This window comes from Panthera onca, chromosome B4, assembly GCF_046562875.1.
Source record: "Panthera onca isolate mPanOnc1 chromosome B4, mPanOnc1 haplotype 2, whole genome shotgun sequence".
NCBI classification, from domain to species: Eukaryota; Metazoa; Chordata; class Mammalia; order Carnivora; family Felidae; genus Panthera; species Panthera onca.
In genome coordinates, this window is record NC_138345.1 from 27,294,127 (window position 1) to 27,366,215 (window position 72,089).

The 72,089-nt window shown below is 47.0% G+C and overlaps 1 long non-coding RNA gene across 3 annotated transcripts; it reads right to left on the reverse strand.

Annotated features, from left to right (window-relative positions):
• Window positions 1-3,465: 3,465 nt before the first annotated feature.
• Window positions 3,466-40,648, reverse strand: LOC132694978 (uncharacterized). 3 transcript variants are annotated; one of them, XR_013556918.1, is made up of 4 exons: window positions 40,444-40,648; window positions 20,964-21,176; window positions 5,597-5,646; window positions 3,466-4,016 (listed from the first exon to the last, which is right to left on the reverse strand). It is a non-coding gene; the product is annotated as an uncharacterized LOC132694978 (long non-coding RNA). The 3 variants fall into 3 exon arrangements; XR_013556917.1 differs by having other exon boundaries at window positions 3,466-5,646; XR_009617598.2 differs by lacking the exons at window positions 3,466-4,016; window positions 5,597-5,646 and adding an exon at window positions 11,676-13,504.
• Between the last annotated feature and the right edge of the window lie 31,441 nt (window positions 40,649-72,089).

Sequence of the window (72,089 nt, forward strand, 5' to 3'; positions counted from 1 at the left end):
ATCCCGCACAACTCTGGGATCATGACCTGAGCCGAAATCGAGTCAGATGCTTGACCTACTGAGCCTCCCAGGCGCCCCTAAGTTTCTTCCTTATAACTGAGGGAGGTAGGGATTCCATCGGGCACTAACACTGTATGAGCTTAGGATGCATAAACCTCGAAACTGAAGAAAGTCACCCACACTCAAGTAATTCTCTGTCCAGGCAGATTAAAGGGAATCCACAAGCTGCATAGACTGTAGATGAGACAAGCCTGCCTAAACTGTCAGAATGACAGAAGAGATGGCTCTGGGCCCCAAAGTAAGAGACAGGGAAATATAATTTTCAAAGGTTTAGAATGAACTTGTATCAAAGTGTTAACTCGTTAGTGAGAACCAGGAGGCCAGTCAAAGCTGGTTCGAAGAATATTTGAGAAAACGAGTTTTTATAGCACTGAAGAAAGAATTTTGGACTAAGATTTCTAGGGTAGGTTCAAAAGTGGTTCATGTCCAGAGGTCAAAAAAAAAATCACCATGTGGAGTTTCAGGCAAAATTTTAAGAGTTAACACATTGCTTTAGAGAGTCTGGGCCCCAGTCAAGGGGCCAAACAACAGGGAAACCCATCAATAATTAAATATTCCCTGGGTGGGCCTGTTGGGTGCGCTCCAGTGGAAAGACTTCATTTTCCTCGCTCCCAAATTTTGGGTAGAACTGGGGGTCACAAATGATCTCCAAGAATAACACACACACACACACACACACACACACACACACACACAAAAGAGGCTGCTCCCCCTGCATTTTTGTCTTAATTAATTTACCTAAGTATAGAAAGAAGGGTCAATAAAATATATAAGCTTCAGTGAGGATGGTCAGAAAACACAGAATCGTAGAATGACACTCACAAGATGTTTGCGATTTCATAAGCGATCTGGGTTGCATTTTCAATGGTCTCTATCACCTCTCTTATTCCGTAGTGTTTTCTCTCTTTCGTTTTAGGATTTTCTTTTTTCATTGACTCTTCTTCTGCAAGCTAGGAAACCATACCTAAGAAATTCATCTCCACTGGTTTCACCTGGAGGAGCTACACATTTGAGTGAATTCTTCTCTCTTTTTCTCTAGGTCCCCCAAATCTGCAAAGGTCCCTGGCTGCCAGGAAGTGACCTTCTTTACTGGTAGGAGGACTCTGCAAGTTATAGAACAGATATCAGATGAGTTTCCTAGAAAGGTTTTATGAGTGTTAGTCCCACATAGAAAGCACGGCTATTATCCCTTGGTGGTGAGTTTAGCATACCTGATAATTTTTTTTTTTTTTAAGAGAGCGTGTGCACGTGCAGGGGAGAGTGGCAGCAAAAGAGAGAGAGAGAGAGAGAGAGAGAGAGAGAGAGTGAGAATCTTGAGGCGCCATGCTCAGTGCAGAGCCTGACACAGGGCTTGATCCCATGACCTTGTGATCATGACCTGGGCTGAAATCAAGGGTCAGATGCTCAATCGTCTGAGCCACCCAGGCACCCCTGATTAAATAAAATTTATTTGTAAACATGACCTTCCAGGTATAACCTTTGCTATATAATTATTTTTTCTAATTAGATCCAGGTTAAAAAAAAAGATTCTTAATGAGACTCTACAAATAACTGTATTATCATGAAAAGGAAAGAAACTCAATAAAAGAATTTTCCCTGAATTCTGAGAGGTCAAGGAAAACAACCGACATGTTTCATTTTAATTGTAAAAGCACCACCTACCCTACTAAGTGTTAAAGAAAGCTATAAGGGAAGAGAAAGAAACAACAATAAAACAGCCTGATTACAAAGGAGGCAAAGGATTTGAATAGACTTTCCTCCAAAGAAGAGAAACAAGTGGCCAGTACGCACCTGAGAAGATGCTCAAGTTTACCAGTCATTTGGGCAACGCAGAGCAAAACCGCAATCAGATACCGCTTCGCCCCCCCCACCCCCCATGATGGATTTAAAAAAACAGAAACTAAGGTGTGCTGGTAAGCGAACTGGAACGCTCGCATTACTGGTGGAAATGTAACAGGGCGCCGCTGCTGTAGACACAGCCGGGCATTCCTCAAAAAAATTAAACACAGAATTACCATATCATCCAGCAATTCTACTTCTGGGTTTATACACAAAAGAAGGGAAAGCAGGGACTCAAACACATACGTGCACGCCCAGGTTCACAGCAGCATTATTCACAGTAATAGCCAAAAGGTGGAAACCCGAGTGTCCCGTCGACAGTTGAATGGGCACACGGAATGTGATACAGACATCCAACGAATTATTATCTGGCCCTACAAAGGGAGTACACTGTGACGCAGGCTACAACATGGCTAACCCTTGGGGACATCATGCTAAGTAAAATAAGCCAGTCACAAAGGACAAATACTGCGCGATCCCACTTACATGAGGCCCCTAGAGTAGTGAAGCTCCCAGAGACAGAAAGTAGAATGGCAGATGCCAGGGGCTGGGGGGAATGAGGAAGTAGAAGGTAGTGTATAAAATAAGGAGAGAGTTTTCATTTGGGGTGATGAGAATGTTCCGAAGAGGCAGAGGCACAGTGGTAATGGTTGCAAACAAATGTGAGTGGACTTAACGCCACTGAATTGTACACTTAAACGTGGGTAAAATGCTAGCATATTTTACCACAATAAAATGCCATTGTATTTTCCCTAAAGGGAAAGCACAAATTGACACAAAATGCAGGCATGTGTGGGCATCCAGGACCCGTGGCGTATTTAATGTGAATGCGCATACGGCCGCTGAATTATCTGATAATAAAACCCAAAGGAACAGCTTCTCTGTAGTGCATAAAAATAATAGGCACAAATATCTACACACATACATACAGAAATGATTACACAGCTTGTAGGGCTTAGGGCAAAATGAAAATGAGGGCCTCTTATTAAAAATATGTATATGCGTATACACACATACATATATATCTGATTCAGTAAAAGGTATTTTTAAAGATGACATGCCAGGCATGACCTTGGTTGCCAAATTATTTGGTCTAATTATATCCCGGTAAAAAGAAGGTCACATTTCCAAAATGAAGTTGGCTCCATGTTTCAATGGGCTAGCTTATTTAAAAACTCTTCAGGTATCCAAACACCGTCCGTTCATGACTTTGATTTAATATTAAGCTAAGGTTTTACTTTTAACTAAGGACGTTGAGAATTATATTTAAGCTGATACACTATAGAAAGGATACGGTAATAGTTGATGTAAAACTTGTCAGAACTCTCATTCAGATTAGTGAACACTAAATTTTACGCTTCTCTTAATTTTAACCGTGACACAGAAGTGATGTTGGTTCATGGGATCTATAATCCACTGGAGCCTCAGGAGAGGCAGTTCCTGAGACTACGCAGCACGCGAGGCCCTTCTTGGGCAAGTGAGCCCTTTTGGGTCTTTATGTGGAACAATCTCTAAAGCTGCCAAATGTTCAAAATGTTAAAAACACGAATGCATAATAACAGCGTAAACGCGTCAAAGATTCCTTTTACTCATTCATGAAGGAACAGGCAGGGAGACAAGCTGACTGAAGGAGCATCTGAAGTATGGTGTTAAAGCCACTGAAGAAGAATGTGGGATAAGACAGCTACTGGGTTAGATTTTCAAAATTAGTGTATGTCCCTCCATAACCATACCCTTTGGGGTCATCTTTTCTACCAGGCAGAAATCATTCGTGTCTCCATCTGGTGGCATGAATCTCCAAGTAACCAGTGGATCCACGTCCTGATCAATAGCAAACGGTGAGCCAAGCGAGGGTACGCATCATTGAAGAGTCCTTGGAAGAGCCTTCGTATCAAACTCCAGCACGGCAGTGAAAGGACACGCGTTCCTCCCTTGCCTTATTTTCACATCGTGGGTAACTGTTCTTAGCAAGGCAGGCGGCTGGTGCAGTTCGAAGAAGGAAGGGTGAGCAGGTGAGCCCAGCACGAGAAGGCAGATGGCTGAGGAGGCACGGGCGTAACAGGAGTGTCCTCGTAAGATGGCCCTTGGATCTGCAAGGCCCAAGGCGGCACGGTTTCCTGGAAGAGAGCTGCGCTGTCTGCACCGACAAGGGGAAAGCTGTGGCACGACCTGGGAGCTGACTGGCCCAGAGCTCCTCAGGCAGGACCCTCAGAACCGCTCCGAGAGCTTTCTTACTCCGATTCCTCTCTGACCTGAACAGTCAGTGCGGGTCTGTGTCAAATGGACTTCTAACGTGTGGTCTAGAAAAGGCATTCCCACCACTTTGCTCTGGTGCGCAGGGTGAAGGAATGCCAAACCACTGCCCCCTTGGAAGGGACCCCCGTGAGCCTTCCTTTGCTTGAGGAGGGCTGTCCCCGAGGCTCTCCCACTGCACACGGAGCTTGCTTCCCAATTCTGTCCACACTTCTACCCTCACCGCAATACCTCATGCCAAACAATACTCTGCAGCTCAAATTCACCAGCCCCGTGCCAAAGACAACCCCCTGTGGCCCCCACCGCATCACAGCCCACACCCCTCAGGCTCTCTGCCTGCCTGTCTAATGCTTTCTGTCTCATCTGCCAGCCCACAGGTCCTTGTCCTTGTCAGTCCCTCCCTGACACTGCTCAGTCTGTCCTCTTCTGAGCATGCTCAGCTGCTTTTCTCCACCACCAGGCATCTCTTGGCTCTAGGTACCTCCCCCCTCTGACTAGCTCCCCGCTCTGTGTAATCCCACACCTCCAGCAGCTACATCCCACCGTCCCAAAGTACTCGGCTTTCGGCTTCTCTGTGTTCTACATCTTTCTTGGCTAAGGCTTGAGGCTTCCCCCTCCACTCTGCTTCAGGAACACATCCCGTTCTCCCCAGGGTTTCAAACGCACACCAGGTGGCCTGTGGATTAGACCTATGGTTCCCTGGGGTTATTCAGGACTTTGGGCCATTTCCAGATTGTCTTTGCAGCTGTAGCTTTCCCAGGCTGGCTGCAAGTTCCGCACATGACCCAAGGCTGGGGTGGGATTAAATGTGGAACCCCTCCCTCTGCCCAGGTGTCTACCTGCACCTCAGGGCCCTGGGGCTGGATCCTTGGAATCACTTCATCACCTTAGGTTCCCAGAATCCCAGAACAACCCTCTGTGATTCTCAGAACAGCTCTAAGACGGATCCAGGCTTCTTTCTTTTCAATCGGCCTTTCCAATTTTTGGAAAAGGCAGAGATATAATTAGGGGAAGTATCTGTGCCTGTCATCCAAAGCTTTTAGAAAAACCCACACAGGCAAGAGCTGTGTTCACCACTTCTCCTGGCCTGTCAGGGACCAAAGAGGTAAACAGAGGGAAAAGGAGATGCCTTTCTGGCTTCCCTCCCTCGCCCCCAGCCAGCCCCAACTCTTCAGGCTACCAGGGGAACCCTCACGGGGCACAAGCTCCCACGATCCCTTTAGCATCAGCTCTCGGCTACACACAGGCCGCGACAAGTATTTGGGGAGCCTTTCCTCTGACGCTTCCAAAGGAATCCAGAGGCCCTGTCCATCCTGCTGGTCTTCCCCCAGGAAGGGTAGTTGTAGGGCTCGGAGCTGCTGGCCAAAAACTTACAGCTCAGGTTTGAGTCCCAGCTGTAGCATCTAACGGTCATGTGAATTTGAACGACTGACTCGTAACTTACCTCATCCACAGAGGGAATATTATCAAGGCCCGTCATACAGCAGAGGTGTTCTGAGAACCAAAGGAGGTTTCAATCACTTGGCAGACAATAAGCATTAGAGACATCTTAGTATTACCATTCATGGTAACAACACAATCAAGAATCATAGTAACATTTTAGGTATATCCTTGATACGCTAACTGTAATAACCTCTATTCTCTGAATGCCTATCGTGATAACAGATCTTAACAGGTTCTCAGTCCCCCATAGACTCCCTTTTCTTAACCTCACACAGTGAGCCTCTATTTCCCCATTTCTCTTGCCCAGGCAAGACATGCATTATTTCCTGAGGATTTTTGTTTGTCGCACCTTCTTTCCCACTTCCTCCCTAAATTCTCTCCGAAGACCCACACCTTGGACGGGGGGGCAGAGTTCCATACCATCGAGGCACGCCTCAACCCACTCTGTCCCTCTGTCCGGTGCGGCAGTTCCTTCCTCACCTCCAGTGTCACCATGGCACCTCCCAAGGTGCACGGGCATCACACGGAGCAAAGGTTTTGTGACCAGGCACATTCTCGGAAATTAAAGTTCTTTTGCTTTGCTTGGAGAGACTTTTCAGACTTGAATGCCCTGACATACATCACAAATTTCCAAGCGAAGGATGTAGAATGCTACTTCCCAAACCCATCTGGCCCTGGAACCCTTTTTTTTCCGGCACAGTATCTCACGGGGTCTGTGTCCCAGTGTGGACGCTCGTCTTCCCACATCAATGGGGATCGCTCTTCTGATCCTCTGCCAGACAAAATCTCACCCTGCAGAGAGGTTTCCTTCCACACTGAGCACCCAGCGCTGCCCGGCTCGCAGTCCTGTCATCCCCCGCCAACCTTAGCAAAAAAAGCCAAGGATATACTGTGGTGGGGGGTGGAGGAATGCAAGCAGGACTAAGTGCACAGGTCCCTCTGGCACCAGCCTCTCTAGAGAGAAAAATCCCAATCTGCCAGCGGGTCTAGACCTATGGGCTCCTTGGCCCTGGAGACCACCCAGAGAAATTCCTATCCTTGACAGATGAGGAGAGATTTATCATCCCATCCCAAGCAAGCAAGAAAACACTGATCTCCTGGGTAGAAAGGGGAAATTCCACCTTTCCTCTGAAACCGGTTTGGGAATTTCAATCCTACTTGGGGATCTGGGTTTCTCCTTCAATTTAAGTTTTCATTTCAGCTTGCATGCAACCATGTGTTGGCTGTGTGCCAGGTGCTCTGCTAGTCCCTGAGGGAGCCAAGGCTGCAAGAAAATTGTCACCAGGGGAGCACGATTTGCCCTTGAAGGGCCTGGTACACATGTCTTCTTTGTCTTGCCTTCTGTCTAACAGAGATTCTCGGAGCAGCCTTAGTTGTTGGGGGAACCAGAGCCTTGTCAGGCCACCGGGGGCCATCGTCCCTTTCTGCTGTGATGCTATGCCCGAGGGATAAGTCTGCAACAAATAGCCTAATTGGTCTCTGCTGACAACCCATGGCCGGGGGCAGAGATAACTTACCGTGAAGTTGCAAGAGCCTCTGCCCTGCACAAGCCCCTTCCAAGACCATGCCCCTGACATTGCATTTATAATTTAGTTTCTTTCCCTTATTCCTCAACAGAATAAGTACTGACTTCACAAATCCCATCTCCACCTTTGGTGGGTGAGAGGCCCACACCTTTCTAATTTGGTCCCATTTCATGGAAAGTTACTGGACCAGAAGATGGTTCTGGAGTTGATGGAACATGACAGAGGTTCCTGTGATCAGCTCTCAGTTGGGTACATTTGCGGAGAAGACTGTTTCCTGGCCAGGCACTGGAGTTGCTGGGACTGAGTCACTGGGACGGCCCCAGCACAGCCATGTGCACCATGGGACAACCGAAAGCCAGCCTGTGACCTTGAGCAAGCCAGGGTGCTCAGAATCCAGCTGGCCAGTGGGCCGAGCCATAGAATGAATGACTCTTTTCCTACCCAACCTCACTTTCAGGAAAGCTCTAGTGAATATTAGGAGTCGTCCAGCCCTTCTCACCCTGTTACTGTATGTGTATATTTCCCCCCAGACCTTATTTTTTTTTTCTTGACATCGTGCAACTCATCATGGAGCTTCCACAGAGAGCAAGTAGCCAGCAGAGACATAAATAATGACCAGTGTTCCCCATGACAGGACTTCCTAGTCAAGTAACGGTTGTGTGTGACCAGCTTGGGACTCGTGCCCTTTGCCTCAAGCATTCTGACCAGGGTCAGCTTCCTGGGGCTCAGCCCCCCTTTGTGTCCTGAAACTTCAAAGCAAAATGCTTCATTGTCTCAGGCATGTCAGAACTCACTGGATTCTCTTTAAAGTTCTCTATAATCCATTTCCCCCACTTGTCGCTTCTAAGATAAAACAAGGTTCTCTAACCTTTTGCTGTAAAGCACGTTGGACAAGAAAATCCAACCAACGGTTTCAGGGCAGTCATTTATTTGCGCTCTTCCCCATCCCTTTGGAGATTAAAACAGAAAACAAAATCCATTCTACTGACCAACAGAGCAGCCTCTCTGGAAGCATGAGATGGTTCTGTGGGTGGAGAGCCAGTGCTGGGGAGACAGGCGGCTCGCTGCTAAGCAGAGCCGCCGCCCTATAAAATAGGAGAGAGCCCCAATAAAAAGGCGGGCTTTGAAAAAGAACCCCCAGGGCCAGGCCTACTTGGTGGGAAACAGATGTGCTTGTGATGGAAGGGGGTCTGTGGGCCCCGTCTCTCACTCCCCTAACAGTACAGCTGCGCCTCATGCCTCGCTGGCAGGCCCCGCGTGGAGCCAGGGCCTGAGAGAATTGTCCCTTGCAGCCGTCAGTTACTGGCTGGGTGACTGGACATTCCCTGAGCTATGACCCTAATAAAAGTGTTCCCAATTAACAGGGAGAAGGGAAGGGACTTCAGATCCAGTACTTGGAAGGGACAGTTAGGAAAACATGTCTTAAAAGTGCATCCTCCTCTGCTTTGAGGGAAAAAGAATTGATAGCTTTCTGTCTTCACTGTTGAAGTCCTCTCTCTACAGAAAAGAAAGAAGGCTTCACGGACAAATTCTTCCCACATCAGTCTGCCTCCTGTCTGCTCCTTAACTGAACAAGGGTCACATTCTGCACTCAGCCACCCTCCGGCTGCTAAGACATGTGGGCTTCTTCTCAAGTTGGTCGTCGGGTCCGGGACCGGGGCACTGTCCTTGTCCTCTACATCGTGGGCCGGAGGTCACTGCTCATGCCAGCAGCTGTATCCACGTTCAGAAGACCTACTTCCGGTTCATGCTGTCTTTATGATACATTATATTTTTACACGAATGTTGACAGTCTCCCGGTTTTCTCCTCGGTTTACACTGCTGAGACGGAACCCGGGTCCTCATCCCGTCCCAAGTCCGCGACACAATGTTTACTCTGATTCTGTTCAAGCCTGTCTCCATATGGAGGTTCGGTTGATAGAGGTACCGTCTTCTTCGTCCCCCTTTTGACTTTGACCTTGTTTTTCTCTGTGCCACCTACCATACAGTGAGCACCTGCTCTGAGCCAGGCACCACGCTAACCGAGCATTACACACTCACTCGGTCTAATGCTCGGTCGCAACCAACCTCCATCAGAGAGGGAGGCGGTCTGAGCCCAGACAGGGCCTACAGCTAAGCCTGGTCTGTCCAGCTCCGGAGGCAGAGCTCCAGCCACTGACTGCAACAGCTTTACTCTCCTGCTGCCCCACTTACGAGCACAGCAGAAGGAACAGAGTTATCGGGAGAGGATCATGAAAGGTCCACACTCTAAGGGATCCCTGTGCCCCCAGACTAGTGCCATCTTCATTATACAACCAGAAGGAGTGAGTGCCAAACTGGCTTGCTCAGGGCCAGCCAACTTATTAACTGAAGATGGAGAGATAAGGTGGAGATCTAACAATGTTGCCAGCTCGTGATGCCTCTGGGAGAAACTTTATGGGGAAGATGCTGGAAACCATGACTGAAATTTGGGACTGAGGTTTGTATACGGATTGGTTTTTCCATGCTTCTCCTCTTCCCACATGGTGGAAACACTGACAGCTGTACAAGCACCCCATAAAAATACGGGATTTCTGCATGGAAGGTAAATAACATTGGAAGCTACTCTCTAACAGCCTTGTGGCTTTTCACATAATGTCTCCTGTAACTGTCCTTTACCTGCCCCACCTGTGACAACTGAGGTGACAGTAGCCTCATCTTTTTTTTAATCTTTTTTATGTTAATTTTAATTTTTTTAAATTTACATCCAAATTAGTTAGCATATGGTGCAACGATTTCAGGAGTAGATTCCTTAATGCTCCTTACCCGTTTAGCCCATCCCCCCTCCCACAACCCTTCCAGCAACCCTGTTTGTTCTCCATATTTATGAGTCTCTTATGGTTTGTCCCCCTCCCTGTTTTTATATTATTTTTGTTTCCCTTCCCTTATGTTCATCTGTTTTGTCTCTTACAGTCCTCATATGAGTGAAGTCATAGGATTTTTGTCTTTCTCTGACTAATTTCACTTGGCATAATACCCTCCAGTTCCATCCACGTAGCTGCAAATGGCAAGATTTCATTCTTTTTGATTGCCGAGTAATATATATATATATATGCCACATCTTCTTTATCCATTGATCCATCAATGGACATTTGGGCTCTTTCCATACTTTGGCTATTGTTGATAGTGCTGCTATAAACATGGGGGTACATGTGTCCCTTCGAAACAGCATACCTGTATCCCTTGGATAAATTCCTAGTAGTGCAATTGCTGGGTCGTAGGTTGGTTCTATTTTTAGTTTTTTGAGGAACCTCTATACTGTTTTCCAGAGTGGCTGCACCAGCTTGCATTGCCACCAACAATGCAAAAGAGATCCTCTTTTGGCATCCTCGCCAACATCTTGTTGCCCGTTGGCCATTACGCCAGGTGTCAGGTTGTATCTCATTGTGGTTTTGATTTGTGTTTCCCTGATGATGAGTGATGTGGAGCATTTTTTCATGTGTCGGTTGGCCATCTGGATGTCTTCCTTGGAGAAGTGTCTATTCATGTCTTTTGCCCATTTCTTCACTGGATTATTTGTTTTTTGGGTGTTGAGTTTGAGAAGTTCTTTCTAGATTTTGGATACTAACCCTTTATCTGATATGTCATTTGCAAATATCTTCTCCCATTCTATCGGTTGCCTTTTAGTTTTGCTGATTGTTTCCTTTATTGTGCAGAAGCTTTTCATTTTTATGAGGTCCCAGTAGTTCATTTTTGCTTTTGTTTCCTGTTTGCTTCCAGAGACGTGTTGAGTAAGAAGTTGCTGCGACCAAGATCAAAGAGGTTTTTGCCTGCTTCCTCAGTAGCCTCATCTTTTTATTTAAAATTTTTTTTATTTTTAGAGAGAGTGAGTGTGAGTGAGGGGGAGAGAGACAGAGAGAGAGAGAGAGAGAATCTTAAGCAGGCTCCATGCTCAGCATGGAGCCCAACGTGGGGCTTGATCCCACAACCTGAGCATCATGACCTGAGCTGAAATCAAGAGTCGGATGCTCAACCGACTGAGGCTCCCCGGTGCCCCAACAATAATCTCATCTTAACTTGAGATACAGACACTTCACAACACCTGGCCTCACTGCTGACGTCTGGGTTACCCCACAGCACAGGAAAAGCATGGCTGGAAATCAAAGGTATGTGGTGTGACCAAAATAAGCCAGAACTTTTCTGTGTCTCCTCTCTGTCATCCCCTGATGGGGGCACCTAGGTCCCCTCTTCCATAATGTTGGCACCCTACAGCAGAAACTGCTTGCAGTGAATGAAGTTCTCTCCATGTTTAGAGGGGAAACGTATCACGTTCAAAAGTAAGTTGAGTCCCCTTCCCAATCTTGGACCCAAGATTGAATCCAACCTCTTCACCCCCTTCAGCTGATCTCAGGCTAATTCCTCAAGCTCAAGTCCTAACTATATTTGCTCCTGGACCCTTTGCTGATAACCCAGTCCACAGCGATGTGCCCCCCACCTCCAAATCTCTCTGAACTGCTCTGGTATTGAGCCTGAGCTAGCTGGAAAGTTTTTTGTTTATATTTTTGTTTTGTCTTTTTTCTTTTCTTTTTCCTTCCCTTCCCTTCCCTTTTTTTTCTTTTCTCTTCTTTCTTTTCTTGCCTTCCCTTCCCTTTTCTTTCTTTTCTTTTCTTTTCTTGCCTTCCCTTTTCTTTTCTTTTCCTTTCTTTTCAGTAGCTCCCATCACCACACCTGAATTTGGAGGCCCTTGAGGACCAAAGCCTGGTTCATCTAATACCCAGTATGCCTTATATCTAGCGCAGCTGAGAAAGGTCCTTGGGGATGATCCATCCATGACAACATTGCCATCTGTGCCGTGGTTCCTGTTTCCTGAAAGAGGGAGCCAGTGGCACAGGTTTATAAAGAGTCTGTCTCTCACTAGAACATTGGCACTTGTGGGGCAAAGAAAGCTTTTTATAGATTAAGTGGTGCTGCTTGGGACTTGCGAATGGGGGGCTGGGCCCAGTGAGGGGAAAGAAATGCTTTTTCTCTGCTTCACCTCTGTGTCATGAAGTTGTTCTGGACACTCTCGCCCATGGGGAGGGGGAGGGCATTGACTGCCGGGACAGAAGCTTCTCCAATGGCCTCTGATAGGAAATACAGGCTAAGGGGGTCCCGCAGCAAAGGACTCAGCCTTCCTCGGCCGACTGCCCCAGGGCAAGTCCAGCCTGTTGCTCAGGCTTGTCCGGTGGGGCTTTGGCTTCTTTAATAAACTGTGTGGTAAATCTCACCCCCGCTGACATTTGTTGAGAAGACACTTCATGAAAAGTCCCAGTTGAGAAGGAACGCTGGCTGGGCTCAGGCCACTTCTGAAAACAAGCAGCTGCACAAAACCCCTGGGCGTTTCCGTCCTGTGACCTAAAAGGATGTCACAGGCTGGGCTGCGGACATGAGGTGCTGGGGGAACCACGGGGGACAGTTCACAAGGTGGCCTCTGACACTGAAGCGTGTTTAAGATGGGGATCCTGTTTGGGAGTAAAGGAATCTGGAATGTTCCCCTTAACAGCTAGATTAAACTATGTTGGCTTGTTGGTGTGCAATGAGCCCAGCATGATGTTAGGTGACACTTGAAACCAAAAAAAATACCGATCACTGCCAGAATAAGTATTTAAGAGGCAGGGTTCCTCCGGGCATGCTTAGGGGAGAGACAGATATGACCGAACATGGTCAAAAAAGGCCGGTGGAATTTGTGTAAAGTCTACAAGGATTGCGTACTAAGTACAGGTGTGCGTGTATGTGTGTGTGTGTGTGTGTCTGTGGGGTGTATCTGGGGGTGCATCCTAGGACCAGGGCATGGCCTGAGATACACAAGAGGAAATATGCACCATGTTTGGGGGTCTTACACTGTAAGAAGGTATAGCCAGCCAGAGACAAAGGGTGACTAGTAGCAGATAGGCAGAGTTTGTTATGTTGTGGGGCCTTGAATGACAAGCGAGGTAGTTTGGTTTTTCTCCCATGACCAAGGAAGAACTGTGGGGGGCTGGGGCACATGGAACGGAACAGCAGGATAAGGGTTTTGGAGAGAGTCTGAAGGCAGAGTGCAGAGGGCTGCCGTCATGATTCGGGCAGGATGCTAGCCAGCAATGCTGTCCCCGAGACTGCTCAGCAGAGGACAGAGACAGCAAGCATCTGGGAGGAAGATTCAGTCTCCTACTAGCCCTTCCTGGAGAATGTGCTTGTTTCCCTTCCCAGCTGACTCCATACACACTGAAGAATTTGAGAAGAGTTTGGAAAAAGCATTGCTTTAGTCTTATTGTTCTTCTGTCCACATCCTCACAGCTTCCCTACTGTTCACCACATGGAGCTCAAACTCCTTAGCTTGCCTTCAAGGCATTTACCAGTGATTTTCATACTTTTTAAAAGCAGCATGACTTTTCTTCAAAGGTGACCTTAAAAACCAAGAGGTAATTGTCAAAAGCAGAGCATCTCTGCCCAAACCTGCCCACAGGCCTAGCACATTCTCCCTCTCCAGGCAGTCGACCCCCGTATGTTCTAGTCTCCAGTCCTTCAGCCACCACCCTGTCCCTATTCCCCCAACCATGGAGTCTCTGAGACCCCTCCCCAAAAAAACCCCAGGGCTTTGAACCCAGGTGGAACCCGTTTTCCTACCAGGTCAGTTTCAATCTGCCTTTTCTCCCATTGTTCTTCGTGCCCATCAAAGAGCTCCATCTTCTGCCCTAAACACACATTGGACCTTGGTATTCCACTGCTGCTGCTTGCCCTTACCCTGAAATGATGACCCCCATAGCATCTCGCATGCTTCCAAACCTCGCCATGTCCCACTCGTGCCTATCTTCTGCCATCATTGTCATCATCACCATCATCGTTACCACCATGAGCATCACCACCATCATCACCACCATCATCATCATCGAACAAAAGCTTTATTGAACACTTACAATATCCATTTAATGCAGATTTTTCTCATTTCACGTTCAGGTACATCCAGCTAGGAATTATTATTTCCCTCACTTTACAGACAGACAGGAACTAAAGTATAGAGTGGTTAAGTCACATTCTCGAGATTATCCAGCTAGGGAGCAGCTGAGCCAAGAATCAGACCCAGGCACTCCAACACAAGAGCTCTCAATCCCAATAAGCGTTCTACAGAGCCTCCACAAACACATATATGTAGGCTGGCTGATGGATGAATCACGTTGATGAGTGAGAGAATACAAGTAACAAAAGAAAAAAGTCATTAAAACATTCAGCAGATATGCATTATTCCTACCGTGTGCCAAGCACTGTGCCAGACTCCAGGCAGATGGTGGAGAAGGTGGACGCTATCTCTGCTCCCCTTGGAACTCAAAGTCTGGGGAAAGGAGTCACAGGTGACCATGGGTTTTCCAGTGTGAGTGATTCAGAGATGAAATGACAGTGCCACCGGGAGAGAATTCAGGAGGAGGAGTGAACTTAGAGGCAAGAAGATGATTTTGGCGGGCGGTCTCCTGAGATTTAGGTACCAAGGTAAAACAGATTAACAAATGAAATTGTTCAGCAGGTGATGGAGATACTGGCTGGGAGCTCAGAGAGAGACAGTGGTGGGAGATGTGGACCTGGGAATGACATAAATAATGCTGACGCCTAAAGATAGGAGCCTATACCAAGATTAATTTGGAAAAAAATTAAGTCGAGAGCCAGAAGCCAAGCCTTGGAGAAAGTTCCAGAGAGGATGGACACCTCCTGAGAGAAGAAATGATCACAAGGTATCAAAGAGGCCAAGAACTGAGGTGTGAAGGAGAGGACAAGGTGGTCAGCAGTGTCAAAGATCTCAGGTCAAGCAACCAAAAAGAACACGAGTTCTTTCCATTTCACCTTGAAGAAATTTTTGCTAAACTCTAAGAGCACGGTTTTAACAGAGGTGTGAGGGTTAATGACAGGTTACAGGGGGCTCGTGTGTGTGTGTGCGGGGGGGATGCATGATGAGAAAAAGGCAATAGCCATTTTCTAAAGTCACATCACATTGAGACACTGGCATGAGAAGAGAGTAGTAACGGCCAGTTAAAGGAATAAAATACCGGACAAAATCAGTTTTACTAATGATGTGACCTGACCCATATATAAATACATTTAACTAGGACAGTCACTAGATTTAAAATAGAACTCTTTAAAGCCATGCCAACTAAAATGGAACCCCCAGAGTTGACCTACACAAATCCCAGGAGTTCCTACTTCAATGAATGGTGGTCTCTGCTCTCTGTTTTCTGTTTGGGATCATAACTTAGCTTGGTCGCTTTCTTCCTTTTATAACTAAAATTTTTAAAATAAAAGAAACAATCTGGTTAATCCCCCAAATGTATTTTTCCTTAGGGAAACATTTACATTCTTATGACCCCAAATGCTAAGCCAATAAAAGCAGGAGCAGAAACCATTATTCATTGTTATCGGCAAAAAAAGCAGAAGGGAATGAAAGGCTCAAAGAATTTTGGTGTTTTGGGGGGAGAAAAATGACTTTTTTGTCTTTGTATTTTTATCTCGTCTGCCACCATAATTTAGATAGACAGAAAACAGGCCTGGCAATTGGCCGCACACATAAGGCCAAATAGCGCATTTCCCAGAAGATTTAGAAAAAGACCACTGGGGCTTCTTTATAAAAACGTGACAGACTTAGACGTGGGACCATGGGAGATCATGAGAGAGAACTCTCTCTTGTTGAAAGAAATTGCTAAATTCAACACCAGAGTGCACTGACTTGGGAACCATGAAGATACAATCTTTCTAGACTACTCATTACACACTGACCTCTGTTCCAACTCAGGCCCAGACAGTACGGCAGTGGGCAAATCAGAAATAATGAAACAGCAACAGCCTTGAGGAGAGGCTGGGGCAACCGAGGTCATCTGGGCTGGAAAAAGAGGAAATGGAGAAAAAGATATGGATCACATGAGTAGCTGTTAGCTCTTTCAGATGTTAAGAACCAAACAAGAAGAAATGGTTTTAAACTCCCACAAGAAGTCTTTAGCTTGAGATTAGGAAAGACTTTCTGACCATCTGGTTTGTAAACATTGCATTGCTAAGGGTCATTGACATTACTCAGGTTCAAATCCCATATCTTCCTACGTGATCTTGAGCAAGTTATTTAACCTCTCTGTGCCTGGATTTCCTCCAAAGCGGGAATTCAGTAGTAACTGCGTTGGAAGGATTTCATGAGTTGATCCACGTACAGTGCTTAGCAGAGGAGCACACATGACATCACCAACACCTGATGAGTCACCGTTGTCATCATCTGCTATACCCAAGCAAGCATCGCCTCGGCCCACAATATCAGATATGAAGGAAATGTATTACGATTTTTCTAAAACTAACTCAATGTCTATTTTAAGCCCCCATTTGGAGGAAACATCTCTGGCAATTCGGGGCCACCTCCTTTCCTCGTGCACGGGGAGGGATGACTTCTGTGTGGTCAAGGTGTTGGGGGTGGGGGGACTGGTGCAAGTCTTGTCCTGGGGTTGTCGTTAGTCCACACCAGCATCTTCACAGATCCACACAGGCACCTAGCATCCTTGAGGCCTCCTTAGGCCCAACTCTCTTTCAGCTATTTCCATGGTCTGCTTGGGAACAGATGGCCATGGGATCCGGAAAGCTCCTTATAGGACTCCAGACCTGAGCGGCCATTTCTATTTGGGGATCTAGTCACTTCCCCAGAGCTGGGTGTAGGAGCGGTGAAACCCATGATCCCTCTGCCAGCTGATTTCTCCAGGACCTTTTATTCCCTTCCTTAGGTCTTGACCAGAGAGAGCAGGGGCTGGGACCTACTTGGTTTGAGACCCCAAACTCTACATACACAGCTTACTTCTGCTCTGAATCACTCCTCCCTGTGAATTATAAGGATAAGTGATGGACTGAAGCTTTGGTTAGCTCGCGACATTATCCCACTGTAGTCTGAAGATATTAATCTTTCTTTCTTTTTTTAATTTTTTTAATGTTATTTATTTTTGAGAGACAGAGAGTGAGCCATGGAGGAACACACGTTTCTAGACTGCATTTTAACCTACCATTTTCTACAGACTATTTTATTGTTTTCTTTTATTTATTTATTATGGTTTCTAACCAAACAGTAATAATACTCAAACCAGAAAATTTGGAAAATCCAAGAGAACATTTAAAAAAGCCAGTCATGTTGGGGCGCCTGGGTGGCTCAGTCGGTTGAGCATCTGACTTCAGCTCAGGTCATGATCTCACAGTCTGTGAGTTCAAGCCCTGCATCGGGCTCTGTGCTGACAGCTCAGAGCCTGGAGCCTGCTCTCTGCCCCTCCCCTTCGTGTGTGTGTGTGTGTGTGTGTGTGTGTGTGTGTGTGTGTTCTCTCCCTTTCTCTCTCTCTCTCAGTATAAATAAATAAACATGGGGTGCCTGGGTGGCTCAGTCCATTGAGCGTCCAACTTTGGCTCAGGTCACGATCTCACGGTTCATGAGTTTGAGCCCTGCATCTGGCTCTGTGCTGACAGCTCAGAGCCTGGAGCCTGCTTCAGATTCTGTGTCTCCCTCTGTCTCTGCCCCTCCCCCACTTGTGTGTGCGTGCATGCGCGCTCTCTCTCTCTCTTTCTCTCTCCCTCTGTCTCTCTCTCTCAAAAATAAATAAATAAACACGGGTGCCTGGGTGGCTCCATCAGTTGAGTGTCAGATTCCGGCTCTGGTCATATCATGATTTGTGAGTTCAAGCCCTGCATTGGGCTCTCTGCTGACAGATCAGAGCCTGGGGCCGGATTTGAATTCTGTGTGTGTCTCTCTCTACCCCCGCCCCCCCGCTCGTGTTCTGTCCCTCTCTCTCAAAAATAAATAAATATTAAAATTTTTTAAAAAGGTAAACACTAAAAATTATATATCAAAAAGTAATATGAATAATAACACAATAACAACTATTTGAACAGTGCTAGTGATGTGCCAGGCACTGGTCTAAACATTTTGTCCATATTCACTCACTTAACTTCATAGTAATATCATGAGATACACGCTCTCATGATCTTCATTTTGCAGATGAGAAAACCAGGGCATAGAGAATAAATAACTTGCCCAAGATCACCCAGCTGGTAAGTGAGAGGGTTGGGATTCGAACCAGACTGACTTCAGAATGCATGCACTAACCATTACACAACACTGATGAATGGATAGGAGATGGATGGATGGAGGACGGTGGATGGATAGATAGTGGACAGTAGATGAACGACGGTGGATGGATGGACAGATGATAAAGGATGGAGAGATACTGGGTGGTAGGTGGAGGGACGGAGGGAGGCAAGGATAGATGACGGATGGACCAATGGGTGGTAGTCAGATGAAGGCACTAGGCCAACAACGGCTCAGATACCTCTCTTAGGTACATGTGACATCAATATTTAAAATTCATGCTCTGAACACAAATTGTGGTTTTTAACATTCTTCTGTTTCAAAATGAAGTGGAGGAGGGTCCATTAGGAGGATTACAGGCTCTGAGCTGTGTAAGAACTCAGCCTCTAGTGTATTACACCTTCCTTGGAAAAGAAACACCCCCGCCACTTCTCGTGTAAGCCTCCGTGGAATGGAAGCAAAGAAGTTACACTTTTCCAAGAGGAATTAATCCCAGAAGAGTTCCTTCAGAATGTTGGATACGAAATGTTCCTTTAGAGCCAAGACTAACACATATCTTACATAAAAGTGAAAAGAATATTTCCAGTTACCCCCCAAACCATAGATTTCTGTCTCTAGTCAACAAGCGCTTATCTTAAACTTCCAAAGAATTAGATGAGCTCTCCTTAAATTTTATTCTCTAATGAAGAGACCAGTTTGAGGTTCGCCAGCTCTGTGGCTTTGGCATAGCAGTCACCAAACCTCAGTGACAGGCCTGTTTTCCATCCTCATGATAATAATCTTCTCACTACCAAAATTTTTCTCTAATAAAAGCGGTTTGTGTGCCTTACTCTTAGCAGACTCCTAGAGCCTGATTAGATAAGAAAAAAAGGAAAACACTGTGGCTCTAGGGAACTGAGTGGGACTGAGTGCTTACTCTGCCCCAGAATAGCTCACATGCCCCCAAGAAACCACGAGCTTTGAAAAACTTAACCTTGGTGGATTTTCAAAGGTGTATACATTTGCACTTTTCTGATTTGTGTTTCAGAGATAATAATTGAGTTTTATTTCTTTTTTTAACTGTTCGATGGATAGGTCTAATTAATGTCATTAGCGTTTTCCATTGGTCTGGAATTTGTGCCTCAGTGAATTTAATTTTCCATTTCGGTTAGGTCACGTTCTACAGAATTCTGCAAGGTGAACAGCAGTGGGCGGAAGGCTGGTACATGATGTGGGCTCAGTTACTTAGAGCCACAAAATGCTATACAAGTCACTGGACATCTCTCAGCTCCAGCTGTCTGACTGGCAACATGGAGATAATGTTGTTCACTCCACCATGTAGGTATTATAAAGGATGTATCATCATCAAAGCTGGTGGCAAAGTGTAGCAATTAATACAGTTAAGTAACAAATAAGAGGCATTCTGTTAAGCAGAAGAAATCATGATGAAGTAACATTTCATCATTATATTAACATGGCTTTGAATCTACAGGGTAGGTTATAACCAAGCTTCATATACCAGAGACAAATCCCTCTGAAAATATCAGTGAGGCAAACAACAAAATAATTTACCATCATATGCAAGTAATACTAAAAATGAGTTTCTATTACTGGTAATGGCCTACATGACCTACATTTAGGTACAACATCATGCCAAAAAACCTTTCCTTTACTCTTAGAGTGGGTAGGAGGGAGTAGGTCGGGTATCCTGGTCTTATCACGTAGAGGGGGCATAGATAGTCAGGGGGCCATCAGTGGCCTTTTCTCAATTTTAGTTCTTTACAAAAGATGGGGGGGTATTTATGAGGGTGAACTAGCTGGAATTTAAGGTAGTTGTGGTTTCCAAGAGAGTTTAGAGTATCAAAGAATCCATAAGCTTTAATTCCACCCAGTCCCCTTCCTCCCTGCAAATAACATTCTCCCCAGAGATGGCCGCATAAACTGCCAGGAACAAGTATGTTCTAGAGCCATCAGATTTTCTTCCCTGGTACTGTGTCAGAGTCTGCAGCCTGGTCCTCTAAAGCCTATTCCCAGTGTCCTAAGTACTATTTAGGGCCTCAAATACCAGCCAGATGAGCCCTGACCTCAGAAACCCCTGGGACTCTAAAGATGCTTTGTCCACGTCCAAATGACCAAAGGAGACACCCCACCCCTCCTTTACAGCCTCTTGTCACTTAAGTAGTATCTATTAATAGCTCTTCCCAGTGAGCTGTGAATGGGCCCAGCGCATGAATTTCCAGCGTCCCTTGCTCCAGCTAAGACAGCGAAGGATTTAGGAATCATAACACGTGAGGGAAGGCTGAAGGAGCAAGAAATAAAGTCTTAATGTGCTGATTTTAGACACTTAAGGGCCTTTTTATAAAAAAGGAATTATCTTGATTTGGCATGACATCAGCTAACAGAATGGGGACCAATGAGTAGAAGTCCTGTGGAGGCACATTGTTGGCTCAGTATTAAGAAAAACAACCTTTAGCATCAGAATGGACTGCCTCATGAGGTAGAGTTCCTTAGCACTAAACGTGTGCACGCAGAGGTACTCTGACCACCTATTAAGAGGAGTATCTCGTACTGAAGAGAAATTTGGTCTAAAAGCTGGACTCCAAGAGTATGAGGCCCTTTCCAATGGAGATACCAGGATTCCAAGTTCATTAGCGAGTTTTCTCGGACCTGGAAATTCCCCCATCATTTCTTAGGCCAGACCTCCCCTTTCGATCTTTGCAGAAAGCCTTAAATAAGAACAGTTCACATTCTCTGGATGTCATTCTCCCCACCCAGCTGAAAAGGTGACTATGACAGACACCCACCTGCGAGATGGGGTTCTTATTACTGTCCCTCGGGGCAGATGCAGGAGGCCGGTCAATGAGGTTAGCATTTCCTCATTTTCTCAGAAGCCCACTGCTCTTGTATAACCTTCTTTCTTCCCGTAGAACGAAGGAATTTGTCGAGTTCATCACATCTTTCTCAGGAGTATACAGAGACTAAAACAGGGCCTGGGCCGCAGTAGGTACTCCATAAACCTTTGTTCAAAGAATGGATAAACGCATTTTAAAAGCAGGAGAAAACAGTGTACCATGCTTGACCCAACAATTAAATATCTTAGCCATTCCCGACCCACCTGTAAGATAGAGACAGATATACTAATGGTGCCTTGCTTTTGGGTTGCCTTTAGGATTAGAGGGTATGCAATGAAGGTAATGTGCTTAGCAGGGTGTCTGACACATAATCAAGGTTTAAGCAATGCTGGCTCCCCTCAGCACTGTTATTCTGTTATTATTACTTTTATTTTCAATAATAACCATCCGGGACAGGGTAGAGAAGACAGATATTTAACATTAGAACAGAACTTCTTTCCCGTTACCTCTTACATCACATCATATCTCTCCATCTGGAGCTAGCAAACTATTTCATGACTTTGAGGAGGAAAATCCAGGACTTCAGCTAGCAAAAGGAAGCCTTTCCTTGCTTCAGAGTCAGATTCCTCAGAGCACCTGGGACCAATGCTCACTGGTAATTCTAGAGCCGGCTGTGACATTGTCCATGTGGATTTACACATGGAAATGAGCCTTGGGCTTCAAAGGGTGCCAGGGGACGTCTAAGAAGACTGTATATGGTGAGTACTTGCTGGAAAGCATCATAAAAGAATGGGTCTGTGACTTAAATTTCCAAAAGTACTTATCGACAGTTGAGACAATCTGGGAAAACCAAAACATGTATTTTTAAAATCTTGCCAATTCTAGCTATGGGCTCTGCCAGTCCCTCTGGATGGGGCAGGACCACTGTGTCTCCCTTTTATGGGTGATATGCCTGTTGGACCCGAATGAGGAGGAAAATGGAAAAATGAGGAAGGCACGACATCTTCCCCAGTGAGCAGCCTGCACACACATTTAGAATCAGCAGTAACATCTTTCCTTTGTGCTAACATTCCAGCAAATGACCTTTTCTTTATTAGCCGTGAAACTCCTGAAGTGTTCTGCTGATTAAAGACTTAGTATAGAGGCAAATGATTTATTATCATTTTTTTTTTAAATTACAAAGGCCCAAAGAGATTCTATTATTTGTCAGTAGCCACAAATTATTCATTTGCTAAGTGGCGTGAGAGGCCTATAATCCAGGCCCCTAATTAACCATGAAACCATATGCCCTGGCAATAAAACTTCAAAAATTATCTAGTTACACCAATGACTATAAGCACTATACAAGTACTTGATAAAAGCTCCAGGACAGCCTGGATGTGACTTATTAGCAAATGATAAACCAAGCCCTTTCTAAACAGGCGGGTAACAACAGGCCTTTCAAACACCTTTTCAGCATAACTTATCCTACCGGGTCCTGCTATCGCATAACCACAAGCACAAATGCAGTCCGCTCTCCCTTCTTTACGGATTCAAGATGGTGTGTAGATAGCAATTCTCAAAAAAGGGTTCTAGGAAGGTCAGCTGTGCTCTTCTCATTCATCAAAAGAAACTGAACCGTGAATACAAGTAATGTACTTAGTTTTAGACTACTTACGTGATTAAAACCATATCCCAGAAGAGAACTTGTAGATTTATCTTTTATCAAGTGTAGGTGGTCATGACATTGTTGTCCTAAAAACAGAAGTTGTCTTTTTTTTTTTTTAGCTGATCTTCCCAAGTGCTTCTCAAAAGTAACTGCTTCAATGTTCCCCAACTGATGTGAATTTAATCTAAATTCTATGATGAAGAGGTTCATTGTCATTTGCAATAAACCTTTGCCTCTTTATTTGCCCAACATGATGGCCATCTGACATCCTGGTTTCCTTCTTCTAGACCTTGGCCAGGACCCCAGCCATTGTTAAAACAGCACAGCGTATTCATACCTAATTTCAGTGGATGGTTGTCATCAGATACTCATGTAGTCCATTATCCCGCAAAAAAAAATTCTGGTGGCTATACTATTAAGCAATTATTAATTAAATGGAGTGTGATGGGATGCTTAAAGTGACCCCAAGATTAAACTCTCATTTGGACCTTGTTTGATGACTAACAACCACTATCACCAATCTGGAGATATTACAACAAAACTCTGCTGCTGACAAAAATATTAACCATGAATGATGAAAATTTTCAGCTGGGACCAGAACATCTGGAGTCCATTAAAACTGGAAGATTTTCCCTCTAAGTCCTGATTGCCAAAGTTAGAACCAACCACCCAGAAACCGTGGCCCTCATGCAAACTCAATGTTTATGTTTCATTAAAAATGATTTCAAGGATTTACATCTTGCTCTACATGGCCCAGTTCCCACAATTACAGCCTCTAATCTCACTGGACATATCCTTGTGCACAGCAACGTTCCTCCTCTCTCGGGCTTGGAAAGAGGAGCTTCCTGGGGAATAATTCCAGATTCCTTTTTTTTTGTATCTAGAGGCCAGTCAAGAGTCTGAGGAGCACAGCATCCTGAGATAAAGGAGGAGAAGAAAACTAGGATTCAAGACCCCACAAATCAATACTAAAATGTAAAAGACACTATGCTAGGATTTGCTCCCAAATATATAATAAATCTATAAGAAGCAAGAAAAATGACTAATGGAAGTTATATAATTTCAGCTATGTATTAGTGTTCTATTGTTCTCGTAACAAATCTCCACAGATTTAGTGGCTTTAAAACAACACAAGTTCATCATCTTGCAGTCTGAAAGTTAGATGCCCGACACAGGTCTCACCAGGCTAAAATCAAGGTGTGTGCAGGGCTTCCTTCCTTTGTGAAGATTCTGGGAGAAAAATCTACGTCTTTGTCTTTCCCAGTTTCTAGAGGCTGCTCACGCTGCTTGGCTTGTGGCCCCTTCTTTTATCTTAGAAGTCAGCAAGGTCACACCTTTCTGACTGCTCCACAGGTACATCTCCTTGATTAATTTGGGCCTAGCCACATAATCTAGAAAAATCTCCCCAAATCAAGATCCTCAACTCAATCACTTATGCAAAATCCCTTTTGCCATAGAAGGTAACATATTCTGGGCTCCGGGGATCAGGATGTGGACATCTTTGGGGTGGGGCATTATTCTACCTATCCTAAGCTACTTCTAGACTCCAGATAGTAAAGAAGTTTGAAATCCAAATTTCACCCATCTTCTCCCTCCTCATCATTCCTTTCAGAATTGAATTTTAGCCTGTTGCTTTTACCCTAGGAAACAGGAAAGAAGTTTTCACTGAAAAATGCCTTAAACATAGAGCAAACCCAAGTTTGAATAGTCCACAATTAACTTCTTAGCTGAAAGTTTTCCAAAATTTTCAGAGAGACAATTTATTTATTTTCATTTTTTTAGAGTTTATTTATTTGGAGAGAGGTGGGGAGGAGGGGAGGGGCAGAGAGGGGGAGAGAGAACCCCAAGCAGGCTCCACAGCTGTCAGCACAGAGCCCGACACGGGGCTCCCCATCTCATGAACTGTGAGATCATGACCTGAGCTGGCACCAAGTGTGGGAAGCTTACCGACTGAGCCGCCCAGGCACCCCTGGACACCTTAGTTGTTAAAGGGACAGTGCAGCTATTAAAAAAGCAACAAAACAAAGCAAAACAAAACAAAACAAAGCCACAAATATGATTTTCCCTATGTTTTCTGCTGCGAAGAGTGTTACCAAATATAATCTTCACTTATTCGTTCAACAAATACTTGCTGTTTACCAAGGCCTAGGTTCAATGCTATTTTGTGGATTTTCCTTACAGCAGCTTCCTATCTCTGAGAATCTAGCTGATATTCTCCCACTCTTATGACCTTAAATATTGACTTTAGTCAAGGGGTATCTGGGTAGTTAAAAAAAAAAAAAGACAGAAAAAGAATGTTCTAGTCTGTCCTAAAGACACCTGAGTTGAACAACAAAATAGGAGGATGTTCTCTTCTGAAGACAGCCGAACAGCTGTTCCAGCAAATATTAGGTATTCTTGCCATGAAAAATAATGCATGAAGGGTAAGTGAGCCATGGAGGCACACACGTTTCTAGACTGCATCTTAACCTACAATTTCCTACAGACTATCTGTCAATCTATCTATTTATTTATTTATTATGGTTTCTAACCAAACAGTAATAATATTCAAACCAGGAAATTTGGAAAACCCAAAAGAACATTTAAAAAAGCCAGTCATGTTGGAGCGCGTGGGTGGCTCAGTCGGTTGAGCGTACGACTTCAGCTCAGGTCATGATCTCACAGTCAGTAAGTTCAAGCCCTGTGTCAGGCTCTGTGCTGACAGCTCGGAGCCTAGAACCTGCTTTGGATTCTTTGTCTCCCTCTCTCTCTGCCCCTCCCCTGCTCGTGCTCTGTCTCTCTCTGTCTCAAAAATAAATAAAAACATTCAAAAAAATTAAAAAAAAAAAAAAGCCAGTCATGTTATACGTCAGTTATATCTCAATAAAGCTGGGGGGCAGGGGACAGTCGTAAGGCAACCATAAGGTAACAACTGACAACATAATATGTTTGAAACTAAACTCTCAATATTTTTCCCTATGCATATGAAAAATACATGTATTATAACCCAAAACTGATGTATATTCTTCCTTCTACAGTATTTCCTGTGCTGGTTAACAGGCACCGAAACAGAAATGGAATGGTTGCATCCTTTCATATGAATACACTATAGCTTTCTCCAAAGGTCACCTTCGGTATTGGATACCTAGTCTGTCTGCAAAATTCATTGTCACACATAATGCTTTAATGAACTTCCACATGAAATTCTTTGCAGACATCTCTTAATTCCTCTGGGTAAAGTCCTAGAAATTGAAATGCTGTATGAAGGAATGTACAGTTTCTAAAGTTTTTGATAATACAGCAACAAATGGCCTTAAAAAAAACAAAACTATGCTGATCAACACGTCTGCACTATGTAAAATTGCCAGGGAAACTTACCTGTCACCCTGGTTAAGAATGAGGCTTTTTTTTTTTTTTTTTTTTTTTTTTTTTTTTTCCTGAGAGTGTCAGAAATTTAGCATTGGGAAGGATTATTGAGGAAGGTCATCCAGTCTTTAACCTTAGTGGTATATAATACATTAGCCTCATCTGGTGAGATTCTAAAAACTGCCAGTCTCAGGCCCGACTCTTGGAGACTCTCATTTTATTAGTCTTGGGTGGAGCCTGGGCATGGAATCATCTTAAAGCTCGTCAAGTGGCTCTAATGTCAGGCAAGGCTGAGAGCCACTGAACTCAAGGGTCTTTTAAATGAAAGAACTTTGCAGATGTTTGGGTTCAGATGTAGGTCAAACAAATTCTTGGCTTTTTCCTTTAATTCTTTGACTTTACAAGACTATTTTTGAGAACACTGGGATACTTTATAAACCTCTTTAAGGGAATCACATATTTTTTTAGTGATGTCCAGGTGAACTAGAAATGGCAGCCCTGGTGCCATCACCAAGACTTCAGTCCGAGGGGAGAAAGTAGTTCCAGTGAGTGGTTTGGCATTGCAATCTGGTCAGGGATGGAGAGAGCCCACTGTGGACACACACCGAGTCTTAGAGGACAGTGTGAACTAGGGGGATAGGCGCGCCTTTGGAATTCAACATACTATTGAATTCTAGCCTTGTCGTTTGTTACTGGGTGACCCTGAGCAAACGCTTCACTGTTCTGGGTCACTGTTTTTCCATCTGTAAAATAAGGCTCTATTCCAACCACCTCATAGGGCAGGGGCGAGGTTTACGCTGGGATAATAACATATGGTTCCCAGGCACTGATCAAAGACAACCACCTTTACCAGCCAGGAGTGCTTCATGCATAGCTTTCTGTGCAGTGCACTTATTTCTTGATTTATTTTCAATATAAGGGGACCCACTTGTTCCGACTATACTCCCAGTTAGGTCACATGGGTTTTAAGACCAGCTTTGCCACTCCCTAGAGTGCAAGTCACAATTTCCTTGTTTAAACATCTCAAGGCCCCTCCCAACCTCAACAATCTCTAGAAGAGATCTTTTCCCCTGCTTGGAATTTTTGATATTCACATTAACTGTACTGTAAGAGAACATTCCATGGTACTAGTTAAAAAAAAAATCTGTAACTTATGGAGCGCCTGTTATGCACATATACATGTTATGGCATTTAAAGGTCACAACAAACATGGGAGGTAGATATTTGCATCCCCATCAATGGGGGAGGGAACAGATCCAATGAAAAATATTTTTTCCATAATTACGAAGTCAGCATTTGGCACAAATGAGATTTGAACACAACTTTATCACAGTGCCCTTGTCCCCAGCATGCTGAATTCCTAAATACTGCTGGTTATTACAACAGGACTGATTATTCAGAGATAAACTCTTCCTTCAGGGTTTTTCATTTTCCTCTTCCCTATTCTCTGACTTCTTACCAATTGTTATATTAACCCCTCCACAAGAGGTTTTGCAGAAATGGGAAAAACTCTAAATTCCTAGTGATCTTCTAGATTCCTTGGAGTGACCCATATCAGTATTTCCTGCCAAATTCTGGGGCACCTGGGTGGCTCAGTCGGTTAAGCGTCTGATTCTTGATTTCAGCTCAGGTCATGATCTCACCGTTCATGGGTTCTAGCCCCACGTCAGGCTTTGTGCTGACAGCATGCGAAGCCTGCTTGGAATTCTCTATCTCCTCTCTCTCCTACCCCTGCTCGCATGTGCACTTTCTCTCTCTCTCTCTCAAAATAAATAAGCTTTAAAAAATTTAAAAATACATATCCTACTAAATTCAAAGCAAGTATATCCCCAGCTCATCTTTTCTTAGCTGGATCCCCCAAATGTCCCAGACTACCCCAACCCTGACCCAAGAGCTGAGGAAGCAAGAATGGAAACCAATGGCAGTCTGAACAGATTCCAGCTAAAATAACTGTGCTTTTCTAGGTTTATAAAATATATGAACATGTAATCATATTGCTCAAGCCCCTTCCAGGGCATCGGAGAGGGTTCACTGAAATGAGGGGCCCCTAGGTGTTTGCTCCCTCAGCGGCAGGAGACCCACCTCCAGCATTTCCTTGCTCAATGGCATTTTGCAATGAGACTTGCTCTCATTCACACATGGCTACAGACACATTCATAGTCAAGAGGAAATAATGACTGCTATCAAATATGGTCTAATTTCTGTTACTGCTCTCATAACTGATGGATTTCCTTTCTTAAAATTCAGAATTATTTGATTTTAATTATTTGCAGCCATCACATGATCAAAGAACTTCAGGGCTAGAAACAAACAGAGGCACTACTAATCCACAAACCGTTTGGATTTCCAGGGATGAGAAAACTGAAGCCTAGAGAGCCTGTGTGACCCAGGCAAGCTCCAGAGACAGGCTCTTGTCCATAGCAGGGCACTGCTGAGCGCTTATTCTGCCCAGGAGAGGGAGAAGCACAGACGTGCTCACCGCCCTAGGGATTTTCCTCTGCTTGGGGAATCTGGATATATTTCAAGAAAGACAGTAGTTGATAAAAGTGAAATTATTGCCAGAGGCAAGAAGTGTGACTTCTACCCCATTCAATAGTTTTAACATTCAAAATATAGAAAGCTTATTAGCTTTACCTATCAAATGTGAGCCTCCTACCACTGATTCATCCAGCTTCTCCTGAACCAACTGGGCTATCAGTGCTGCAGAGAAGTCCCTTGGGGGTTGAAGATTATACGATTTGAAGAAACTTCCAAAGGTTCTCCCTTTTTATCCAAACTTTATTGTTTTTTGCCAGAAGCACTATAAAACTTTACTGCAACGGACAGGTCCAGTGTGTTTTATAAAGTACAGGTGTGTGTGTGTGTGTGTGTGTGTGTGTGTGTGTGTGTGTGTGTTTAAATAAGGCAGAATATAATGTTTCTGAGAATAGAAATACAAAATAGTTGAGCTAATCCCAGGAGGAAAATGACAACCCAATAAACTATTTTCCAAATTAACTGCATCCTCTAAAATAATTTTGTGGATCCATTTTTAAAGAGATCTTCACAAATACAGAAACTCCACATAATAAATCCATGTCAACATTCAAGAGCAAATGACTTGTTGCTTCTGGTCATGGTCTTAGGTGAGAAGGAAAATCTTGGCCAAACGACTTGCAGGAGATTATGGGAGGGGACAAAGAAGAAGTGGGGTGGGGACCCTCCCTCCAGCCTTAAGGTTTTAAAATCTTTCTTCTTTTTAAAACCGTGGAATCTTTCTTCACATGGACTGGCATGAGCTCAGCAGTGAAACACAATGGAGGAAGTTGTTCCAGTGAAGGCAGGGGTGAAGGTCTTGCTCCCCCATCTTCCCTTACATACACGGACACACAGACACACTCCCCCCAGTTCTATTTCCTAAGGCGCCTGTGAATCCCTAGAAGCCCCTTGAGGCGCAAGTTCTTTAAAGTCTAGTTAATGAGCACTACCAACAAATACAAGTTTAAGGAGCTTAAGGAGTCTGATAGCACCCACTTGCAATCATGCTGATGGATATGATGTGGAATAAGATTTAAAAAAAAAAACAACTTACTTGAAATTGAAAAAGATCAAAACTCTAGAATAGTGTGGTCTAACAGAACTTTCTGCAATGATGGAAATGTTCTGTGTCTGTGCTACCCAATACATTAGTCGCGAGCCACGTTTGGACATGGAGCCCTTGAAATGGGGCTAATGGGACTGGGAAATGAACTTTTAATTTTATGTAATTTCAATTAATGTAAATGTTAATGTAGACGGCCTCACATGGTTACCGGCTACTGAATGGCGCAGTTCTAGACCATTTCTCTTATGTAGGTAGAAATACAAGGAGAGACTTTGCAATGAAATACATGTCTACTCTCCTCGTGGAAGCATCTGAGGAAGCCGATCATTCCCTGCCCCCCACCACCTCATCCTTCTTAATCTCCTCTCTGTTCCACCAAAAGGAAGGCTCAAACAAGAGCTCTTCTGTATGAGCTTCCTGTTGCTGCTGTAACAACTTACTACGAGCTAATTCTTTTTCAGTTCGTGAGGTCAGAAGTCCACCCTGAGCCTCTGTGGGCTAACATCAAAGTGGTGGCAAAACCGCATTCCTCCTGGAGGCTCTGGGAGAGAATTTGTCTTCTTCACTTCCCTAACTCTCGAGGTTGCAAGCACTCCTTGGTGAAAACCCCTTTGTCTATCTTCACAGCCAGCAGTATGGCATCTTCCAGTCTCCCTCTGCTTCCATCATCACATTTTCTCCTCGGATTCTGACTCGGAACCTCCTGCCTCACCCTTATTAGGACCCTGTGACTACCTTGGGCCCATCTGGATAAGAAGAGATAACCTCCTGAAGCTCAAGATAAACTCAAGAACCTACTTTAATCATAGCCACAGAGCCCCAGTTGCCATGTTATTGGGCAACATATGCACGGCTTTCCAGGCTGTAGGCATCTTTGGTGGGGGGCGGGCATTATTCTGCCTACCACACCTTTTGTTGTGGATTAACTTGAAGTAAGGCTAGTGCCTTTCATTAAATTCATTAATGGCCAGATTCGAAAAGGTAGCCTTGGTTGGTAAGGCTTTACCGCAGTTACCCACAAGTGAGGTGAGGTTTTCTCACTCTTTACTTTAACCTGGAGGTTCCCCAAGTTTAGCCAGCATCAGATCACCTGTGGGCTTGTGAAACAGATTGCTGGACTCAAACCCCGGAGTTTCTGATCCAGCAGGTCTGGAGTGGGCCCAAGAAATTTGCATTTCTCAGCCAGGTGCAATCATTTTAAAATATGTCCATAAATTCTTTGACATCCCTCCTTTCAAAAGATGGAGTCTTACTTTCATCCTTTGGAGATGGGCTAGATTTTGTGACCCAATTCTAACTATATTTGATGGATGTGAGGGCATGTGATTTAAAGACAAGGCTCTCTCATTCTCTAAGCATCAACTTCCAGCCACAGTTGAGCCTTCAGATTACTGCAGCTTGCGGTAACAACTTGACTGCAACCTCCTAAGGAGCCCTGGGTCAAATTTCACCCAGATAAGTCACTTCTAAATTCCTGACCCACAGAAACTGTGTGAAATAAGACAAGTTTGTTGATACTTAAAGCCACTAAACTTTGGGGTAACTTATCACACAGCAACAGATAACTAATATGTCAGGTGGTGCTGATACCACTGGTTTGGGGACCACACTTTGAGAACCACTGGTCCAACCCACACACTGTGGAAGGCACTGACATTTCCCCTGCCTGCCTGGATATGCTTCAGAAAACCAGAGGAGGGTAATGTTCTTTGGTTTATATGCACTGCATATTCATTTTCTGTTTTCTGCAGACGTATTGTTACCAGCAGCCACTCTCTTGCGGAAGAGCTTTTACTGGGAAGAATAACAACAGTATGTCAACTGATAGCTCCACTCCAGAAGCCCATTTCTGTCTACTCAGGCATCAAAAATGTCCTGCACATGGGTGAAGAACCAGGCAGGTTTAAGGAGAAGAGGAAATGATTGAAAGACTAGACCATCACTCTGTCTCGCCCTCTATTCAGCCTGGAGGTGACGATGAAGAAAGAAAACAAAACTCTTGACAAGAGAGGGACGGATAGTACTAGGAGCCAGGAGAGCAAAGGGGTGTCCAACTGTTAAATAATGGGAAACCGAAGCTTCTCCCATTGTGTCGGAGAGGCCAGTTCCTGAGCCAGCTGTAGAGGAAATGGGGAGTTTACATTATCTGGGATGTCAGTAAGAACTGAATGGACACACTTCCTGTCTGGTTCTCCCCAGGGATCAGCAGCCTCTTCAGCAAAGATGCTCTTCCAGAGGTTTCATTTGTTGTTTACTTTCTCAATCGGCAAACGTGGTCCAAGAGGGGAAATACGGCTCCAAGAGGGAGGGAAGGGAATGGTCGTGGATACAGAGCGCCACACAGAAGGGAGCAGAGGGGGGCTGGGAGGCGGGGAAGGGTGGCAGTTCATCAGGATGGCTGTCTCTGATTCAGGCAGCGTCAGGCAAGCTGGCCAAGCTGGTGCATTTCAGCGATACCCGTTCTCTTTAATGGGGTGTCTCTGGCTTTTCCATTTATTTTATAGAAACTTAAAATATGACATATGATTCCATTTATGTGAAATTCTTGGAAAGGCAAAACTAATCTAGAGTGACAGAAAGCAGAAAAGCGGTTGCCACAGGCCAGTATTGAGGGAGGAGTGGGAATTTGGGGTGTGATGGAAACGTTCCATATTTTTGCTGTGCTCGTGGTTACCCGGGTGCACACATCTGCCACACTTGATTGAACTGTACGCTCAGAATGGGTACATTTTATTGTACGTAAATTATATCTTAATAGTATGGATCTTAAAAAAGTATGACTCATGAGGAGCCCTCTGGTGGGGCATCAAAGACTGGTTTGGCAAAAACAAGAGTTATCTGGTAGAAAAGGGATTCAAATAGTTGTGTGTGGTCTGAGAAATGGAACCAGAATAAATGTGTGCATGCTATAGGAAGCAGATTTCTATTCAACGTATTTATGTCAGTCATTTAACAAAGGTTCATTGAAAGCCCTATCTGTAAAGGTCTTTAACTCTCAGATGTAAAAAAAATAATAATAATAATAAATAATTTGGCTTCTCTATTACCCATTTTCCATTTAAAAAGCCAATCTTTCAAAGAATGGAATATCCTTTGATTTGAGGTTTTCCCATCTTCCCGGAGGTCGTGTCTGACTTCTAGCAGGTTCTCTTAGTGCCGAGGCATTGAGGAGATGTCTAGCCCTCAAGGCCTACTCCATACATCCATGCAGGGATCTTCCCATTCTCAGCCTTGGCCATGAGCCACGTGGTTGAAGAGCTGGCGCTGGCTGCAGTCCACGTAACCTTGACCTTCTGTGCCATCGCTGAGCCACGTTAAGGGAGGGCATCATGGTCACTCTGCTGCTTTTGTGCCATGGTGGATATGGGGTATCCCACACCCAGCTCTTTGCGAGTCTGTCTCTCACCCATGTGCCTAGAACTGTGACAAAAACACAATATGTGTGTGGTGTTGCTGCTTCCCAGGACGCCACCTTGCAAAGTGGACCCCAGGTTCTCCAGTCTTGGGTCCCCCGAAACATCCTGGAATCGTGGAGACGTGGCCTTAGCCTAGTGGTTAAGAGCAACAACTCTAGACCCAGACCCCTCGTATCCTTGCTCTGCCAGCTGCTGGCCATATCACTGGGGGAAGCATTCATTTCTTCTGTCTGAGTCTCTGCCATCTGGGGGAAGTCATAGTTCTTGGTCCACAAGACGCAGTGGGGGGTCTGATGAGGTAACACCCGAAGCTCTTAGAAGCATGTGTGGCACGAGGCTCTTGCTGACGGACATTCCACACCTCTGCACGCCCTGCCATTACAGTTTTTACCTTTATGGCTGCTTCTCTCTCTCCTTGAGCCACTCCCTCGCAGAGAGAGGGTTTTGCCTCTTGGGCACCTGGTATAATCTCTTTAATGGTCCCGGTTTGAGAAAACACTTAGTCCAAAGGCTTTTCTTTATTTTTTCCTGCTTTCCCCTCTATGCAGGCCTCTCCCTTGAAGCAATAAGGAAAGAATAACTGCTTGAAAGAGCATAGGGAAAAGAGGGAAATACGGACAGAAAAAAGTTCATTTGTATTGATGTCGTCAAATCCAACACGACATCAAACACATTCCATTTTCATTAAAATGCAGGGAAAGGTGCATCTTACAGTAAATGAAATTCTGCATTTCCTTCTACACAATATAGTATCTGTTCTACGCAATACCCTGATGAAGGAAACCAGTAGGAACCCTGATCAGGGTTCAGAGGAAGAGATGTGGCTTGAGTTATTCCGGTCAGAGGAAAGCTCAGAACCCTGAGCTCAGAACTCTTTATGAGGGCTGGGAGGAAGAAAAGGTTTCTCTTCTGTGCGCTGTGGTAGGAATATTGGTACAAAGCCTAGCATAACCGTAGCCATTCGCTATATGAGTTTCCCAGGATTGTCATAACAAATTGCCACAAACTGGATGGCTTAAAACAACAGAAATTTATTCCCGTACGGTTCTGGAGGCCAGGTGTCGGCGGGTTCGATTCCTCCTGGAGGCTCTGAGGGAGCATCCATCCTGGGCGTCTCTCCTACATCCTGGCAGCCACTCCAATCTCTGCCTACATCACCATGTGGCCTCCCCTGTTTTTTTTCCCTTCTCCGTGTCTTCTCCTCTTCCTCTAAGGACACCTGTCATTGGATTTAGGGTCCATGAAGATACTCCAGGATGATCTAATTTTAAGATCTTTAATTACATCTGCAAAGATCCTTTTTCCAAATAAGGTCCCATTCAAAATTCCAGGTGGACGTATATTTTGTGGAGCCATCATTCAAGCTGCTGCAGAGTAGTTAAAACGTAAGGGTTTTCTGACTGGGCTTCTGGGAACCTACATGATACTCAAGAGTACATGGCTGATGTTCAGTACTTTCCAAACGGCAGGTTTTGAAAGGCAGTGGACATCTACTACCTGGTTGAAAGCCGGGAAACGAAATTAAAGGAGAAAAGAAGGGCCAGGTACTCGGAAGAAAAACATAACTTTAGAGCTTTCCTAAATCTCTCCTGGTGCCCAACTTATATCATTTCTAAATATTTAACCACATGTCAGAATTACTGTGGTCTGAGTCTTTCCACCCACACAGAAAGGGCTAGAAACTTGACCATGGCCAGACAGCCATTCCTTCCATGAAGCTCAGGAAGCAGACGGGACATTATAGCCCTATAGGTTCCCGGATACTTGTTTAAATAGGCTTCCCTTGCCCTGCCCTGCCCCAAATCTGTTTTGTAACTGTGATCTCTCATTCCTGCTTCCTAGGAAACTTCTCAAAGGGGTAGCCCTCAGCTCTGGCTCCATTTGAGCCCCCCTGGTGACGTCTCAGACCTCAAAATATTTAGAGAGGACAGCGGCCTTATTCTAAGAGTGCCTTTGCCAGTCAATTTAACTGTCAAGTGACAATTTAACTCTTCTTGAAAGGCATATGGGGCATATTATGTACAGATCAGGATGCTTTAGTTTGGAAGGAATAGAAATTCGAACTTAAAATGGCCAAGACATTAAAAAGAATTTAGTAGGGCTCACAAATAGAAGTCCAGATGTATGATGGGTTTTAGACTTGGATTGATCGGGGCTCTGGCCCCATTTTTCTGCAGTTCTCTTCTTTTCTACACGTTTCGGCGGGCTTTCTTCTTGGTAGCAAATGGCTACAGTTATTCTAGGCTTTGTACCAATATTCCTACCACAGCGCACAGAAGAAAACCTTTTCTTCCTCCCAGCCCTCGTAAAGTGTTCTGAGCTCAGGGTTCTGAGCTTTCCTCTGATTGGAATAATTCAAGCCACATGTCTTCCCCTGAACCAAACAGGTAGGATTATTCTGATAGGTAGGATTGATTAGATTAATGAAGGCCCACCCCGAGCAGGAATGGGGACAAACCCCCAAACCAAATGTGGCTCCACCAGCAGGGAGAGACGAACTGGCTGTCAAAGAGGCAGCACCCAGTGTTCCTCTACCCCCCCTCGCAGCCAAGCAGCTGACGTTCTTTCTAGAAGCATTCCTTCCTCCAGGGGTTCACAAATGTGCTTTACACTTTGCAAAGGATGTTCATTTGAAAATCACTGTGACGTAGCAAATCACACAAATATTTGGCATGGAGATAAAAAAAATCATCTAATGACCTGTGGTCCTTTCAGAATTAATTTTCTCTGATCCGAGGCATGGTACGATGAAGCCCCAGGTCCCCAGTCTGTTTAAGAAGGTGTTTGTTTGTTTAATTAATTTATTTATTTAGAGAGAGCGTGCACACACGCAAGTGCAAGCCGGGGAGGGGCAGAGAATGAGGGAAAGAGAGAATCCCAAAGAGGCTCTGTGCTGTCACCAGAGAGCCGATGCTGAGCTCGAGCCCATGACTCTGGGATCATGACCTGAGCTGAAATCGAGTCAGACACTCAACTGGCTGAGCCTCCCACAGGCCCCAAGAATATGTTTTTGATTACTGTGAGGTTTGCCCATAACAACAAACATCTTTTAAATTTGCCTCTAAGAGGTCATAAGATGAAGGAAGAAAAATAGATAACAAAATTAACCCAGGAAAGAAAGAAAGAAACCTAGTTTTTCGCCAATGGATGATGTAATGGCTATTTTGATGTGTCAATAGGGGCGCCTGGGTGGCTCAGTCGGTTAAGCATCTGACTTTGGCTCAGGTCATGATCTCGTGGTCCGTGAGTTCGAGCCCCGCGTCAGGCTCTGTGCTGACAGCTCAGAGCCTGGAACCTGTTTCAGATTCTGTGTCTCCCTCTCTCTCTGACCCTCCCCCATTCATGCTGTCTCTCCCTGTCTCAAAAATAAATAAACGTTAAAAAAAATTTAAAAAAAAAAAAGAAAAAAAATGATGTGTCAATATAGCTGGGCCACAGTGCTCATGTACTGCATATAGATATAGATATACATATAGATATAGATATAAATATAGATATACCAAACATTATTCTGGATGTTTCTGTGAGGGTGTTTTTGGATGAGATTTACACTTAAATTGGTGGACTCTGTGTAAACCAGACTGCCCTCTAAGTGTGGGTGAGCCACATCCAATCACTTGAAGGCCCAAATAGAGCAAAAGGCTAACTTAACATCCCCCAAGCGAGAGGGAACTTTCCAGAACAGCTTTCACTCTCCCTGGCTTTCAGCAGATGCCCTCGGACTCAACTACCGCTTGCTGAGTCTCCAGCTTGCTGGCCTCATCCATCAGATGGAGACTCACCAAGTCTCCACAATCGTGTGAGCCAATCCCTTAAACTAAACCTCTTCCTATAGGTAGCCCCATCCTATCGGTTCTGCTTCCCTGGAGAGCCCTGACTGGTACAGATGGTGATAGACACGAGCGTCCCCATGGGAGGGGAGGTTACAATATTTGTCCTGAGAAGTGGGCGGTTCCGGTAATTACTGCTGCGTGACAAACTATACCAAAACTTAGTGACTTAAAACAACTACCTTACTTTTTCCCAGAATTCTTGACAGCTGAGTGGTTCTTCTGTCGGTGTCACCAGGGGTCACTCGTATGGGCACACTCAGCTGGTTTGCTAGTGGCTGGGCTCAGGCGGCACGTGGAGACGGTCGGACTTCTCTCTACATACCTAGTGTCAGGGCCCCTCTCTCCCTGTGACTTTTCCACGTGTCCCTGCAGTGGTCTATGTCAAGGCAGCCTGACCTCTTACACAGAAGCCCGGGACATCGAAAAGGGTAAAGCAGGAGCTGCGAGGTCTTCTTGAGGCTAAAGCCCGGAACTAGTGCAAGGTTAAATTCCATCGCAGTTTATTGGCTAAAGCCAATTACAAGGACAAGCCTCGATTCAAGGCGAGGGCACCTCCCAAGGGCCTCCATACTGCAAGTATGGTTTATGGAGCCCCATGATCTTATCTGATTGACACCGCAGGCTAAGCGTGCCATTCTGCAAATGGATCCTTCGGCTCTATCACCACAGAAGAGAGGTTGAGATCTCCTGGCCTCAAACAACATACAGCAGCCAGTGAGAAATCCATGTGATGGCCTATAGGTTTCCTCTCCGGCCCAAATACTCAGGCTCCCTAAAGCCTAGCGGCACCTGTGAGCGCTCTCTTTTCCCATTAGCCTTCTTCAGTACCTACTGTCCCTACATGTATCATTTCACTTTCCCCGCCCACACTAATCTGGTGACTCGTATTACATGACTGATTATGACCCGATTCTCTCTAAAAATGGGGAATGGAAGATTAAAGTAATTAACCGGCTCCTTCAGGCAGGCTATTTCCTATATTAGGTCTTAATGCCTTCATTTTATCATTCAAATAATCAGGTGAAAGCTGGAGCTTTGGAAACATTGTCCTTAGAGGACCTGATTTTGCCCTTGGCTTCTGGACCCCAGCTTGCCCGGCAGGCGTTGTCAGCAGAACCCCATGTAGCATCCAACTCGCAGATACACAGAGCCCATCTGAGCCACCGTGAATGTCACGAGTCATCCGTGAGAAGAGCATCTAGGAATCCCTGACGTCCAGGACAGGAGGGTCTGGGGAGCACACACTGGTGGGAGGGGGTGGATTCCAGGCCAGCGTGTGGGTCACTGGGGGTTCTGGACCTTCTAGGCACAAGAAATCCATGCTCAACCAGAACCTTCTCCAAGACTCTGACTGACGATGCCCAGGACGTGGCTACTTGGCTGAGCCTCTGGGAGCCCAAGAAAGAAAGTGAAGCCTTGAGGAACACATTTCAAACCCATTCCATAGCTCCTGGCAGAAAGAAAGTCTAAATTTAGATTTCTGACCAGACGGTTTCAGACACAATGTCTTACACGACAGGAAATAAACAGGATTTCAGGAGAGAGGGGCCGGCTCCTCACCCACGGATGTATCTACCACACGGGAGGGGACACGTGTCAAGCACTTCTTACAGATGAGGCTCCGTGGAAGAGGAAGGGGACGTCACAAAGAGCAATAAAGCCGACCTTGCTTTAAGAAGCCTTTGGTCCAACAGACGTGGGTCCTACCTCTGCAGCCCGGGTCCTGCCTGGCTTTGGGATCACAGAGGGGGCCAAATGTGCCGGGAGATCATTCTGACAACAAGAAGGTTAGTCCTGAAAGAAGTGAGAGTCAGCAAGATCTTAGCAGGCAAAGCCATGGGCAGAACAGAGCCATGCAGGGTGGCTGGGTGAGGGGGACTGGCACCTTACCTACGTTCTATAGTCTTTCACCTTCTTGTCTCACCTGACCCTCACCTGACCTTTCACCTTCTTGTCTCACCTGAGCATCACTGCCTCTTCTGCCGAGGAGGACACTGAGACCAGAGAGGTGACGAGGCTGCCTTCAGGTCACACAGCCAGTTCAAGGCAGGACTGTGCCTCAGTCACGGCACTCAGGCCGCAGAGATCCCGACACAGGGGAGACAGGGAGGAGGAATGTCAGTCTTCTCCCCCAGAACAGGCATCCTGCCAAGTCCAAAAAGCAAAGTGCCTTGAGTGGAAGACAGCCCGCAGGTGAAGGCAGCCCCCTGGCCATCTGCCCAAGGGAGGCTGGCACAGTCGCCTCTGACCTGGGGACAGCGGCCTCTCCTGTCCCAGACAACAGCACCTGCTCGCCTGATCAATCACCAGGCAGAGGAAAAACAAACCTCTGACAGCCCCACATCCTTCTGAAGCTCTCCCCAGACGTAGCGCCCACGGCAACCAAACAGAGGGCCAACAGCACCATCCCGACCGCCCTGAAGAACCCCACAGAATGCAGGTGGAGACATGACCGCAGTGGGACTGCCCACCTAACTGAGCACTTACTATGCGCCAGGCGTCACACCAAGCGCTTGCAGTGGGTTACCCATTTAGCCTTTCCACAGCCCTGGGCGGGAGTACCGTTACTACCCCACGCACCAGCTATAACCTCCACCCTGGAACTTCCCCTTCAGACACTCCAATAACACCTCCCCTCGGGAGAGCCTAGCAAGTGACAACAGAATGCAAGCGCTGGGAGACCGAAGTTTGTGTCTGTTTTGCTCACCGATGTCACCCAAGCTTCTAGGACATTGCCAAGCACGTGGCAGATTTTCAATAAATATTTGTCGAGTGAAGTAAAGAACCATAAAACCACCCTAAGATGCACATGCTGAGTTGGCCAAGCAATTTGCTCCCACACGTTGGTCCTGAGGGTTGAAATTCAGAATTTTCCTTACTAAAGCCTAAGAGTAAAGTCCCTCGATGCTGTAATTCTATATACAATGTGATTGGTGAATGAGCCACATGCTCAGCCCCAGCCCTCGTTCACAGGGAGAAGGTTACAGAGGGAAGGGGACATACTTATTTGCCCCCAGGCTTATTTGCCTAAGGTGCACTTGGTCTGGCTGGACCCCTACCGCTCTGTCCACCGCCCCCAGGGTCCGGATTCACCTGCTCAGATATACCCCAGCCACAGGGAGTGTAGAATTGGCTTGAAATAATATGTGCCCCTGAGCAGTAAGAGGGTTCCTCCCACACTGGCGTTTTGCTAGGTCTACACAATCTGCCAAGTGAGTGCGTTTGGCTCTCCAGATAAATGAGGAGCCAAAGGGTGTCTTTCTGACTGTGAATTCTTGGCATTTTTTTCACGCTTCAAAATAAGCAAAGTTAACACTGCCAGTGTTCTCTGGCACCGCTGAGGGCTGTTTAATGAATAAGAGAATCACAGATCGTGGTGGTAAAAGGGCCTCAGAAGTCACCTGATGCGGGGGTTTTCAACCCTTTTAGTCAATGGAATCCTTCTTTCAAACATAACCTTACCCTGAAATTTATCATTGTATACTATCGATCATATCATATCATATCCTACAGAACACACATGAGATTATATTACAGGAGAGAAGCCGGCAGTGCTGTGGATAAAGTCAGGGGGCAGCCGAGTCCCCTCCCCCCCGCCCTCTCTTACCTTTCTTCCTTCTGGCAGCCAGTATGGGTTCCAGAAACACCAGTCCAACTTCACCCCCTCCCTAATGCAATGGGAAACAAAGGATCGGGGAGGTGAAGGGACTCGTCCAAGGTCACACCGCTAGGTAACGACCATGCTAGGGCTTGGGGTTAGCACTCGGTGTAGCGCGGCGCCCACACACACCCACTTTCTACGGCCCGGCGCCTGCGCACACCCAATTTCTATGGCCCGGCGCCTGCGCAGCACACCCACTTTCTACAGCCCGGTGCCCGCGCAAACCCACTTTCTACAGCCCGGCGCCTGCGCACACCCACTTTCTACAGCCCGGCGCCTGCGCAAACCCACTTTCTAACCCTTGCACTGGAAGAAACACCTGCCGGCGCCGGGCAAGTGTGCCAAGAGGATGCTCCGCCTGCGTTGGTTGAGGGTGTTGCTTATGAAAGACAGTAAGGGCTACTTTAATATAAAATCTCAACTCTAAGGCAGAGTGCCCCAGCTCCTACTTTGGACATCTGAAAGGTGACAGAACACTCCCTGGCCTTAACTTCTCGTGTCCCGAGGAAACCTTAGTCCTCAAAATGGGCTCTTCAATGGCAGAGAATGCACAAACAAAACAGTCTTTTATTTATCAAAAATGAGGCACTGGGAGTCATGTTAGGGAACCCAGCCTGCGCTCACCCTTGTGCAACCATCAAGACACAGTGTCCTCCCTGTGAAAGGCATCACGTGATTCCCTAGACTCTCGAAACTTCCTCTAGCTCAGAGATGCTAAGAGCCTAACAGATACAGAAAACAAATAGCTTCTCCCCCAGGTGGAGGAGTCTCTTCTCATCCTGTCTCCTACCCAGGCAGGGAAAGAAGTGTAACCAGATGAGCGGGGGGCCACAGTCAGGGCCATGTGCCCTCCCGTGAGCAGAAATGCTGTGACTCACACAAAAATACTACATAAATGCCTCCAACCCCCAATATCCCTGCTTCAATAGGTCTTTCTTTTGCTCGGCTTCTCAGTTACCTTTCTCCTTAGCTTAACCTACTTGAAAAAAATTTTTTTGAATGTTTATGTTTTAAGAGACAGAGAGACAGAGTGTGAGTGGGGAAGGGGCAGAGAGAAAGAGAGGGAGACACAGAATCCGAAGCAGGCTCCAGGCTCTGAGCTGTCTGCACAGAGCCCGACGCAGGGCTCGAACCCATCAGCCATGAGATCATGACCTGAGCCAAAGTCGGACACTTAACCGACTGAGCCACCCAGGTGTCCTGTTAGCTTAAACTTCTTTAGAAAAGCTGTCCACAGACAACTGGAGCCCCTAATTTTTCCTTAGGCCTCTCTCCTGTTGGCCTTGTCTCAGCTGATAGCCTAGTGCCAGAGACTGAGAGGGGAAGCTCCTCTCCTGCACCCTTCCCCTCCCTCCTGCACCCCGCCCCTCCCTCCTTATGCCCTTCTTCATCCTCCCTGTACCCTCCTCCTTCCTCCCTGCACCTCCCCTCCCTCGCTGCACCCTCTCCTCCATTTCTGCCCCCTCCTCCTTCCTCCCTGCACCTCCCCGGACTCCTGCACCCTTCCCCTCCCTTCCTGCACCCACCCTCTTCCTTCTTCTACCCCTTGCACCCTTCTCCTTCCTCCCTGCACCTCCCCTGCCTCCTGCACCCTCCCTTCACCTCCCTGCACCCCACCCCCCCATTTCCTGTAGCCTCCTCCTCCTTCCTCTACTGTCCTCCTCCCTCCTGGCACCCTCCCCTCTTCCTGTACCCTCCCTCTCCCTCTCTGCACCCTTCCACTCCCTCTCACACCCTCCCCCCCCCTGCACCCTCCCCTTCCCCCTGGCACCCCTGTGGAAAGTCACATGGGGAGTCTTTGGCTGGAACACTCAGTGGTGCTCAGAAATCCTAAACACTGTGGCCTTTGCAGTGCCTGCCAGGGAGAACAGGGAGTCCTCTCTCAGGCCAGACTCAAGCAGGCAAGATGGAAGCAGCCTTATTAGGTCATCCAGCTCAGGAACGGGGTGAGCCTCTTTCTTCTACTGGCCAGCCCACAAGAATGAAACTCCTGACCCGGACATCTGTATCCTTCTGCCACTAACTCCCCTGTCCCCGCCTATGAGGAAGTTGCTCTCCTCCAAAGACCAGCCAGTCCCTCTGTGGCTGTGCCCCATTCCCCTCCAAACCTGGAAGGAAGGTGCTGGGAGCCGTCTTCTCCCCCAGAGACTCCGGGAGTCATCTTGTCCCCCAGAGACTCCATGGTATTTGTTTCAGTTCTGCCATGTCCTCGCCCCATGCGTGTCCCACACATACAGCACCTTGTAACATCCCGTATCAGGCCCCTATCTGTTATGTTTGTTGTCTGTCGCCTGTCTCCCTGCACTAAAATGTAATTCCCTGGGGAAGGGATTGGCTGCTTTCAATAAATATTTACTGAATGGGTTTCTTGTGCATGGATAATGCCCAGCACACAGTCACTTGCCGTGTGTCCCATGCTTCCTTTCCTCAGCTATTTCTGCAGGTAAAGCCACTTTGTGTTCACATGCAGAGAGAGCACAAGAAGTTTCTCCTGGTCATTTCCCTGACCTTGCCATCTGGAAGTCAGCAGTCTCCCTCTATCTTCTTGGGGAAAGTGGGTTGATCTGAGTCAACCCTCACATACTTGCCATGAGCAGGTGCATTTCCAAAGCCGGGAAAGCATTCTCACGACTCGCAGAGGATGAGAAAACATCAGCAACCCAGCAGCCCTGAGAGGCCCTATTCAGGCCCGGCCCTAACCTCTGACCTCTTGCCCCAGCACCCGCATTCTTCATACTATCACCTCCCAGCGACCAAAACTGCTCCTGAGGCAGAATCTGACGAAGTGCCACATTGAATGCTGAATGAGGCTTGACATCTTTCCTCTCTGAGAGCAGCTGTACTTCCAACAGGCCAGTTCAAGTCAAAGGCATGGGGACATGCATGTAACGTGTCAGCGTCTGCGCGAGGTCTGGGGTCCGGCCAACCAGACTGGCTGGATCTCTGCTCTTTAAACCCATAAACGTCTCGTGCCGGGCCTACTCTTTAAAAACATCAATTTGTGTTTCAAATTATAAAAATAATGCATGCCTGTAGGAAATTTCAAATTTTAACATTATATTAAGAAACATTTCTTTTTAATGCGCTTCTAAGTATGAAGCAATCCTACCTCCCTGTGGGGGAGGAGAACCGTTATCTTGCCAAGCCTGCTTGCAATTTGTAACCATTTTCTGTTTGCGCAAAGTCTGTAAATTCGTTTTTTAAATGTAATATTTTCTATAAGATACAGTGAAGAACAAAGGGAACTCAGTATTTTTCCACATCTGTGAGCAGAAGCTACTTCTGTAGATACAGTGGCCTGTGCCAGCCCCTCCTGTGGCTTCCTGCATATGGGACAGGGTGACAAGACAGGGCAACTGTATGGTATAGGTTGTTATCCAGGGAATTTTTTTCTTTTCCTTTTCTTTTTCTTTTTTTAATTTTTTAATGCTTATTTATTTTTTGGGAGAGACAGAGAGCATGACCACGGGAGGGGCAGAGAGGGAGGGAGACACAGAATCCGAAGCAGGCTCCAGGCTCCGAGCTGTCAGCACAGAGCCCGACGTGGGGCTCGAACTCATAAGCGCCCAAAACAAACAGTATTTGATTTTTAAGTTACTTCAGTGTACTTAGTGTAATTACTTCCACTCCTGGGGCACCTGGGTGGCTCAGTCAGTTACGTGTCTGACTTTGGCTCAGGTCACGATCTCATGGCTTGTGAGTTCGAGCCCCACGTCGGGCTCTGTGCTGACAGCTTGGAGCCTGGAGCCTGCTTCAGATTTTGTGTCTCCCTCCCTCTCTGCCCCTCCCCTGTGCTCGCTCTCTCGCTCCCTCACCCTCTCTCAAAAAATAAAACATTTTTTACAAATTAAAAAAATAATTTTTAATTAAAAAAAAATAAAACAACATTGGAGCACCTGGACGGCTCAGTCAGTTAAACATCCAACTCTTGGTTTCGGCTCAGGTCATGACCTCATAGTTCATGAGTTCAAGCCCCACATTGAGCTCTGCACCGACAGCGTGGAACCTGCTCCAGATTCTCTCTCGCCCTCGCTCTCTGCCGCTCCCCCACTCGCTTGCTCTCTCCCTTTCTCAAAATAAACAAACCTCATTAAAAAAAAAAAACCACTTAAAGCGTTTGCCAGCTCACCATTCATCGTTAGCCCTATGCAGTTTAGAAATTTTCTTTCTCTTCCTTTAATCCAACCATTACCATTTTTCTTACTTTTCTTCCTTAGGAAAAAAGAAACAGAGCCAGTCTTTTCCTAACTCCCAGATTTCCTGAAGAAGCACGGAAGAGCTTGTGTTGGTGAAACGGCGTGAGGGATGGTACGGGGCCCTGCAGACAGGGCTTGTACGTAGCTTCCTCAATGGTATGGAAGACGTGCCAAACCAACGCTGTGGACTGACACCTGTCAGGGCTGGTCCACGTTCAAGTGTGGAGGGTGGGTCACATGTGAGTGCAAGGATTACAAAAGGTCTCCTCCTCAAATTAGATTTCTCTTCTGTCCGTTGGCAAATAACCTGCAATGCCATGGTGAGAACCGCATTCTTGAACCCCAAACTCTGTTAACAGGCGACCAAACTGAAATCCCCGAAGGGTAAATTGACTTTAAAAGGCTTTGCCATGTGTTCAAACGCACATAGTCGGGCAAGAGAAATACCCGGGAGATACTGGTGGTAACCGCCTCCCAATCACAACGACTCTGAATGGATCTTTCCCAAGTGCTGAAAGGTGCCAGGAAGGGGAGGAATTTGAGGGCACTGGAACCCAGGAGAATTGGGTGGGAGTGAGAACATAACCAAAGAAGTAAATCCGGAAGAACAGAAAGGCTGAAGACACCAAAATCTGACCGAATGTTTTCCCTTTTCTGGCTTATTTATATTTAAAAAGAATATACCCGACGAGTCTTCCTCTAGTTCTGGCCCTAGTTAACTATGTGACCACGATATGTGAAAGGATTGGACCAGGATCGGTGGTTATTCCGGTAACTGAGAAAATACAGATGCCTGGGCCCTACCCCCAGAAATTCTTATCCAGATGGCTTGATTCACAGCCCCGGCATTTGGCTTTGTTTGTGTTGGCCTTTCCCCAACCCCGCCACCCACCCCCCCCCACCCCCCCCACCCTCCCACCCCCCCAGGAGCTTCCCGGACAGATTCCAAGATTCAGGGAGGTCATTTCTAAAGTCCCTTTTTAATTCTGAATTCAGATTCTGTAAAATATAGGAGGCAAGAAGCCTTGCATTTGCTCACTTTTCACTGCCAGCAGAGCGGCCCGGCCCACCTACACACACCCCTGGCCTTCGCAGGTGCACACACAGAGGATCTGCACTCAGAGGCTGGATGTTTTCACAACGTCACATCACAAGATGACCTCTAATGGCAATGCACGCTGTAAATTGTCCTCTCCTCCTTCCTCGGAGGGTTTAAGAAAGAAAAGTGGGGCAAGAGTGTCCCTCACACCAGGGGGTAAATTCTTGATTGACCTTTTGAAAAGATTATATTTCCCAATTAGCACTTACCCAAAGCTCATTGATTAGCTAAAACTCTGTGTGTGGCATCTCTGAGGTTGTTTCTTTTCTGACTCTTAGAAGTTCTTAAAACATGGAGAATCTTTTAAAAAAAAAATTGTTAACGTTTATTTACTTTTGAGAGACAGAGCGCGAGCAGGGGAGAGGCAGAGAGAGAGAAGACACAGAATCTGAAGCGGGCTCCAGGCTCTGAGCTGTCAGCACAGAGCCTGACGCGGGGCTCGAACCCACAAACCATCAGATCATGAGCTGAGCCAAAGTCGGACACTTAACTGACTGAGCCACCCAGGCACCCCAAAAGAGAATCCATTTTAAATGAAAAAAAAAAAAAGAAAAGTTTGGAGGTGGAAGTGAATGCAATCGTAATTTGTCATGTTTCCAAGCATTATAAACCTCCCTTTGATGTGCTGCTATCAGTTAATGAAGACTGTGGGCTTCTGTCTTCACCTCAGAAGCAACAGCATGAGCATAATCGACTGGTTTTCCTGATAACCTCCGCGAATTTGCTGTAGCACATGTTACCAGAGCCATAATGACACATACACACACACACACAACGGGGGGAAATGAGCTGTGCTCTCAGGCAAGTCAGCTTCATAAGTATTAGAGAATTTTTTGATCCAACTCTGCAGGCCCAGAAACACCCAAGAGCTTTCTCAAGTTCATGCAAATGTATGTAGTCTCCTATTGCCTCAGAAAGTGTCCATTTCACAATAATTAGTGTCTTAGCCGGAGGACATGTGTGTCTATTGTTGTTATTTTCCCATCCCTTAAGTACAACTCCTTTGGCCAACAACCACTTATGACCTCAAACTCCATCTGATTTTCATCAGATGTGCTCTTTGCAGGGAAAAGGAAAGCCAAGTCACCCGTTTACAAGGTCAGCACAGATATATCTTTGCAGGTGCCACATTGTGTATATGAAAAATAATCGAGGTACAATTTCTAGAAAATAGCCAGTTTTTATAGCTGCTGTGAGTTTTATAGAGGAATGACTATAAGACGTCAGCCCCTGGGCCATCTCAACATCTCATCAGCTATAAATAGGAGACCTTGAGCAGTGCAGATGTTTGAAACATACAAAGAATCACAATCCAGGAAAAATGAATAAGAACGTGGATTTTCTGCACACCTGACCATATGGAAAGTGAGTTAATTTTATTCCAATGCATTACACTCAAATGAGAGATTGTCATTGCCAATGTGAAAAGCCAGGACCTCATTCTGGGTGCAACAAAGCCATTGATTTATTACAGACCTTCAAAACTAAGGGGGAAAAGTAATCTAATTCTGGGACCAGTGCCATTCTTTCATTACTGTAGGGGCAGGAGACGACGGCCTTCATGGTCTAATTTGATGAGCATTGCAGCCTGCCACGGTGCTTGGAATTTCCACCATTAGACAATCCTCCATTTTGTTCAGATGTTGTACCTCCTGGATTCCAGGAGCCTTTTGGTGCAGTATCCCTCAGTGGATACTTCCAGGGATAGAAAGCTAACTACAATACGACATTAATTTTGGAAAGTTCTTTCTTGTGTTGAGTGGAAGCCTTTCCTGTAACTTCCATTCATTCATCCTAATCTTGTCCCCCCCCGCCCCCCATGCCTCCTTGAGTACCATGAGGAATAAATCTATTGCCATTTCCCCATGATGACCCTTCGAATGTTAGGGGACAGCAAGCAAGCCTCTGCTAAGCCTTCTTGCTTCAGGCTCAAAGCGCTGCACTTACTCAACCAACTCGGAATGATGTCACTTCTGGTAATCCTCACTTGAGTCACCTCTCTATGCACCTGATCATTGACATATGAGGGCACCGTACTAGGTGCGGTCCTCCAGAATTGGTCTGACCAGAGCAGCCTATGGCAAAATGCCACTACTCTCATTGAAGTGCATTGTAAGGTCGTGTTAATACTTGGGGGGTAATTATATCATGGTTCATACAGAGCTCACAAGAACTAAAAACCCCTCCGGATTCTTCTCGTGAATTCCTGTTAAGCCAGGTCTGCCCCAACCTGAACATGCAGATATGTAACCTATATAAATAATATGTAAAATCAATCCTAATTAAGCTTCCTTTGTTGTTATGGTCAAGATCCTTTTGAATCCTGATCATTCTCTTTAGGCTATCAGTCAGTGAGCTGCCCCCCCCCGCCCCCCACCCCCCCGAGCTGTCATCTATAAAGTGATTTAAAAAAAGCTTTGGTTTTCTGGTCCAGGTTGTCAAGAAAGATGAGGAACCCAAACACAGCCATCGGAGGTGACGTCCCAGTGGACAGCCATCCACTTTTGAGCACACCATGTGCAGCCAGATATAAGCCTACCTGCTGACTCCGTCACCTAGTCTCCGTTTCTCTATCTCACTCACAAAAGACGCCATGGGGAAGTTTTTCAGACTCCTCACCAAATCCGAGTATGGGATACGAAGGTTTGGTGTTGCCTTATCGGTCTGTGAACAGATTTCCCTACTCCACGGAGCTTTCCGGAACTGGGGAGCAGATCCACAGTACCACACACCATCACCCAGAGCAGGTCATTCTGGGCATTTCTCACTGGAATGTGGCTGAAAAGACTATTTTGGCTGGTGATTTTCCTGAGCCTCAGATCGTTCCAGGCTCTCCTGATATTATTGCTACCATGCTCTGCCATTTTGAGTCTCTCTTCTTGCACTGGGAACCTCCTTCCATCCTGTCACCTTTTAAAATGTGGGCTTCTGGGGCGCCTAGCTGGTTCAGTCAGTTGAGCGTCCAACTTCAGCTCAGGTCATGATCTCCCGAGTCGTGGGTTCAAGCCCCGTGTTGGGCTCTGTGCTAACAGCTCGGAGCCTGCTGTGGATTCTGTGTCTCCCTCTCTCTCTCTGCCTCTCCCCCGTTCACACTCTGGTCTCTGTCTCTGTCTCTCTCTCAAAGATAAACATGAAAAAAATAAAATAAAATAAAATAAAATAAAATAAAATAAAATAAAATAAAATAATAAAATGTGGGCTTCTCGGATAATTCACTACACAACCACAACACTTCTGTTGCTGCGTCACTCCCACTGAGATTATGTCACTCATGGGGGGTATTTCTGATCACTACCGCCGCAGATCTAGGGAGGGGGGGAAACATCTCTGGACCCCCATGTAGCAAAGAATTAGCCTTACCTGAAGAGAGGTCTGGCCTTTGCCGTTAGCTACTGGGAGGTGATCTCTAGCCCTCTGGAATGTTCTGCCTAATGAGAGGGCTTTTGTTTGCATGGAGGATTTGGCCACTGTACGTCACATGATTTATGATGGGACATACCATATCAGTTCCAACCTGCAAAGGTATTAGCCCAAGCCTCCAAGAGGGGCTGCAGACAAAAGGTCAGCCACACGGGCAGCATGTGACCGAGTGCCATCAAAACAGTGTTCATCAAAGACTCCTGTGGGCTTCTGTGGTTGGCAATGCTCCGTGTGTACTGTCATAGCCGGGAGGAGGTAATGCCACCCATGACTCCACAGGAAGACACAGGCTATAGAACAAAGGCCAGGCCCCAGCGCCAGCTCTCTTAACACCACCCGAGTCTGATGGGAGCCAAGAACTGTAAACTTGAACTTGGCCTTTGAGATTATCGTCAAGGTATTTTTTTTTTTTCAAAGCGGCAAGATAGAACATATTTTATTTAACTGAATAGGTTGTTAGCCTGATTTATTGTCTTTAGGTATCTAGACATATGGTATGTGGGTCTCCATTTGTACTCTTCCCCCAGGCTCTGAAATGTTAAGAGCCAGCCAATGCTGATTGTCAGAATTTTTGTTTTTAGAGGCTCCTTCCTGATGATAGTATCTTTTAAGAAAGGCTGCTAAATGTTGACAAAGCATCGCATCTAAATCTTCTCAGAATATCTTGAAATGTATGGGACAGGCTGTGAAAACAGGATTCCACTTGTCTCATTGTCTGCAGTTCCAAAAGAATGCGAATAAAACAGTAAACGCTCAGTGTCCCCACATTCCCAGGTGGAGGGCTAGGCCCCCCACCCCCGCTTCCGGTGCCTATTGCTGCATACCTAAAACAGTGAACAGTGCACTAAAACAACAATTTTATTGTCCCCAAGTTCTTTGGGTCGGATATTTGTACAGGGCATGGGAAGAACGGCTTGCCCTCCCGCTGACAGACGGGCTTCAGCCGGCATGCCCAAAATGGCGGCGTGAGGCTGGCTGAGACGGCTCAGCGGGCGTCGTGTGACTGGGGCCTTGCTTCCTCTGTTAGTGATGGTGGCCACCTTTGGAGATGATACAGGACAGTTACCTGTGTGCAGGTGACTACGGATTCTGTGCAGTTCTTAGCTCTGTACCCCCCAAGGGTTTAACATGTTTGAGGTCAGAAATCAGAGAGTTTCTTCTGAAAAAGTTGCTGAATTGTTGAGGCGCTTTTCTTTCCCTGGAGCCCAGTGAGAGAGGCTTCAAGGGGACGTCATAGTTGGATTCATTTCCCAGCCTTGACTTCGGCACTTCCCCCAGATACAACTTCTGGTGTTTGCCCGCCATCTGCCTCACCAGGGGGAAGGAGCACCAGCCTTTGGTACATCACGTTCATGTTCGTAGCAGCATGAATACACAACAGCCGAAAGGTAGAGGCAACCCAAATATGCGTTGACAGATTGAATGGAAAAACAAGATGTCGTGTATACACACAACGGATTATCACTCAGCCTCAAAAAGGAAGGAAATTCTGACACGTGCTACAATATGGATGAACCTAGAAGACATTACATTAAATGAAATGAGCCAGACACAAAAGGACACATGTAATCTTACTGATACGAGGTAGCTAAAATAGTCAAAATCATAGGGATAGAAAAAGAATGGCAGTTGGCTGTGCCCAGGGGTGCAGGGAATGGGGAGTTGCTGTTTAATGGGTACAGAGCTTCAACGGGGGAAGATGAAAAGTTCTGGAAATGGATGACAGTGATGACCACTCAGCAATGTGAATGTTCTTAATGCCGCCTACAGAACTGTATACCCAAAAATGGCTACAACGATAAACTTTATGTTATATATATTCTACGGTGAATTTTTTTAAGTTTATTTATTTTTGAGAGAGAGAGAGAGAGAGAGAGAGAGAGAGAGCATTTAGCTCTGGATCTGTTGTGTGACCTGCATTGCAAACCCCCCAGCCTCATCTATCAAAAGCTGTGTGAGCAGGTTACAGGGTAGGCTGGGCTCCACAGCCAACCCACGGGATGGGAGAGCATTGGAGAAGGAAGGCTGAGGTAGGTGCTGAGCTGGCTGGTGTAAGTGACCTCTCATGGGAGACCGTCAGTTACAATCATAAATTCAGAAAGATAACGAAATTGGCTACGGTGCGGTCTATTTCTCCCCATGAGGTCTGCATTAATCAGCTTTTCCTTCAAGCATGCTCTGTAACAAATAATCCCTAAACTTTACAGCTTACAAACGTTGACTTCTCTTGTTTATGGGTCTGCAGGCTGGCTGGGACATTTCTGTTCCAGCCTGAAGTTTGGGCTGTTCCTCCTGTATTTCATTCTGGAACCAGAGCACAAAAGAGCAAAACAGATCACACCTGCACATTTAAAGAGCCTGCTCGTATTATGTTCTCTCACATCCCATCAGCCAAAGCGAGTCAATTGCCCCAACCCAGCACTGATGGCGGAGGGACATATACTGTGCTGACTCTGGTTGTGCACACATTACATTCCCATGGTAGGGAATAGAGATAAAATTCGATTCAAGGAAATGAAGCATTGGGATGGCACCCCCCTTCGCCCCAGGGTGCAAACTCTAGGGTGAGCAAGACTTAAAGGACAGCAACATTCAGGCCAATCCCATCAAAGACATTGGAGAGAGAGTCTGCTTGACTGGGGTGGGGGTGGGCAGTGAAGGCTGACAGGGGCTCAGAGCTTGAGTGGACTGGGCTAGGATTTCAAGTTGAGCCCTGCCAGACCGCAAAGCTAAGCCAGGTTCAAGGGTTGCAGTGGATGAAAACTCAGACAATACACTTTGTTTCGCTATGTGGAAGACCCCGGCCACATGCTGGGGCCCTCAGCAGCCGGTGTGTACAGAGCGACCCAGTGGAGGAGGAAGAGCCTAGAGCCTTCGAAGGTTGAGCCTTCGATGTTATTGAGGCTGGGACTTGGGGAGCACCCCTAGCCCTCTAGGTCTTATTTATGTAACATAAGTTTCCTGTTGGGCCTAGTTCTATACTCGCGTGTTTATTTCTTGGTGCACAATTGGGCCTCTGGGAAATGTCAGTGGAAAGGGCCAGGCCGTGGCCTTTCACTAAGGCTCATTTTATGAGGGGAGTTGCAAAGAGCCAGATGCTGGTTGTGGGGACAGACACACCCGTAGTCCATAGGACTGACTGCACACTGCACTCTCTGGAGGGAGAGAGCCCTGAGAGATGGCCAGGCCCCCCTGGCATCAAGGGGCTCAGGGTCCACTGACACATGCCCCTCAGTGTCCTATGCGGGTTCTGGGTAACGCATATAACCCCCCACCTTTTATCTCCACCAACCCTCTAGAATTTCATCCCTTGCTCAGTGCTAGGATTTTATATTTTTCAAAGCTCTGATTGTAAGTCTTTTTCCCCCTGCTTTCTGTTCCCAATATCCCTTCTTTCCTTTTTCTATTTAAAGTGTCATGTGGGGGCGCCTGGGTGGCTCAGTCGGTTAAGCATCTGACTTCGGCTCAGGTCATGATCTCGCGGCCCGTGAGTTCGAGCCCCGCGTCGGGCTCTGTGCTGACAGCTCGGAGCCTAGAGCCTGCTTCGGATTCTGTGCTTCCCTCGTGGACGCTACCCCCTTCATGCTCCGTCTCTCTCTGTCTCAAAAATAAATAAACATTGAAAAAAAATTTTTTTAAAGCGTCATGTGAACTTGCCGGTCCCATCAGAGGGGCCAGGCGAATGGAAGCGCGGTCCTCGTGCCCACCGGGTGCTCAGCGCTAAGGCCCCTGCACGCAGACAGGCAGCAGCTGTCCAGGCCTGCATGAGGCTCGCCCTTCCAGGGAGCATCACCTGTGCACCCCCAGCCCATCACACAAGCTCGTTAATTCTGGGGCTGACCAGAGGGAACAAGTTTGGGTAGTACAGACTCGGTTAAGGGCTTGCAGGCTATGGGGGCTGACGACGCGGCTGGCGAAGCCCACGGGAGTCCCAGATTTGGAGCTGCTTCTGTGAGCCCATGCATGTTAAGGCCAGACATGGGTGGAGTTTGGGGGCGGGGAAAGCCAAGGGCAGCAGGGGGCCGGTCAGGGACGAAGGAGAGACAGGACTGGTCTTTCCCACGTCACTCTCTGCCTGGGCTCAGCCCTGACTGCATTCCCCCACACCCGGCTTCCCTGACTTTGGAAAGTAAGGCTTCTTATCGGGGCGCTGCGAGGCTTAGTATGCAGGCCAGCTGAAGCTAACCTTGAACCGTGGTCCTCAGACCACTGCACTTGGCCCCGGCAGGCTGCAGGAGAGCAGAGGGGTCTCTTGAGAGTCGTACTGGGAGGGATGAGGCAGCTGTGTGTGAACACCAACTGCCTGAACCCAGGCTTCTCCCGACTCCCTCCTGCCTTCACCAGCAACTCTCCTGGAGTCCTCCTCCGGCCCCTGGTGGCTTTGAACATGGCTCCCAATTTCTTGACCCCTGTCCTTGAACCTAGGCCAGGCAGTGTCATGGCGAGAGGGAGGCCAGATAGCGGCTGGGGTATAAAAGGCAGGCAGTGTGGCACACATCCCCAGATCTCCTGCTGGGCCCCCGCAGCTGAAATCCCTCTGAGTCTGGCTCTCCAGCTGTCCCCATCCCGGTGCCAGACTTACACGACCGTGACCAAGCCATCTTGGAGCGCATCCATTGGCCGCCCCTGGCTCAGCCCCCCGCCCGTTGAGTTACTGTGTCTTCAGTCAGCCCAGCCGAGGCCCCGGGCACCAAGACCAGCAAAGAGCCAGCCGTGCCGGGGCCTGTCTGGATTCCCCTCCCCCAATCGGCAAAAGGCAGAAAATGGCTGTTTCACGCCGATTAGTAACTGGAACGCTGCCTTGGCATCTGTGCCTCAACGATGAACACGGCGTGCTTTGCTGATGAAATGAGCGTTCGAAAAGGACTTGCCCTAGTGACCCTGGAGGGCGTGACTCCAGGGTGGGCAAAGCCCAGTTCACGGCCCAGTTCGCTTGTTTGGCTTCAGGTTTTGTCTTCATGAGACCATTCATTCCCCTGGTCCTTGTGCGGCTCCCACGAAGACAGCAGGGCCCGGGAGCATTTCCCCAGCCAGGTTTGGAAGGGGCCACTGGTGGCCCATCCCCCTTGGGCGGTGGTTGTTTCCTAGATCTGTCAGGGGATGAAGCAGTGGGCCAAGCCTCCTGCTACTAGTGAATGAGTCACTACCCATCATTTTTTCAAAGGTGGGGAGAAGGAGGAAGAAAAGAAACAATATGAGGGAACTTACAGGGCAAGCCCCGATTCACCTCGGAATTCCTTTACAGGAAGGCGGGAACACAATTACTACTGATTGCTTTTTCCAGTGGGAGGGAGAATATACATACACAACACAGGGGCTGATGGTGCCGTAAGCCGTCATTTTGCACCTTGAAGGGACTCCACATACAGCCTTGCGGTGGCTCAGAAGTGCATGCGAAGGAATGTGAACCCAATCACATCTCTCTCCAGACTGGGGATTTCACATTGCCGGTTTATGTGATGGACTCCTTAGGACAGGTTGTGTAACACTTGTTTTAGAGTTGAGTTGTGCAAGACCCCACAGCTACGTAGGGGGTAGCAGCCCCAGCGTGTGGACTCTGAGGTCTTTGCAAGCTCGAGGCTGAAACTCCAGCTTGGTTCACAACAGAGAGAATTCACCGGAAGGATTCAGACCTAGAACTTGGTGACAGTCTGACCTGTTAAAAAATGATTAAAGAAGACAATTCAGGTGATATGAGGAAAGCTGATTTAACACTTCCTGACGTGAGCAGTCTCCATTCCCAAGAGTCCAGAGAACTGCAAAACGAGGCAGAAGGCAGGAAACTTTTAGAGGATAAAGAATAAGGAAGAAGGAAGAGAGAGAAAGTGAATAAGAAACAGGAAATAAGCAATGAGCCCAGAGTTGGCGTTTGTGGATTAGCTGGCTGGATAGACTGAGTTTCTGGTCAGGTAGAACTTTTCCAGGGACATGAAAGTTCTGTGGGTTTTCTGTTTGGCTGCGAGGGCACCAGCCATGGTGGGGTGTTTTCCGTGGGAGCCCAGCCGCCACCGACAGAGACACCCCACGCAGGGGCAGTTCCTTCCGGGCCTAGAAATTTGTTTCGGCAAACCCAAGTATGCCACTTAAATACATGAACTTCAGTGGCTTCCCGTCATCTCATCTCTGTCCCTTGGTCCCCCCACCTGCATCCAAGGAGCAATTGCGATTCAAATTTCAGAGATGCTCCCGGATTGTGAAGAACTCACCAGGCCTAGCTTCTGTGTCAATGACTGTCCCTTCACTAGAGAAAGGCATGGCGCTTCGAATAACAATGTCCCTCGAAGCCGTCTCCTGAGAGAGGGTAATTCCATCTCCTACAAGGCGGTGTACTGGTAGATACTGGAAGATACTACGCAGCCCCTCCGTGTGAAATGCTCTCACCGAGACGGAAGAAGGCCGAAGGGAACAGATAGAAGGCCTTCTCCTCAGGCCAAGAGTGGCCCAGCTGGAATAAACCTTCCAGCTCAGAAAAGATTAGAAACGCGTGTTACTTATTACTTCGTGAGCTTCTCTTTTTAAGGCATTTTGCCTGAGTTACGGGCCTGATAACGAATGCACGAAAAGCTGGGCAAATGTTGATGTAATGTAACAATGTGGAATGATGACGTCATCTCTGTAGTAGACAAGAGCAGCTCTTGAGTTAGAAATAATCTTGACTAGGTCTGATACCAGATGTGTGGTAAAGACACTCACTTAATGGAAATACCTTGTTCCTTTGAAAAGAAGACGGAAATGATCTATCATGTCAGGCTACATGTGTGCAGCTCACGCAGGCTTTATTTTGTGCTGTTTGGGTGATTTCACTCTTCTTCAGTCGCCTCAAATAGAGCAGGCACAGTTCGGCATTCCCTTTTTTTTTTTGCGCCAAAACTACGTGTCGGAAAACGTGCATCACCTGACAGCATCCGGTCCTGCCTTTGCCTTGTGAGTCTGAATTCATCGTCGCTCAATGAATGGTGTCATCTCAACAAGCATACTGTCCTTTCTTAGACCTGTGATCTTGAAGAAATCAAGAATGTCCTCTCACTGAGCATCTTCAGCTTGAAGTCTTCGGGGGAAAACTGCACCGAATTTTGAAGAACTTTTCATAGGCTCTGGCTCGTGACACCCTCTGAGAAGGCTGAGACCTGGACAATATCCTCTCCCCTCACCTTCCCCACACAAAGTAACTAGCATCCTGAAGTCCATGTTCCTTATACCCTTGGTTTTTAAAAAAAATTTTTTAATGTTTATTTATTTTTGAGAGACAGAGAAAGATAGAGCATGAGTGGGGGAGGGGCAGGGAGAGAGGGAGACACAGAATCCGAAGCAGGCTCGAGGCTCTGAGCTGTCAGCACAGAGCCCGACGCTGGGCTCGAACTCACAGACCAGGAGATCATGACCTGAGCCAAAGTCGGATGCTTAACCGACTGAGCCACCCAGGCACCCCTACCCTTGCTTTTTTATATTCTGTTAATCTCATCATTACTTATTCTAAAAAACTATTTTATATTTGTTTCTAGCTCTACAATTAAACTGGTTGATGCATATACGGCTATATTCATAATAGAATTCTCTATTCCCTTGAGAAGGTCTTAAGTTTTTAACAGATTTTTAAGATGGAAAGCAAAGATTTGCGGATTTAAAAAAAAAATGCTTCTAAATTTCGTTCCTAAATATTTCTATGATATGAAAGAAAGGGTGGCTTTGAAAGCTGCTATCCAGGAATACCTATGGACAGATGTTTTTGAAGATAGCATCCCGTGGTGAAAACCTGGCTCACTCTAACATTGGGATTTCTGCTGAGATCATTTAGAAAAGCGAAGGGCCATTGTAGGAAGAGTTTCCACTGTAAAAGCATCAGGTGAATCAAGCACAAAATAAACGATTCGGCCCCAGAGAGAAGGAACCCACACCAATGCTCTGGTGCTATGCCTCCCTTTTGTGGTCTCTTCCCCTTGCACCGACCCGCCTTCACCCCTCACTACTCAGTCCTCTCCTGAAGCCAAAGCACTTCTTTCTGGGCATCGGGGCGGGGGGAGGGGGCACATCCAGGACATGCGCTCCTACCGTGCAGGGTGCCGCCAATCAGTACGTTTCACCTTCAGGGAGAACTTGTGCGTCAAAGACCTACTCCCATGAGGGGGCTGGTGCACCCGGCCATGACTTTCCAGGACCTGGATGAGGAGGTGGGAGGGAAGCCCATCCTAATACCTGACTTGAGGCAGTTAGGGAGTTGGGGGGATAGGGGTATCCTATCCTTTAAAAAAAAAAAAAAACCCATTGTGCTATGTGATTCCTTTCTCTCACCTCTCCACGGAGAATCCCAGATGCTAATAGAACTGAGTTTGCGGGCAGCAAAGGCACTGGGTAAGATGAGGTGTTTTGTGGATGTTCCCTCATCCATCAACCAACTTGTAAAGGATACTGCTATTCTCATTTCACCCCTGAAGAAGAGGCTAGGACTCAAAAAGGAGAACTTTGTCGGCAGGTCTCACAGGTTATCAGTTAGGGGTGGAGTTTAGATGCTCTCTGAGCCGTATCTGCCCCGAGGCCTTGCGCCTCCCAGGGCACCTGCCCCCACACCTGCAGGCACTCTCCCCCCTGCCAGAGGGCCCCCCTTGCTTCCTCCTTTCAAGAGCTAACAGAGTACATTGCTTCCCATCAGAATTGCCTTCTCAACAGCTGAGGATTGAGAGTGGCAGAATCATCTTTGCTTTCAGAGAATTATTGAACTCTTGCCAATTACGGGAGATTATCCCAGCAGATGAGTGAGCGAGTGACAAGCAACAAGCTGAGTTTTGTCAATAGTTGCCAGGCCCCTGAATCTATCTTGGTCGGGACTGAAACAATGTAACAGCACTTCCGAGAACACTCCGTTTGCCAGTGGGGAGCTCTTGGAAATCGTACATCTACGATGTGCTCCTGAGCCTCTCCAAACTTTTCCCATGCTGCAAGAGTATTTTACCTCCTTATCAAATTCCAACCTTATCCAACGACCCTGGATACAATTAAAACGGGATTATGCTTATCTCTGCTATTCCAGACAGACTGGCAGAAATTCATTCAATAAATTCAAGATGGCAGAGAGGCCGTCTCTTCAGACTCTTTATCCTGACAGCACTATCGCTATAACAAAGTCAAGTTTCTGCAGCTGGAGACAGAATAATCCCAGCCCAGCTCAGCTTGCTTCTGTCTGCCCTTGACGAAAGGGAATGAGAAAGGCAGGAGGTGGTGGGGGTTGGGGGGGGGGGTGGCTAGACAAAGGAGAGCACAGCTACCTCCTGGGCTCTTCAATAGACAAAGCCACGTGTCCCCGAGATTCACTGAGGGCCTGCCCTACAGCCAGAGCAACCTTCCTCCCCTGGAAGGTGCCATCCCGGCAGAGACCGGCTGGGGCCTTGCTCGGGAGGGTGGTGAGGCCCGGCTCAGAACCCTGGCTGAGAGCAGCGTGGGTTAGCACTGGGCTGGAAAGCAGCAAGGGACTTGCAACCACAACTCGGGCTTCGAATCAGGACCTCGTTTTCCACTCCTCGCTGCCAGGGCCCCTCAATCATCATCCTGGACACCCCTGCGGAGCCCGCCCCGCTGTCTGGCTGTGGCCGATTTCACGGGGCTTTAGGAGTGTGGCCAGCACATGGAGGCCGAAAGCTGCAGCCCTCTCTGTCGCTGGCAGCCGGGCTCCCACGGAAAACATTCCATGGCCGGCGGCCTTGCGGGGCCACCAGGCTTTGCTTCAGGTGCGGGCTGTGGAGGCAAACAGCTAGCTTGCTCAACTCACCTAAAGAGACGGGCCGGGCCATCTTGCCTTAACCTTGACCACCCTGGGGGGTGGCTGGAACTCCGCAAAGCTAAAGCAGCAGCAGAGGACCGGCCACATAGTGGGAACCCAGATATTCTATCCTTGATGAGAAAGAAAATCTCTCTGAAAAATCTCTCTTTGCCGGTAGAGGTTTGCAGTTATCCGGGGCCTTTTCTTCTAGGCCTTTCTCCAGTAAAACTTCTAGAATCCTACAATTTAGTACCAAAGAGGTAGGGAGAACATGAAGCCCAGAAATTTAAAAAACAACGGCAACAAAAACAGCAGCCAGATACTTTTGCTCTAAAGCAGAGTTTTTCACACTTTACCATGCACGTGAATTAGTGAGGCTCGCGTGCCATGTGGACCTGATTCAGCAGGTTGCGGAAGTGGTTCCTCGGGATCCTGCATTGCTAACCAGCCCCCATGCGACTACGACACAAGCACCCTTTGAGTAGCAAGGGTCTCCTGTATGATGGTTTTGAACGTAGAACATTTCAGCAGCCGCAAATGTTCTATGAAATGCGTTGCTGTCCATTCATGTGTTCATCCATTCATTCTTCCGTTTATGGACCACGCACGATGTGACTTCTGTGCCAAGCACCGGGCCGATAGCTGACGCAAACGTGGATCTCAGTCGACCCGGAGCTCTCTGCGAACCCTTCAACAAATTTACCGTGAGCATTCGGTGTGACAAGTTCTCCGCAAGTGGGTCGGGCAAGTGTTAGCTGCTCCCACAGAGGGATCGAAAGCAGATGTGTTCGCAAACATTATTGAATCTGCTGATCAACAGGAAGCAGTAACTGAGGCTGCCTCTGTACTTGGGCTGTGGCAGGCAGGGTGCCGGGTACAGAACACCTGTCAGATAGGGCCCCTGTGCAGATGACGCCGCTGGGGTCTTTACAGGGTGACACAGCCACTCAGCTGTGCGGTAGAGGAATCATTAGAAAGAGAGCAGAAAAGGAAGGAAGGAAGGGAGGAAGGAAGGAAGGAGCGGCAGGGGTGAGAGAGGAGGGAAGGAGAGAAGAAAGAAAGGAAAGAGAGAAGGAAGGAAGGAGAGAGAGAGGAAGGAGATTGGGAAAGACTGACCGAGACACAAAGGTCCTCCTATCCAGGGGGAGTTGTCTTAATCGTACCGATATGACATTTTCTTCCATTTTTATGTTTAGCAAAATACCATCTGTTCGTTGTAAAATAACTCCAGGAGTGAAATGCAGAAAGCAAAACTGAAAGCCTCCCCAGATTCCACACCCCAAAGAACAGGAAGGGTGTTGTATATACTATACTTTTTTCCATATGCAAACAAGTACCTAGGAGACTAAAGAGGATCAGTCTGCAGGCTGACCTCCCTTTCTTCACTCAACAGTATATCGCACACTTTCTCGCGGGTCACTTCTGTTGTGTCTACCTGAATATTGTCAAGCTTCCCATTGTATTTCGTAGTTTCCCTTAATTTGTGGCATCAGTTCCTCATTAAGGGGCCACTAGGCCCCTCTTCTTTTTCTTTTTTTCTTTTCTCTAGCAGACGATGAAATCGCAGAATCTTTGAATATGTATCTTGGCATGCTTGATTTCCAGTAAATAAATTCTCAGGACATATTATAGAGAGGGGCACCAGGGGGGCTGGGTCGGTTTAGCATCTCTGCTTGATTTTGGCTCATGTCATGATCTCACCCTTCGTGAGTTCGAGCCCCACATCCGGCTCTGTGCCGACGGTGTGGAGCCTGCTTGGGGATTCTCTGTCTCCCTCTCTCTGTGTCAAAATAGATAAGTAAACATGAAAAAAAAAAAAAAAAAAGAAGAAGAGGTCTTCTAGAGACAGAAGAGACGGTCTCCGGTATTATCAAGTCTCAGGTTACGAAGGCGCACCCATTTAAACTCTGACCAAACAGGTGACAGCACCCACTGCCAGGAATTTCATCTTTGGTAAACGGCTAGGGTCTCACGATTATTGCACTTCGCATTCTCGTAGCTTGGCGATGCCGAGAGCGTGTTATCAGTGGTTCGTATTTCCTTCCTAATTGTCTGTTGGCAGCTCCCGGCTTCTTTCCGTGAGATTACTCTTTTGCTCACGGATTCAGAGAAGCTGTTCGTATTCAGGGGATCTTCAGTCTTTTAAAATTGCCATGTGTGTAAATATGTAAAAATGCCATCTATGTGCCTCTCCTTTCCAAGTTTGAGGAAGCGTTAGAAACGTTAAACACGTTGGCTCTCAAGTTCAAGCCCTGTGCCTCGACAGAGTGACGTACTCAGGACTAAGGAACGATAACGCGCGGAACGTTCTTCCTATTGCTCTTGGACTCAGTGAGGGCTTCAAAAAGTCACTTTTTTTTTTTTTTTAAGGACTTGCTTGTTATTTCCTTTACAGGGTCTTCCGTACGTATATTGTTTGGGTAGAAACTCCTCTTTTAATACTTTCTGCTTTTGTGACTGAGCTAAGAAAGGTCTTGTTTGCCCAAAGATTGTAGTTATATTCTCCTCTGTTGACTTCAGGCCTTTGCTTTTTTCTCCCTTAAGAGGCTGTGTCCTTTGCTCTAACGCCGCTCCTGCACTCAGCCTCCGGGCCCGCCCGCCCTCCTCGGCCCCACGCTCCCAGCTGCGGGGGCCGCTGAGCCCACACCCAACCCCGCAGTCCTGTCACTTCCCGCGCCTGAGACCTCCTACTTCGTACTCCCTTTTCTAGCTCTGCCATCACTGAGAAAATAGAAGCAGAGGGGAGCCACGCCACGCCCCGCGACCTGTGACCCAGCTGCTGTCCATGACTACGTCCAGTCCGCTGTCCACTTGGCATGAGGCACCTTCCCTTTCTGCATCCCGCGGCGCAACCCTGAGCCTCTCCAGAATCTTCAGTTTCACCCTCACTACTGGACTGTCCCCATGCATAAAAAGCTTCCTTGTAGAAGATCACTCATCTTTATTTCATTTGTTGTGAGTTTTTACAAAATTAATTTATTTATGTGGAGAGAGAGCAGGAGCCGGGGGGGGGGGGGGGGGTGGCAGAGAGAATCCCAAGCAGATACGGGGCTCGATCTCATGACCTGTGAGATCATGACCTGAGCTGAAATCAAGAGTAGGACTCTTAACTGACCGAGCCACCCAGGCGCCCCATAGATCACCCATCTTTATTTTATTTTTTTAATTTTTTTTAACGTTTATTTATTTTTGAGGCAGAGAGAGACAGAGCATGAACGGGGGAGGGTCAGAGAGAGAGGGAGACTCAGAATCTGAAACAGGCTCCAGGCTCTGAGCAGTCAGCACAGAGCCCGACGTGGGGCTCGAACTCACGGACCGCGAGATCGTGACCTGAGCTGAAGTCGGACGCTCAACCGACTGAGCCACCCAGGCGCCCCAAGATCACCCATCTTTAAAAAGCTCACCCAGACCCCAACTCCTCCTTCTCTCTCCCTTTCCAATGAGAGCTTCTCCAACGTTCTCTCTCCCAGCCTACTCGGGTGGGGCTTCTCTCTCCACACCCACCCTGCACCCCAGAGCCTCTACCCAACCACATACTCCTCTCATCCCTCATCGGCTCAGACCTCAGCAATATCCCACGTAGCCTATCTCTACTTCCTAAAACACCCTCTTCATTGGCCATTGGGTCATGACTTTCCAGATGGTTCTCCTTCTCACCCACAGCTCCTTCTGGGTCTCTGCAGGTTCCTCCTCTCTCTAACCGCCACATAGCGGAGTGGCCCAGGTTTACTTCATAACCCACTTTGCTTCTTCATGCATGTGCAGAGCCCAGGGCACGGTTTCTAGTCCCTTAACTTTATACACTATGCGATTGCACCCCCTACATTCACATCTGTAGCCCCAATTGCTCCTTGAAATCCAGACCCACACATTCAGCACTCCACCGTCTCCATCCCAATGCCTAACAGCTATCTGGAAGGTAATATGGCCCAGACCGGGGTCACCAGGTACTGTTGTCCAGGTTGTGCACTGCCTAAGGCAGCCAGCCAGCCGAGGAGGAGCTGAAATCCTGTCCATGTCAAGTCTGCTAAGCCCTGGGCACTGGTGTGGGCTCTGCCCATCTGCGTTGTGCAAGAGTGTCTTGCACTTCTTCTACAAGGAGTGCCCTTTCCAACACTCACCTCACCAAATTGACTTACAGGTTGGCTGTGGCTGTGGCCAAGATCCCTCTTTGGATTTCTCCCCACCTCAGGCCTGCTACGCTCAGTATATGGCACCAGCCAATTGCAAAGGGGGAAGGGGGGCGGGGAGGAACAGAAAGGAAGTCTTGCCCTGTTCATCTCTTGGCCTTATCCAATCCAGTTCCCAAGTGCAGCCTGAATCTGACCTCTTGCAAGCCCCTCTTCTGCCACACTGATGGTGTAAGCCCCCTTTAGCTCTGGACTACCCCTGGCCACCAGTCCTGCCTCCTGGCACAGACAGAAGCTTTCCAAGACACAAATATTATCTCGCCACTCACCTGTTCGGAAATTGCCAGTATCTTCCTGACTCGACCAGAATCAGCCCCAAACCCTTGCCTACAGATTACAACTTTTTAAAGGTACTTTTACACTTCTGTACCCTAGGCTCACTAGCTCCAACCACATTAGCCTCCTTCCTGTCTCAGATACACCATGTGCCCTACTGCCTCAGGACATTTGCAATCATCTACCTTCTCCCAGATTTTCACACAACATTCTCCTTTTCAGTATTTGAGTCTGAAGTATATGTTACCTTCTCAAAAAAAAAAAACAAAAAAAACAAAAAACAAAAAAAAACCAATCCTTCCATGACCAAACTGGCTGCAGTGATGTTCCTCTCCCCACTGTCACTTTTTTAAGTGTATTTAATTATTTTGAGAGAGACAGAGAGTACACGCAGGGGAGAGGCAGAGAGAGAGGGAGAGAGAGAATCCCCAGCAGGCTCTGCACTGTCAGCACAGAGCCTGGTGCGGGGCTTGACCTCACAAACCATGAGATCATGACCTGAGCCAAAATCAAACGGACACTTAACCGACTAAGCCACCTGGGCACCCCTCCCCACTGTCACTTTCTGTCGCGTCTCTCTAATTTATCTCTTTTATTGAAACTTTCACTTCCCCCAAATCACCAGAAGCACCTCTCTGCGTCCTTGTGGAGAGCCTGTGCCATCATCTTCCCCCCCCCACTGTCCGTTTTGGAGGTCCCGGATCACTCTGTCTTGTGCCCAAGGCAGCGTCGGGACCAGTCCTGGCATACAGTAGGTGCTCAGCAAGTTGACTGAGTGAGTGGCCTAGGAGGGAAAGATGATGCAGGTTGACAAGATCCGGGGTAGAGAGAGGGAAGGAGAAAAGAGCAGGAACCAAGAGAGGGAGAAGGGAGGGAGGCAGCAACGTGGAGGAAGGGGAGCAGGTGGGGAGGACAAACAGCCCGTGTGGCTCAGGCCAGGGGAGAGAAGGGTGGAGGAAATGAGGTCGAACCCGGACACCAGAGGCTGCGGTCCTGCTGAACATGTACCCGGGCCCCCTGCATCCCGCCCCTGTGTGTACCGGCCTGGGGCTCCCAAGCACACTGCTGGGGGCCGTGCGGTCTTGGACCCTGGGAAGCAAGTGGTTGGACAGGCCTGTGGCCACTAGCACTTAATTCTGCCTCCAGCCCAGGTAGGGAGCCGAACACAAGCTCAGTGACAAAAAGGCAAGGCTGTTCGGAGCTGGCTTTGTGCTGGGCCTCACATTCTTCCCTCCTTGACCTTCCATAGAGGAGTCTGAGGCAAGCCTTGACATTCCTTCCACATTCCTCGGGGCCCCCGAATCCTGCTGGAAGCTTCTGGAATAGAATGCAGGGCAATTGGGGCATGTACATGGCAGGCGAGTGCACCAGCTGCCGCAGCTGTGACTTGCCTCTTGCGTGAGGACAGAGCAAGGTCAAGGAGTCTGGCTGGGAAGTCATCCTTACAGCTGTTTTCTCAACATGCTTATAATTTCTCAGGGATGGAGGAGTGGGGGCCCCACCAGCTCAACGTGCATCTTATGCTTGTAAAATGAAAACGTTTTCCTGGTTGTCGTCAAACGTATATTCCTAAAAGGACCACATGGAGACGGGGCCCCGTCCCTAGAGAGACCCCTGGGTGAGATCTCTTCGCCACCAGCTCTGGCTCTATAGTCCCCTTCACTTTGACATTTGACCAGTAGGTTGACACTGCTCACACTTGGGGGTTATCGTCATGGGAAAGGGGAAGGAGGAGGGAGGTGGACACAGGTGGGAGAAACTCAAATGCTCAGCCAAGTGTTCAGCCCCCAGCCCCTCACCCCCCCATGCCCCGCTCTGACCCCCGAGAGGCTCCTGCCTGCTCCCTTCTCCCTGGATTTCCATACCCGCTAGCATCCTGATCACTGCCTGTGAATCAGCACACCTTGAACACACTTATCTCAAAGGCATCTCAGACTTGTTTCTGTGCCCTCGGAAAACAGATTGTCATAGCGGGCGTAAAATGAGATCAATGGGCCTGTCATTCAGAGGGGGAAGGGAGGCTCTCTGCCAACTTTCTGTCTGTTTAAAGTATCTGGGCTTTGCCTGAACAGGGAATTTTGGAGCAAAGTATGTTGCAAACCCACCTGGACACAGTCGCGAGGAGAGTTCAGAGATTCTCCCTGTCAGTTTCTCCCGGTATGTCAACCATGGATTTTATTTCCTCACATTTCTTCTCCCTGGAACGCCAGAACTCTGGGTTCCTTTGAATTGTGTGTGAAATCCTGCAGGACCTAGCTAGCTGATCGTTGAAACAAAGTAGACACAAACCCTAACCTTGTATGGTCCTAAGCGAGAGAAAAGGCTTACAGAACACTGAGCAGGGACTGCCCGTATAAAAATTATTTTGATGGCAGAGACTCAAACAAACTGTGCCGTAGGCCACATGGTTTACAAAGGAGATATCTGCTAATTGAGCAACACTGCTCGGCAGATGGACCACAGCCCAGAGCATAAATGTGGCTCGATTCTCAATCTTCAGTCTGTACTAGTATGCAGCCATATAGTAAAGGATTCTTTCCCTCCCAGCACAGAGTCCAAGAGAAGAAGAGATCAATGTTGCAACTCTCTGAAAGATAATCTGCTGTGCCAAGTGAGGGCCCGAATGGTTAAATCAAATCTTTGTCTTGCCTGACCCATCTAGAAAGTCAATGACGCATTTCAGAAGGGCTCTCCTCTGGATTCCAAACTGCCAGTGATTCGAGAACTTAATTGGCAATTGGTTGATTGATATTTACGTCTTGTACAAATTTTCTCTTACGCAGGTTGAAGGGGGCTCGGCATGAACTTTCCCGTGTTCTTTCCTTGGACCAGCTCCCCTGTCTTTCTGAAGTACAGTGGATCTCTTAAGTCACCTGTTCCTGTCACCTGTTCCGACAGGATCTGTCTCTGGTGTCTGTCCCCCCATTGATGGTTTGGCTGTATTCAGCTGATCTCAGTCGGGGTTCCCTTTCTCCTTCTCTGCTCTTTGGGAATCCTTCTAGAATCTGTGCTCTCTCTTTCCAAGAGGGTGACATTCTTAGAGAAAGGGGGCAGTCCCTCAGGGCTGGCACATGTGTTCAGAACCAGAACTGCTACCCCTCACATTTGGTCCCCTCATCTGAGGCTCATGCTCCCTTGATTTCTGTGTCCCATGAGCATGTACCCCCACATCTCTCTCTCTCTCTCCCTCTCTGACTAGTTTATGCCTTAGTTTACACCCCACAGTATCTGTTAACTCTCACTCCCAGCTGCATCAAGGAAATACCAAGAATAAAATTATTTACACATTTGGAATGCAATGGGACTTTTTGAGGGGACCACAAAACATCATCTATTCCAGTCCTTTGGGACCAAGTACAGCCACTGTGTGGGAGGCTTTGGGGAGGGGGGTAGTGTAGGAACAGATGCTGTCTTTCACGTCCAGGCTGATGAACAGAAAGAGACATGCATTTTGTGATTTCTTTCTTTCTTTCTTTACTTATTTTCTTTTTCTCTCTTTTTTTAAATTTCAATTTTAGTTAACATGCAGTGCAATAGTGGGTTTCAGGAGTAGGATTCATGGATTTTGTGTTTTAAAATGTAATCAACAGACACACTAGAAGGAAGCAGGGCTCTTTGGAGGAATGACTGCTTCTAAGTCCAGGCAGGAAATCTACAGGAGGAGGTGAAACGTCTTCTGTTATGACATTAGAAAGCAGAGACTAATGGGTCGTACGAAAAGGACACAGGAGCCAACACGAAAGGACTCATATTGACCAAAGCAGGAGCGATAGAGGAATAAAAATGGTTAGTGAATGCAATTTATTGAAACGCATCGAATACATTAAAAACCATGAGTGTATCATAATCAAGAGACAGTCTCTCATTCCCCACCAAAAAAAAAAAAAGCAAAAAATAAATAAAAACAAACAACCCCCAAACTCTTTGGACACCACAGGAGTTAGGTATGGCACCAAATCCTCTTTGAAAATAAGCATTTAAAGGCAAAGAATTAGGGACCTATCCAGCCTTTTCTTGTATGAACTATATTTGAGGGTAATGAAATAGCCCTCAATGATGAGGGAAAATCACATTATGGAAGGAATCTAGCTAATAAATGTGAAAAAGTCATGAATTTTTAAAAACAGCTTTTTGCAACCTCTCATGGGGTTGATCCAACTAGTATCGCCAGAGATAAAGGATTGGTGAAGAACTTGACAATGGAAGGCTCAGGCCATTACTACCTGCCCCCACTGCTTGAAGGAACACCACGCTGAGTGGACAGCATGACGTCAGACACCTGCTGGTGGGATGCCATGTGAACCCCTAGCGCCACCTGTGAGAGCTCCCTGCAGGGACAGGTGCATCTAGACCAAATCAAGCTTTCAGGGCCAGCTTCCCCAGGCGGGAAAGACAAGCCTGGGAGAAGGAAGTAAATGACACCAAAGGAAGAAAACAGACAAATCCCGAAAGTGGAACCTTCCACAGGACAAATGACCCAGTTTCTGCCATCAGTCCATGCACAAGGGAGCAATAGGGACTTCTCTACTTTAAAGGCACCACCCAGGTGCCTCAGTCGGTTAAGCGTTCGACTCTTGGTTCCAGCTCAACTCATGATCTCACAGTTTCGGGAGCTTGAGCCCTGCATTCGTCTCCGTGCTGACAGAGCTGAGCCTGCGTGAAGTTCTCTCTCTCCTTCTTTCTCTGCCCCTCCCCTACTTGTGCTTGCTCTTTCTCTCTCAAAATAAATAAATAAACTTAAAAAAAAATAAGTCAATAAAGGAGAATTAAGAGACAAAACCAAAAGCAGTTTGGGTCCCAGTTAGAATAAACCAACTTCAGAAAGAAATTGTAGACAATTGAGCAGATTTAATCAGAGACTGGGTATAAGATGACCCTAAGAATTGGCAGTGGGGATATATATATATATATATATATATATATATATATTCCAAAGTACAAATTTAAAAATTCCATTTTTTATAAGAGATACGTACAGAAGTACACACTGGTGAAATGATATCGAGTCTTCATATAAAGGTGTTCATTGTACTATTATCTCTACTTTTCAGTGGGTTTGATATTTTCATAATGCAAAAGCTAAAAATTCAGAGGATCTAAGATGAGTCTTTCAAAAAAGCACATGTGATAGAGCCGATTATTAGAGTATTGGATTTTACAGTTTGCTTTTGATATTAAATTAGAAGCTATTGGCACCAAGTTCCCAGCATTTCTTTTATAGTTTCTAATAACGAAGATCATCTAGCATTCCAAGTTACGGTAAACGGAATTCTAGAACATCACTAAGCACAGTGCCTGATGAACAGGTTTATAAAGCCATTTGTATTATTCTATAGGCATAAATAACTGTTAAAAAGTTCTTGCAAGACCACGCAGATGCTTGCTGGGGCAGAACAGTGATTGGGAGAGCCTATGAGGATCACTTTGTAGAGCCTGGTGTCCTCTGCCTCAGGGGGACTCACGTCTCACTTCTGCTGGGCTACAGAAATTACCTGAGTGTTCTAAGGGGAGCTGGGTACATGGGTGCCTGGGACTTAGTGCATGCTATAACTCCCCTCAGGTTTCATTGGGGTACAGGGCTTATTCCGGCTGGTAAAATATGAGAAGTGGAATGTGTTACTTCTGGGTGGAAGCATCTAGAACAATGCATGGTTCTCCACCTCCCCTTCCTTCTGCTGCACCTGCAGACACCGGAGGTAAGTCTGTCTGCAACCAACGCGTGCTCGACATGATGTATGCCAAAGAAATTCATCTCTCTCTCTCCCTCTTTATCTCTCTCTTCCTCTCTCTGTCCCCCCCCCCCACCCCTAAATTTCTTTCAGTTTCTGTCTCATAAGCCACTGAGATTGGGAGGGTTTTGTTACCGCAGCATCCCCTATGATACTTCCTTATACAGAATGCAAATGGAGTGAGCACTGTGGTTTGTTTTTTTTTAAGTTCTTATGTTTGTTTGCTTTTCATTGTATGTATTACAGCTACAATAACACTCCTAATTAACGAAGGTTTACTATGATAAGTACTTTACACACACAACCCTCTTCAAGTCTTACCACAAGCTATGTGTGAGATTCTCTTCTTCCCGTCTCATTTCATATCTGAGACAAACAGAGGCTCAGAGCGGTTAGGTAGCTTGCCCAAGATCACACAGCTGGTATAAGGCAGGGCTGGGACCAGAGCACAGGCAGCTGAATTCAAGAGAACAGCTCTTAACTGTTAAATCATGCTCTCTTTTTACTGTACGAAAATCCCATCTCTTATGTTTGCAAGGGTTCTGTTCCTGCTCAAGGTGGTTTATTAACTATTATTTAAAAAATAATCTTTGTTTAAGAAAGTAATTCAATAAAAAAGGAATTTTGAGGCTGGTCTTTCAAGTGTACCACGTAGTATCCTTGATTCAGGGTGGGTACCATCGGCTGCTTCCCTGTCGCATATATCGCACTTTTTTCCGAGAATAAAAACCAAAAGTCCTCACAAATTGCTCTGTTTATTAGAGCAAAACGTGCCTTACGGATCATTTCTAACTGGATAAACAATCGCACTGAAGCATCTGAAAGTTTCCCAGAAGTTTCTGTTTGAGGCTCAATCCACGGGCAGCCCTCTTCCAATAAAGACTGCTCTGTGTAGGAGGAACTGGCCTTGACTTGACCCCTAAAACGGCGGGATCCTTCCTGCTTTCTATCTCCTTGGAACCACGTCCCCTGAGCGCACTCTGTGTTGGGCGCTTTCCTAAGTGATTCACATGTGTTAACCCCAGCAGGCACCCTACGAGGTAGGGGCTGTTATCCCTCCTTATTTCACAGTTGGGGAGACTGAGGCGTGGAGCAGTTAAGCAACGTTTCTAAGACCAGAGGGCTCACGCACAGCAGGGCCACAGGCTGACCAGGTAGTCTGGCCCGAGTTCCAGAGCTCCTCACATGAAAACACCCTGCCTCGCCCCTCACCTGTACTTCCAGCCATCCCAGTCCAGCCACCTAGAATAAAGCAGTGTGTACCACCCCCCCTCCAGAGCCCCCCCCCCCATTTCCTTCTTGTGTCTCTCACTGGGCTTTCTCCCCCGAGGCCAAATATGGGATTCCTGTGGGAGTTTCGCCACATGACTATCTCAGAGCAGATGTGGGCAAAAAAACACAGTGGTTGATAGACTGGATGTGCCCACAGAGACCCCACAGGGAGGGCATTCTCTCATGAGAGCCAGCACGAGTGCACCCACTGAATCCCTACCCTTTCTGAGAATGCCAAAACTTTTCTTTTAGCATTATCCTTAATTTGGGGTCACAATTGAGAGGTCCAAAAGGACTGGAATAAAAACGGCCTTCTCTGAATATCATGGTAAGGCAAAGCTTTTCCACGGGGGCCCAAGACCTAAGACAATTTGCAGGAAAGTGATTTTTTTATCCTGCCCCTCGTGCGTTGGTATACTGCTGACCCCTGAGTAAACTTAATATCAAAGAGAGTCTTGAAGAAAGAAATGGGATATTAAAGAACAGCCTTGAGCGGAGAGGGGTGATGGGCACTGTGATGGGTCTTCTAGATCCTTCTTCTATGAAGGACTTGTTACCTCACTGCTGGGGGTGCTAGGGGCTGAGCACTTCAGGGATCACCTCAGCTGCAGAGAGTAGCCTCACCCAAGGTCACCCCCTCTCCAGGGCCACCCACATTCAGTGGCTGACCCATGTGGGCATACGCAGGCCTGGCAACGTTGGTCCAGTTCAAAAGAAACCATTGTAGCTCCCTGTGGGTTTGGCCAAAGCTGACATTGGACTTCACTGCAGCTTGACTTCTTCTGTCCACACCTGACCTCCTCCCCTCCCATCCACAGCAGTTGATCTCAGGCACAGTTTCCATGAACATTCTACAGGCTAATCTATCTCCGAGTCTGCCACTCCGAAGGCCTGATGCATTGGGATAGCCCCACCCTGTGACAGGTAAGATACGTGAAGTGGGTAGAGGCCAAGGTTGCCGTTGCTACAAGGACGCGGGGGGCCACTCCTGCCAGAAGAACGTATGCCTTTCGACAATTGCACAGCAGTGCTGTTTGGACCCACTTGCTCCTGGTGGTGGCCCTTCCATCTTTGCCTTGGAGAAAGTGAGAGACTTAAAAAGGGCTGATTTCCCCAATTCTCAGTATCCTTTCTGGCTCCAGCAGCCCACTACTGCAGTTACAGCCTGGTCATTCTTGTTTTGGTGGTTTCCCTGGGCCCTGGTGTAATTGGGGCAACGCATTCTGCCCTCAAAAGTCCCGGAATCCGAGCAGGACCCTTCTTTTGCAGAATTTAGTAATGGTGGTGCTGAGGATATTTGAGGAGGGCACCGTGGATATCAAATGAAGCTTTGTGCTTCCTACATCTTTCTTTGAATTCTGAGGACGTATTAACTTCTCATACACATACGGAGTTATTCCAGGCACCAGCCAGAGACCTTGGACCCTCGGTTGCAGCCGCCATCAGTGAGAATAGAGAAGTTCTGGAACACAGACCACTGTCCGAGCCAGAATCACAAGGTTCTTTATATAATTACCTATGTGGCACTCACATCTGTTTTCATTATTAAGAGGTTCTTCTGTGAGGGGCACCTGGGTGGCTCATTTGGTTGAACATCCGACTCGATTTCAGCTCAGGTCAAGATCTCACAGCTTCATGGGCTCGAGCCCCACGTCAGGC